General features: G+C 45.6%; 1 protein-coding gene across 2 annotated transcripts; it reads right to left on the bottom strand.

The window, feature by feature from the left end:
* Positions 1-22816: 22816 nt before the first annotated feature.
* slbp (stem-loop histone mRNA binding protein) lies at positions 22817-51437 on the bottom strand. Of its 2 annotated transcripts, none has more exons than XM_085975433.1 (8): positions 51334-51437; positions 50384-50542; positions 38361-38471; positions 27847-27909; positions 27077-27211; positions 25242-25391; positions 24827-24944; positions 22817-23965 (listed from the first exon to the last, which is right to left on the bottom strand). In XM_085975433.1, exons 1-8 carry the CDS (start codon positions 51381-51383, stop codon positions 23852-23854), a joined length of 900 nt encoding a protein of 299 aa, XP_085831559.1. In that variant the 5' UTR covers positions 51384-51437; the 3' UTR covers positions 22817-23851. The 2 variants fall into 2 exon arrangements, with proteins under 2 accessions (XP_085831559.1, XP_085831560.1); XM_085975434.1 differs by having other exon boundaries at positions 27077-27205.
* Between the last annotated feature and the right edge of the window lie 12418 nt (positions 51438-63855).

Here is a 63855-nt window from a genome sequence, read left to right as displayed (position 1 = left end):
ATGATGTGTGCTCCCCGGCTCCGACACCCCGAGAGGTCGGTGCCTGTCATCGTACGCTCCCATCTGATGACGTAAGGCGGGACCACTGCGTAACGAATGTGTGCGCCCCCCTGAATGACTCCAATGTTCTCCACCCTGTATACCGGGGCGGGCTTTGCTGCGGGACCCAACACCGGCATTCTTACCACTATTCCCATGATAGTATGATTCGAACGTCCGCAGTCCACTGGGACTGGGTACGCTTCTGCAGCTAGTCTGAGCTGGCACGGGCTTAATGCATTCTCAAAAGGGTGGAGCGCTTGCAAGTGCTTGTTGCTGATCCAGGACGGGACCAAACCCTGTTTTAAATCCTCAAGATTACTGCGGCCCTCGCCCAGTAACCACGCCCCGTATAGCACACAGGCCTCGTTTTGCGCAGCTTGATCGGACGCATTCCGATCCTCCTTAATGAGCGCATTTACCGTTCTCGCGTGTTTCTCCAGCTCAGCTATTATTTCCTTAAAAGTGTAGTGTCATGGCCTGGTCTTCATGTAACTCAGAACCCACTACCTTATTTTCGTCTGTCAGTATGTTCCTTAACTGGGCTTTTAAACCGTTGATCTGTGTCTGCAGCTCCACGTTATCTGGAGCGTTGACGACAGATGTCCCGGTATTAAAAGCAGTGAATATGTCATTTACTGTACCCCTTCTTTGCCTCCCGACTCGATCCAAAACTTCTGGTGGCGTGGTGTATAATTTGTCTTTGTCGATGTCGGCAAAGTCAAACTCGTAAAACTGTCTAAACATTCGGGTTAACAGGACCTGGTATAATTGTTCCGTTTCTTTGGGACACCACTCCGGCAATCGTACCTCAGTGAGGTTTAAAATCACTGAGGCCACCGCGTAGTGTACCCCTTGGTACAGCACCTGACCAGTGGGTACCAATACTAAACCGTTCCCAGGTCCCTTGGTGGTGGTTGGGCACCCTTCTTTCTGGGCTAGTGCTACCGGAAGCGTGGGCAGGGGCTTGCGTGGGCGGGTGATGAGTTCAGTGGCGTTTACCGGAATAGGGGAGTATGGGGCTCCGCACGCTCGAGTGCTGACATCCCATCTCATCCCCTTTCCTTCATCCTGCCACTGCCTCTGGAAGAAGATGGATACGCCCTTGGGGCAAACGCGTTTTGAACCCCACATACAGACATATATTCCTTCATCTGGTTCCCACCATTTGTCCCAACACACACGTAATTGTCCGTGAGTCCCCGTAATAGTCCGATGGGTATTATTACCCAGTCGCTCCCACTTGACCGTAGAGTTCTTCATGTCCTTTCCCAGCTTTCGCAGCCACCACCATCGCCTTAGTGGTACGTTCCCATTACACACCAGACAGATCCTCTTTCCCACGGTAACGCTGACTCTGGGTGCAAGGATCCTCACCCGAGGGCACGTTAACGAAGTCTCTTGGTAGGCAAAACCGAAATTGCTGGAGTATTCCGTAGAATTCGTCCCCAGCCAACCTGGCCATCTCCCCTGGTGGAAGTAGGTGGCGGTTTCCTCAACCTCTCGCTCCCCTGTCCCATCCGTTGCGATGGGGGCCGTGTCCCCGGAACACCCGAAGATGATGACGTCCTTGGTGCGGCCTCGGTAGGCCCACCCGCACCCGATCGCCACAAACACGATGAGAATCTTTTTCATCATATCCCAGGTTTCTGTAACCAATAAAATGATGTAGCCAGGCTCCCAATAGGTGCTGGCCTAATTAAATGGACGCGCGGGTTCCTGGACCCCGCTCCCAAACAAGCACACATACCGGGCAGACTTCAAAATTGTACTCTTAACATTTCTTAACACCGTAAACTTTATATTCCTTAAACTATCATCATAATTACCTAACTTAACTTATGTACAGCGCCGCCCGTCCCCGGGCGGCTTGCCTAATCCCTGATCGGACTGCAGCTCACCGCTCCCTGTGGCGGGGCTGCAGTGACCTGTGGCTCTGGACTGCAGCTCACCGCTCCCTGTGGCAGGGCTGCAGTGACCTGTGGCTTTGGACTGCAGCTCGCCGCTCCCTGTGGCAGGGCTGCAGTGACCTGTATCTCTGGTTCCCCGCAGCCTTTTGCTGTTAAACGGGGACTGTGCTTTCTTAATGATTTCTGAAGTCGGTGTCTACTGGGAGTGGGTGACTCAGGCCAAGACTTTACAGGCTGAGGTGTTCGGGCCGACCTGCGAGAAGGTACTTTGGGCGTGGCTCCCTTAGCGAGTGGGCCTTCGGGTGGGACCTCAGCTCTCGCAGCCCGTGGCTCTTCCATGACAGTAGGCTTCGGCTCCCTTCCCTCAGGCTCCGCCCCTTTGGGATTTGGGCAGGCTCCCTTGGCGAGTGGACCTTTGGGTGGGACTTTGGCTCTCACAGCCCGTGGCTCTTCCACGACTGTGGGCTTCGGCTCCCTCCCCTCAGGCTCCGCCCCTTCGGGAATTGGGTCTGTGGCAGACGGCTCCTCCCCACCTGTCCTTACAGGTGGAGGATCTCTGCCCCCAATTTCTACCTCCCCCACGCTCGAGTCGAGGGCGGAACCTCCGTCCTCCGACTCCTCCTCCTCCAGAATCATGTCGAGGGCGGGACCTTGCTGTTCGGGTCCCTCCTCGTCCGAGTCCCAGGCCATCAGGGAAGCCTCGCAGGTGGGCGGGATGGCTCCTCCCCTCAAGCAGGCTGCAACGCCAGCTTGTGTGGTCTGTGACTCTTTACTTGCCTCAGGCTTATTGCTTTTACTCTCAGACCTGACTTTCCCTGCTGGTTCTTTTGCACCTGGCTTAAACAGTTTACACTGGTCATGAACCATTTTAAAAACCCTTAGCTGACCCTCTAAACTGCCAGCCCTCGCTGTTAACCTGGCATTCTCCTCCCTTAAAACCTGCTCAACTAACTTAGCCTCCGCAACCTGGCGCCGCAGGTATTCCTCCATTTTACAGGAGGTCTCTTCCTGTGCATGTCTTTCTAGGGGACACAGGTCGACAGGCTGCGCTGGCTCTAGTCAATTGGGCACATCGGTTGGGGTTGGGGAAGCAACAGGGCCGTTGGCGACTGCCACCTTCCCCTGCGAGGTCATTAGAGACCGCATTGCCTCTAAAACTGACTCGATCGCAGCGGGATGGATCGACACATCGGCTCCTTTCTCCCGGATGGGCGTTTGGGCTGGGGCTGAGGGAGCTTTTCCCTTTAAATCCTTCCAGGGATTTTTACAGTCCCGGCACCAGTGACCTTCCTTCCCACACCCGTAACAACTGCTCTTGGCTTGGGGAGGGCGATTCCCCTCCTGATGCCATTCCTTTTTAGCAGGAGCTGCAGGCCTCGCCTCATGCACCTTTCCCTTTGAGGAAGGCACATCCCTACTCTTGTTGTTCCTGTAACCTATCGTGAGCTGATCAAGTACTAGTTCCTCCGTGGAGCGGGCGTTAGTGGGGTCAAACCATGCTTTGGCCTGCTCCCTCACTATTGGCAAGCAACCTGCTACCAGGCACCGGAGCCAATGAGCCCTTTGTTCATCATTTAGCGCGTTCCGTTCCGGTCCTCCCGGGCAGCTGCGCCGATACACGGGCCACAACCTTCCGGCGAAAACCCGTGGGGGTTCTCCCTCTAGCTGCACTGTCTTTTCTAAACGGAGGAACGGAGTTCCGTCACCCTCTCCTATAATCTCCAGGATCTCGTCCCATAACAACTCATATTCCCTGTGCCCTCTCTTGCTCTCGTCAGGGAGACACTGGAGGAGCGAGCTGTCCAGGGAGAACAGCAGCATCTTAGACTGTTCAGCCCCGTCGCAGTCATTAACTGCTGCAGTCTGCTCCACGTCCCTAAAATGGACGGAGGGATCTCCTGACTCGGAGAGTTTTGGGATGTGACTTATCATTGCCCTCAGCTGTTGTGCGCTGTGGGGCATTATGATCTGATTCACAAGGGGTCCGTCCTCGCCATTGTCTTCATTCGGACCGAGCCTCCGGTGTCGAGTTGGACACATCGGCGCCAGCCCCGACTCTACTATCTGGTGTTGCTCTACCTCAAGAATCTCTTCATCTACCGTCTCCGTTTCCTTCCCCGGAGTCCAAGACTCATCATAAGCAGGAGGCGCAGAGGGTTCGGGGGTTGGTTCCTGAACTATCTCTTGTGGAATCGGTCTTTTGGATTCCTTGGCTAGCAATAGCTGGCTCGCTGGTGGGTTTATGAGACACACCAACCCGTTTGCCTTGGCTAGGGCCGTTCTCAGGTCCTCTTGCTCCCGGCGGCAAGCGCTGTGGTCGGTGCTCTCAGATCTATCCTCCATGGCCATCTTATATGCTGCCCTGGCTCCCAGAAGTTTTTCCTCTTGGGTCTCTATTTGCTTAGCTAGACGGAAACACCTCTCTCTCATTCTACCTTCACAGGCCTTGGCTTCAATGACCTGACATTTTAAATACTCTACCCGGGTTTCGTGGCAGCGAGTTGTGGAGTGGCGTTCCTGATTCAGCGTGTTAAGCGATTCAATCAGTTTTTGACCTCCCGCAACCTTTTCCTCTATGTCTGTAAGCAACCCTTTGATCTGGGCTGTTTGTGCTGCAACGACTTGGTCCAAAAGCTGGACTTGCTTCTTGTAGCACATCAGCCAGACCGCCTTTTCTACAGATTTCTTATGCTCTTTAACCTCTGTCCACTTGATGGCTGCGTCTAGCGGGCGCCTATCCCTTAATAGGTCAGATATCCATTGTTTTGTGAGGTTGACTTTTCCAAAAACATAATCCGCTATTCTTTCATCCATCACATTTCGTTTATTCAGACTTTCATCTAACACACTACTTTCCTGCTGCCAAGGTCCTGCTGCGGTTGCCATTTCTGTAGGGGGTTTCTCTTGCTCGTTCTGGTCTCCTGCCAGGCTTTGTGCAATAATTACCCTTGAGTCGTTCGACCCACTCTCCCCTACGGTTCTAGACCTTGGACTTAGATGCAGAGAACTGTAGTGCAGAGAAAGGACTCAATAGACCAGGTTGAATAGCACGAAATGGATGCTTTTATTTTTAAACAGTTTGAAGCATTACAAAATACATGTCATAGGCACAGATTAAAGTAACTACAATCATGCACAAATTTATGAACTTGACTCTATGGAAATGGGGAACACACGGCACGTCGTAAAAGGGGAAACACATTACGATTTAACTTTACTCCCTCCCCTAAATACCTAAACTAAGTTTCGATTTGAGGAACTCGGGATCATGCTCACCACTATCAGAATCGCAAAAAGGGGTTCGCAATCTTTTAGCACAGCTTTCCGTCGTCACGTGGATCTGGAAACTTCTGGCGCAGTCGATATTCTCTCTCTCTCAAGGCGGCGGGGTAGACACAGCCTCGATGAGCGCTCGTCAAGGTTGAGACCCACTATTGTGGATTTGGGTTCATGGAGCAGTCCCTGCCACCAATGTGATATTGAAGAAATGGATGCACGTGTCGAGGCCTTGCCTGGCTAGGCTCGGAATGTCCTTTTTATCCGACCTGGATCGTCGGTTTTTCCTGAGGGTGTCTTCTCCTTCGGCCTGGGTCGTCGATGATCTCCCAACAACAGCACCCGGGCCACCCTCGTCGTCTTCCCGTCGTGGCCGAGCCTTGTCTGGCTGAACACCGATCGTGTCCCGAAATCGAAGTGCTGCCTTGCACTGAAAAGTCCGTCCGAAGCGTCCTCGAAAAGAAGAAACGTCTTGGTCGAATTCCAAAGAAGTGAAACGTGAACTTGATCCTGGATCTGTGTAACCGTCACTTTGATGGACTTTCAATCCATAGTTATACCCTTTTGGGACAGTCTTATCTCCCGCCAAATCATAGTCCTGTCTTTGTATTAATTTTGGCGGGCAGAAATCTCTGCAGGGGCGCTTTGTCTTGTAACGAGAGCCGGTGATAACTTAACTGGCCTTCCTGGCCGATAATGTCTTTTAATGTCTTTTACATTGTCACCGTGACTCGGTTCGCATATTGATCGGTCTGGAGATTTCCCTTGATGGCTGTTAAACGGTTTCTCCTTTGTACATTAAATGGGTATAAGTGTTCATGCATTGTCCGCCCATATCTTGATGGGCCCCATCCTGTTTGCCTGAAACCGTCCTGTACTTAGAATCCATTGAATATGTATGCTGTTTCCCTGAGTTTTGGTTTCCCGATACTGGCTTTCGCGGGCTTACTGTTTTCAATCCACAAGCCTGTCTGGCTTGCAGTAACAGAAATCAAATGGTCCAGAAACTGATCACGAGGCCCGGCGGCCATTTTGTATGCCCTTTTATCAAAGGTTTTTCTGTGCAAGCTTACTTTGGTCAATAAACTGTCTTATTTTATCCTGTTTTCTTGCGTGATTATTGCTGAAAATTTCAAATCTTACAACACTGTGTGCATTGCTGTACAGACAGTTTAACTCATTTTTAATAGGATTCCTCTCACTTTAAGTGTAACCATCTTTTTAGATTTCTGTTCTATAACTCTATTTATTCCCTTGCCATGAATGTCCTCCCTTACTTTATTCTTTCCTGTGCTCTCTTTTCCTGTTTTGTTTATATTTAGGTTGGTTATGTTTCTTATAGATCCTTCCTCCCCCCCATCTTACTAGTTCAAAACCTTTGCCACTTCCCTATTTACCCTTTCCACTAGGACACGGGTCCCATCCCGGTTCAGGTGGAGTCCGTCCCATCGGTACAGCTCCTTCCTGTCTCAGAACTGGTGCCAGTGTCCCATGAAAAGGAACCCCTCTTTCCCACACCAGCTCTTTAGCCACGTGTTAATTCTCCTGATCTGTCTGCTTCTATGCCAATTTGCATGTGGCTCAGGCAATAATCCAGAGATTATTACCCTCGAGGTCCTGCTTTTTAATTTAGATCCCAATTCCTGATACTCTTTCAGCAGGACCTCCTCCCTGTTCCTACCTATGTTGTTTGTTCCAACACGGACCACGACAACTGGATTTCCACCCTCCCTTTCCAAGTTTCTCTCCAGCCGCCGTGAGATATCCCTTACCCTGGCACCAGGTAGGCAACACACCCTTCAGGATTCTTGTTCTTGGCTGTAAAGTGTTGTGTATGTAATATGTATGCTACTTTAACCCTATGGCCAGGGCAGCACTACTTTGTAGGGCGTAGTGATACCGTAGTACCACTCCTGGCCATAGGGGTATAAATAGTACTGCGGGTACTGATCTCCCCTCAGTTCCCGCCTGTGGGTATGAAGTAAAGACCTAAGTTAAACCCTTCCAAGCTGTCTCTTCCTTTTTGTATCAAGTATATGCGCATACTTTACACTGGCGACTAGGAACGTTCGAACTCACCAGTACAAGGTGCAACAAAGGATCGGTAGCAGTACGGGGAGAGAAGCTTCTTACCAGCCTGCAGAGTCCAGCGTCGACCGAAGGAGGCCACCCAGTTCAGGAGGAGCGGCAGCAACGGAGCGAGAGAGAGAGGTTCCAGCGAAGGCTGCGGCAGCTGAGAGAAGAGGCTGAACGGGCGTTCCAGCCACGGGGCAAAAGTCCACCCAGGGTCAGGTAAACTGCAATCCTTCCTGGGGAACGCGAGCTGCAAGGGCCAGAACGGGCAGGCGATCTGGGGAACAAACGGAGCCACGAGGACTAGCGGGCCACGAGAGGGGAAGGTCGTTGTAATAGCGGCGGTGGCAATAACGGGAGCTGCAAGAAAAAAAAAATAACGAACCTGGAGAGACGTCGTTGACAGCAGAGGGAGAAAAGGCGGGAAAAGCGCCATCTAGTGGACAAAGGGGAAAGTTTTTCTCTTCAGCAGTTTAAAATGAACAGCGCCATCTAGTGGACAAAAGGGGGAAAGTTTTTCTCTTAAAAAAAATAACAGCGCCATCTAGTGGAAAAAGGCGGGAAAACCTCTTCAGTAGTTTTAAAAATGGCTAAAGAAGCTCGGTTGTCAGAATTTGTTGCCGACATAGAAGATTGGGACGCATATGTAGAAAGGCATGAGCTTTATTGCATAGTAAACAAGGTGAAAGATGACGAAAAGGCAGCAACCTTATTAAATTCTATGGGGGCAAAAACATACGGTCTGCTGAGGAATCTTCTTACTCCAGAAAAGCCAGCAGACAAAACGTATGCCCAAATTGTTGATACGTTAAAGGAACATTTAAACCCTAAGCCACCATTTATAGCGGAAAGGTACCGCTTTTACAGACGCGACCAAAGGAATGATGAGTCGCAGGCAGCCTATTTAGCTGAGCTCAGACGGTTGTCCAAACATTGCCAGTTTGGAGCCTTTTTGGCGGAAGCGATCAGAGACAGATTTGTCTGTGGCATGTTAAATGAGAGTACACGAAAACGGTTGCTGGCCAAGAAACAGCTCAGCCTAGATCAGGCGATAGAAATAGCATTGGCACATGAAGCAGCAGCACAGGGTGCTGCCCAAATACGACAAAATACAACCGGCTATGACACCCATGAGGTGACATTTCACAAAGGTAAATGCTACCGTTGTGGCAAAACCACCCACGACCAAAGTAATTGTTGGTTTCGTGATAAAATATGCCGGCAGTGTGGGAAAAAGGGGCATATAGCGAAAGTTTGTCGGTCGGGTACGAAACCCAATAGTGGGGGCAATCCGAGCAGTACCAAGGCAAGGACAAAAATACATAAGATATCTGACAGTAGCTCAGACGAGTCACAGGAAGGCACAAAAGCAGAGCCTAAAGGTCTGGGATGTCTCAAGTTATATGGTGTAGACAAAACGGAGGACCACAGCACAATGTGGGTTAAAATGAAGGTAGCAGGCGTCGAAGTTAATATGGAGCTGGACACGGGTTCAGCCCTATCAGTAATTAATGAACAAGATTATAACAGGCTGTTCAAACGCATTCCCTTAAAGGATACTGAAATCAAATTAAAAACATATACGGGACAAAAAGTTTACCCGAAGGGAAAAATGCAAGTAACAGTTAAATACAATGGCAGAAAAGTGCCAGGACTTTATTTATACGTCCTACCAAACGGCGGACCACCACTTTTGGGTAGGGAATGGATAAGAAAAATCCATTTCGACTGGAAGTCGATACACGAGATAAAAGTAGAGACCACCAAGGATGATGCAACCATTACAAGCAGGCTGTCGAAAATATTGGCAAAAACGCCAGAGGTGTTCCAACAAGGGCTGGGGACCTTAAAGGACATTAGAGCAAAAATAACTATTGCTCAAGACGCAAACCCCAAGTTTTGTAAGGCCAGACCGGTGCCTTACGCCATCCGGCCAGCTGTGGAAGCAGAACTGGATGCCTTAGAGAGTGCAGGTGTCCTTACAAAGATTGAGTGGAGCGAGTGGGCCACGCCCATCGTCCCAGTTATAAAGAAATCTGCAAATAACACGCCGGGGGAACCAAAGAAGGTTCGCATTTGCGGGGATTTTAAAATAACTATTAACCCAGTCCTGCACACGGTACAGTATCCGCTGCCGCGGATAGAGGACATATTCGCATCGTTAGCTGGGGGTAGACACTTTACGAAGATTGACCTTTGTCAAGCTTATTTACAGATGGAGGTGGAGCAGGACTCGAAAAAGCTCCTAACGATTAACACCCACAAGGGATTGTACCAGTACAATCGCCTGGTATTTGGTGTGGCGTCCGCCCCAGCCATATGGCAGAGGACCATGGAACAGGTCCTACAGGGCATTCCAGGAACGCAGTGCTACCTGGATGACATCCTGGTGACAGGACAAACGGATAACGACCACCTCGCTAACCTGGAGCGAGTACTTCTGCGGTTGCAACAATACGGACTCAGGGCGAACAAGCAGAAATGTGAGTTTTTCCAGGAACGTATCTCATACTGTGGTCACATTATAGATAAGGAAGGCCTGCATAAGTCCCCAGAAAAGATCGAGGCAGTAGTGAAGGCCCCGCCCCCTGAGAATGTATCTCAGTTACGATCATTCTTAGGCCTTATAAACTATTACCATAAGTTCCTCCCGAACTTATCGTCCATTTTACATCCACTAAATTCATTGCTGCAAAAGGGAGTCTCCTGGAATTGGGACGAAGCGTGTGAGGCTGCTTTTAAAAAGGGTAAACAACTCATTACATCAAAGGAAGTGCTCGCACACTTTGACCCAAAAATGCCAATGAGGTTGGCATGTGACGCCTCCCCGTATGGTATAGGGGCAGTGTTGTCACACAAATTTCCCAATGGGACGGAGAGGCCAATAGCATTTGCCTCAAGGTCGTTAACTACAGCCGAAAGAAACTATGCGCAAATCGACAGGGAGGCCCTCAGTCTGGTGTGGGGTGTAAAAAAAATTCCACCACTATCTACATGGACAACGTTTCACACTACTGACGGATCATCAACCGTTGGTGTCCATATTTAATCCAACAAAAGGGGTGCCCCTGATGACGGCCCAAAGGCTACAGAGATGGTCACTGTTCTTAGGAGCACACCAGTACCTTATCGAATATAAGGGTACCAAACAGCATGGCAATGCGGATGGCCTGTCGCGGCTACCATTGCCTGCAGAGATCGAAGAGATAGTACAGGACCCCGTGGAAATATATCATACGGCGGTTATGGAACACTTGCCCATCACCAGCCAATGTATCGAGCGGGAAACACAGAATGACCCGACACTGGCAAGGGTTTACGAATTGACCGTGAAAGGCTGGCCGGCGCAGGGTGACGCATCATTGCCGGCGTTTTCGGCAAGGAAGGACCAGTTGTCCGTATGCCGGGGCACATTGATGTGCGGAGCCAGGGTGGTGGTCCCTCAAAAATTACAACATAAAGTGTTGCGGGACTTACACGAAGGTCATCTGGGGGGTGTCAAAATGAAAAGCCTCGCCAGAGCCTACGTCTGGTGGCCCGGCATTGACAGGGACATCGAGGAAGTAGCAAAAGCATGCCAAGGGTGCCAGATGGTACAGAACGTACCACCCCAAGCCCCACTACATCCGTGGGAGTGGCCCTCAACGCCGTGGCAAAGGATCCACGTGGACTTCGCTGGGCCCTTCATGGATGCGATGTTCCTTATTGTAGTGGACGCCCACTCAAAATGGCCGGAGGTCATAAAGATGTCATCAACGACAGCCGAAAAGACGGTCGCAGCCTTAAGGACCATTTTTGCCCGAAATGGGGTGCCCGAGCAAGTCTGTTCGGACAATGGACCACAATTTGTGGCAGAAGAATTTCAAGCATTCCTAAAAAGGAATGGAGTGCGACATTATACGTCCGCACCATATCATCCGTCTACAAATGGGCTGGCAGAGCGCTTTGTACAGACTTTTAAAAAGGCCATCAAGGCGATGGGGGAGGAAAGGTTGCCACTACAACACAAGGTGGACAATTTCCTATTCGCGTACCGTAATGCTGCACATACGGTGACCAACCAGGCCCCCGCCGTCATGTTCTTTAATAGAAGGTTAAGGTCTCGCCTCGAATTGCTCAGACCAAACATCCGGAGAGATGTGGAAAACCGAGTATTTCGTAGGGCTCCTGACAGACAGACACGGAGCTTCGAGGTGGGGCAGCAAGTGTTGGCCCGTGATTATAGAAATGAAAAGTGGCGGTCTGGTACGATAAAGGCCCGCCAGGGACCTTTGATGTACACAGTGGAGACAGGGGACGGCATAATCAGACGACATGCTGATCAACTTGTGGAGTCCAGAAACCCAACTGATTCACTACCTCAAACGTCTCAGCACATTGTTCCAGCGGAATCACGGCCCAGCTCGTCGCTACAGAAGTCTCAGGATGGCGAGGAGTTCAGCACTCCAGTGAGCTCCACGGCACAGGATGTGCCATCAGACACCGACGACTCCAGCGATGAAGTGGTGACGGAAGTACCGCCGCCTACACCGAGACCGACTAGAGAAAGACGTTATCCTAGTCGAGACAGGAGGCCTCCTCAGAGACTGAATCTATAACATGTTTCTTTTTATATATATATAGGTAGACAACTCTGATGTAAATATGTTATGTATGTTGTGTTACCAAATGTTATTAGCCCTAGTTATGGTGCATCTGTTGACTTAATTGCACGGGTACGTTTTAATTAAAAGGGGAGGAATGTTGTGTATGTAATATGTACTTTAACCCTATGGCCAGGGCAGCACTACTTTGTAGGGCGTAGTGATACCGTAGTACCACTCCTGGCCATAGGGGTATAAATAGTACTGCGGGTACTGATCTCCCCTCAGTTCCCGCCTGTGGGTATGAAGTAAAGACCTAAGTTAAACCCTTCCAAGCTGTCTCTTCCTTTTTGTATCAAGTATATGCGCATACTTTACATAAAGGATGCTATCTATCCCCCTAATTATAGAGTCCCCTATCACTACCACATTTCTATTCTGCTCTTCCCCCCTTTGGACAGCCTTCTGAGCCACGGTGCATTGGTCTGCATTGTGGCTGTCCTCCCCGCAGTCTTTCTCCTTGTCCTCACAGGTAGCGAGTACATCGTACCTGTTGGACAGGACCAGTGTCTGCAGGGCCACCTTCTCAACCTCTCCTAAATCCCTGCTATCCGTCTCCCTAACAGTCACACCCGCCCTTTCCTGAACCTGTGCTTTCCTCTGGGGTGTGACTGTATTCTGGATAAAACTGTCCAGAAATTCCTCCCCCTCCCTTATGTGTCGGAGTGTCTCCAACTCGCACTCCAGCTCAATGACTGAGCCGGAGAGATTCGAGATGGAGACATCTCCTGCAGATGTGTTTGCTCGGGACAGTCTCGCTGTCCACAAACTCCCACATGCTGCAGTCCAGACACACAACCTGCCCTGCCATATCTTAGTCTAGCCTTATTTTATTTATTTAATTAAAGTCTTTAATCAATGATTATTTATAGTTATATTAATTAGTTTAACTAGTTAAGCTTAAAATTTAATACAATATGTTATAAATTCCCAATCCTAGTTTAAAACACTGTCTTAGGTTAGAGAGAAAAAAACCCTTAATACTCACCAACCAATCACCTACCTGCTGTCCTGTGACATCACACACTGTTCCTCTGCTCTCTGCTTTATGTCCCTCCGCCATCGGTGTCTCCGATTACGTCCGCACTGTTCCTCCGCCATCGGTGTCTCCGATTACGTCCGCACTGTTCCTCCGCCATCGGTGTCTCCGATTACATCCGCACTGTTCCTCCGCCATCGGTGTCTCCGATTACGTCCGCACTGTTCCTCCGCTCTCTGCTTTTTGTCCCGCCGCTGTCTCCAATTAGGTCCACGCTCTTCCTTTGCTCTATGCTTTTTGTCCCGCCACTATCGCCGCCGTCTCCGATTAGGTCTGCACTGTTACTCCGCTCTCTGCTTTATGTCCTGCCGCCGCTGGTGCCTCCGATTGATCTATCTACCTGGACCCCCAAGTCTCTTTGGACCTCCACTGTTTTTAGCTTTTCACCATTTAGAAAGTATCCTGTTCGATCCTTTTTAGGTCCAAAGTGGATGACCTCACATTTGATTACATTGGAATCCATTTGCCACAGTTTTGCCCATTCACTTAATCTCTCAATATCCCTTTGTAATTTTATGCTTTAATCTACACTGCCTACAATGCAACCTATCTTTGCGTGTCATCGGCAAATTTGGATATATGAATTTCTATGCCATCATCTAAGTCGTTAATAAATACTGTGACTAGTTGAGACCCCAACACAGATCCCTGTGGGACACCACTAGTCACATCCTGCCAATTAGAGTACCTGCCCATTATCCCTACTCTCTGTCTCCTGCCGCTCAGTCAATTTCCTAACCAGGTCAATAATTTGCCCTCAATTCCGTGGGCTTCTACCTTAGTTAACAGTCTCTTATGTGAGACTTTATCAAATGCCTTCTAGAAGTCCATATAAATAACATCCATAGACATTCCCCTGTCCACTACTTTAGTCACATCTTCAAAAAATTCCATCAGGTTTGTCAGGCACGACCTACCTTTCACAAATCCATGGGATTTCCTCTTTTGTAAATACTGATGCAAAGTAATTATTCAACATGTCTGCCATTTCCTTATCATTGACAAGATCACTGGTATCAGTTTTCAAGGGGCCAATATTGCTCCTGACCACCCTCTTTTTCCTAATATAATTGTAAAAAAGTGTTGATTTTGATATCGCTTGCAAATTTCTTTTCATACTCCCATTCACCAGGAACTGTGCTATTTTTTGTATTTTTGTATGCCCTTTCTTTAGTTTTATACTGTCTGTTACCTCTTTAGTTGTCCATGGCTGGTTTTTGACAAGTAGAGCTGTTGCCCCTCAGGAGTATAAACTGGTTCTGTATCACCTTAAGTTCTTCATTGAACATCTCCCACTGATCTTCTGTCATTTTACCCATTAACAGATTTTCTCAGTTTACTGTGGACAGTCTCTGCCTCGTCCCGTTGAAATTGGCCTTACATAAATCTAGAATCTTAGTAGCTGTTTTGCGTTTCTCCCTTTCAAACATTACGTTGAACTCAATCATGTTATGATCGCTATTGGATAAATGTTCACGCACAGTTAGGCTGTTAACTAAATCTGGCTCATTACTAAATCTAATATGGCTTTCCCCCTTGTTGCCTCTAGGGCATACAGGTAGACTACCCTTTATCCGAACTTCCGAAAACCGAAACCCTCTAAAAACCGAAGGTTTTTTCGTTCAGCGTAAGTCGTGCACACGACATGACCAGAGTTGCGCACGACTTACGCTGAGCAGGGCAGAGGGTCACTGAGTTCCCTCCTGGGTAGGAGATTGCAGGCCGAGCCGGGCAGTGTGAAGGAGGTATACCGGGAGAGTGAACCCAACAATACAGTGGCCCGTCCGATAGCTGCAGCGGCCTGTCCGATATTCTTTTATCCCCCCCCGACCCCCGACCCCCCCCACCCTTTCGGATAAGGGATAGTGTATCCTTTATCCGCACTTCCGAAAACCGAAATCCTCTGAAAACCGAAAGTGTTTTCGTTCAGCGTAAGTCGTGCGCACGACCCCGACCCCCGCCGACCCCGACCCCCGCCGACCCCGACCCCCCGCCGACCCCGACCCCCCGCCGACCCCCACCCCCGACAAATTTCCCCGTCTTATAAAATACCTTCCGAAATCCGAAATTTTCCAAAAACCGAAACACGGCTGGTCCCGAGGTTTTCGGATAAAGGATAGTCTACCTGTATTGTTGTAGAAAACTATCCCAGACACACTCAAGAAAATCACTACCTTTCTGACAGGTGCTAGTCTGCTTATCCCAATCTATATGAAAGTTAAAATCTCCCATTAAAACCACGCTGCCTTTGCTACACGGTTGTCTAATCTCTGCATTAATACAATCTAGCACTTCACAGTTGCTACCAGGGGGCATATACACAACTCCCACTACAGTCTTAAATATTTTCCTATTTGTTAATTCTACCCATAAAGTCTCCACTGCCTGCTTACCTCTCTTTATATCCTCTCGTATCATTGACGTGATTTCATCCTTAATCACTAAGGTTACTCCCCCCTGTCTGCCATTTTCCCTATTTTTCCTGTAGACCTTATAACCTGGTATATTTAGTTCCCAGTCCTAACCGTCCATCAGCCATATCTCAGTAATGGCTACCAGGTCATACCCTCCAATTTGAATTTGCACCTGCAGTTCTTTCAATTTATTCCTTATACTCCATGTGTTTGTATAAAGCACGTTTATTTGGGCCACACACTTGAGCCTGTCCTTCAACTCTAATGTTTTACTCACATATTTCTCTCTGCTGGTTTAATCACTTTCCATTTTTTAGTTTTCCCTTTACCTGTAGTGCCTAAAGCACAATTTCTGACTGTTACTCTACTCTCTTCCCTTTTGTTTGTTTTTGAACTATTTGCACTACAATTTCCACCTAAGCCCTCCCCCCATTTACTAATTTAAAGTCCTTGTGACTGCCCTATTTATCCTTTACGCTAGGCAGCGGCAGCGGCGGGAAGCGCGAGCGGCGAGGCTTTAAAAGGCCCCCAGAGACCAGGTAGGCCTCGCAGCGGCAGCAGCGGGAAATGCGAGCGGCGAGGCTTTAAAAGGCCCCCAGAGACCAGGTAGGCTTACTAATCTCCAATCTCAGAGAGGGAGAGAAGTAAAAAGTAATCGAAGTGTGACATCACCAGAAAGCAGGTAAGTGATTGGTTGGTGAGTATTTCTCTCTTTTTTAAACTTTAACTCTGTGGTTTATAGTTTCTAGGGTCCCTGTGGTGTAGCGGGGACTGTTGGTAAACCAGGACCCTAAAATATATCATTTATCTGTAGTGTAATTGGTGGGATTGATTTGTTTAATTTAATTTCAATTAATTAAAGGGTAAGTCATGGCAGGACAGCCCGGTACCGTGGTATGCTCCTGCTGCGTTATGTGGGAGCTAAGGGACACTTCCTCTGTCCCTGACAACCATGTGTGCAGGAAGTGTGTCCGGCTGCAGCTACTGGCAGACCGCATTGCGGCGCTGGAGCAGCGATTGGATACATACTGGACCATTCGCGATGCTGAGGACGTCGTGAATAGCATGTTTAATCAGTTGGTCACTCCGCAGATAAAGGTGGCACAGGCAGAAAGGGAACGGGTGACCAATAGGCAGAGTAGTAGGCACAGGCAGGTAGTGCAGGGGATCCCTGTGGCCATCCCCCTCTCAAACAGATATACCGCTTTGGATACTGATGGGGGGGATGGCTTACCAGGGGAAGGCAGCAACAGCCAACTCCCTGGCACCAGGGATGGCTCTGCTGCACAGGACAGGAGGAAAAAGGGGGGGAGAGCTATAGAAATAGGGGATTCTATTGTAAGGGGAATAGATAGGCGTTTCTGCGGCCGCAAACGAGACTCCAGGATGGTGTGTTGCCTCCCTGGTGCAAGGGTCAAGGATGTCTCGGAGCGGCTGCAGGGCATTCTGGAGGGGGAGAGTGAACAGCCAGTTGTTGTGGTGCATAAAGGTACCAACGATATAGGTAAAAACCGGGATGAGGTCCTAAAAGCTGAATATAGGGAGTTAGGAGGTAAATTAAAAAATAGGACCTCAAAGGTAGTAATCTCAGGATTGCTACCAGTGCCACGTGCTAGTCAGAGTAGAAATAGAAGGATATTTCAGATGAATACGTGTCTAGAGGAATGGTGCAAAGGGGAGGGATTCAAATTCCTGGGACATTGGAACCGGTTCTGGGGGAGGTGGGACCAGTACAAAACGGACGGTTTCCAACTGGGCAGGACTGGGACCGATGTCCTAGGGGGAGTGTTTGCTAATGCTCTGGGGGAGGGTTTAAACTAAAATGGCAGGGGGTTGGGAACCTGAGCGGGGAAACAGAGGAAAGGGAAACAAGGATAAAAGCAAAAGACAGGAAGGAGAAAAACAAAAGTGACAGGCAGAGAAATCAAGGGTTTAAATCAAACATAGCCACAGTAAATAATAATTCTAAAGGATCTAAGAGCATTAAAAAAACAAGCCTGAAGGCTTTGTGTCTTAATGCGAGGAGCATTCATAATAAGGTGGATGAATTAGCTGCGCAAATAGAGGTAAATGAATATGATATGATTGGGATTACGGAAACATGGCTCCAGGGTGGCCAAGGCTGGGACCTCAACATCCAGGGGTATTCAATATTCAGGAAAGATAGGCAGAAAGGAAAAGGAGGTGGGGTAGCATTGCTGGTTAAAGAGGGGATTAAAACAATTGAAAGGAAGGATATTAGCTCTGATGATGTGGAATCTGTATGGGTAGAACTGAGAAATACCAAGGGGCAGAAAACGTTAGTGGGAGTGGTATATAGACCTCCAAACAGTAATGTGGAGGTCGGGGATGGCATTAAACGGGAAATTAGAGAAGCGTGCAATAAGGGCACAGCAGTTATCATGGGTGACTTTAATCTACATATAGACTGGGCTAACCAAATTAGTAACAATACTGTTGAGGAGGAATTCCTGGAGTGTATACGGGATGGTTTCCTGGACCAATATGTCAAGGAACCAACTAGAGATCAGGCCATCTTAGACTGGGTATTATGTAATGAGAAAGGATTAATTAGCAATCTTGTTGTGCAAGGTCCCTTGGGTCGGAGCGATCATAATATGATAGAATTCTTCATTAAGATGGAGAGTGAAATAGTTGACTCAGAGACTAGGGTCCTGAATTTAAATAAAGGAGACTACGATGGTATGAGGTGCGAGTTGGGTAGGATTGACTGGGGAATGTCACTCAAAGGGTTGACGGTGGATGGGCAATGGCAAACATTCAAAGATCGCATGGATGAACTACAGAATATGTTCATCCCAGTTTGGCATAAAAATAAAACAAAAAAGGTGACTCAACCGTGGCTAACAAGGGAAATTAGGGATAGCATAAGATCCAAGGAGAGGACATAGAAATTGGCCAGAAAGAGCAGTAAACCTGAGGATTGGGGGCAGTTTAGGATCCAACAAAGGAGGACAAAGGGATTAATTAAGAGGGGGGAAATAGAGTATGAGAGTAAGCTTGCAGGGAACATAAAAACTGACTGTAAAAGCTTTTATAGATATGTGGAGAGAAAAAGATTGGTGAAGTCAAGCGTAGGTCCCTTGCAGTCAGAATCAGGGGAATTTATAATGGGGAACAAAGAAATGGCAGACCAATTAAATACATATTTTGGTTCTGTCTTCACAAAGGAGTACACAAATAACCTCCCAAAGATGTCGGGGAACATAGGGTCTAATGAAAGGGAGGAACTGATAGAAATCAGTATTTGTAGGGAAATGGTGTTAGGGAAATTGATGGGATTGAGGGCTGATAAATCCCCAGGGCCTGATAATCTACATCCTAGGGTACTTAAGGAAGTGGCATTAGAAATAGTAGATGCATTGCTGGTCATCTTCCAAAATTTGATAGACTCTGGAACAGTACCCATGGATTGGCGGGTAGCTAATGTTACCCCACTGTTCAAAAAGGGTGGTAGAGAGAAAACGGGGAATTACAGACCGGTAAGCCTGACATCGGCAGTGGGGAAAATGCTAGAGTCCATTATAAAGGATGGAATTGCAGAGCACTTGGAAAAAAGTGACAGGATCGGACAAAGTCAACATGGCTTTACAAAAGGTAAATCGTGCTTGACTAATCTACTGGAATTTTTTGAGGATGTAACTGGTAAAATAGATAAGGGAGAACCAGTGGATGTGGTGTATTTGGATTTTCAAAAGGCTTTCGATAAGGTCCCGCATAAGAGATTAGCGTGTAAAATTAAGGCACGAGATTGGGGGCAAGGTATTGACTTGGATAGAGAACTGGTTGGTAGACAGAAAGCAAAGAGTTGGAATAAACGGGTCTTTTTCCGAGTGGCAGGCAGTGACTAGTGGGGTACCGCAGGAATCGGTCCTTGGACCCCAGCTATTCACAATATATATTAATGATCTGGACAAGGGAACTAGATGTAATATCTCCAAGTTTGCAGATGACACAAAGCTGGGTGGGCGTGTGTGCTGTGAGGAGGATGCCGAGAAACTCCAGTATGATTTGGACAGGAGCATGGCAGATGCAATATAATGTGGATAAATGCTTTGGTATCAAAAATAGGAAGGCAGATTATTATCTGAATGGCAATAGATTGGGAGAAGGGGAAGTGAAACGAGACCTGGGTGTCCTTGTGCACCAGTCGCTGAAAGTAAGCATGCAGGTGCAGCAGGCGGTTAAGTCGGCAAATGGTATGTTGGCCTTCATAGCGAGAGGGTTTAAGTACAGGAACAAGGATGTCTTGCTGCAGTTGTACAGGGCCTTGGTGAGGCCACATCTGGAGTATTGTGTGCAGTTTTGGTCACCTTATCTGAGGAAGGATGTTCTTGCCATGGAAGGAGTGCAGCGAAGATTCACCAGGCTGATAACTGGGCTGGCAGGAATGACGTATGAGGAGAGATTGGGTCGATTGGGCTTGTACTCGCTGGAGTTTATAAGAATGAGAGGGGATCTCATCGAAACGTATAAAATTCTAACAGGACTAGACGCTGGAAGGATGTTCCCGATGGTCGGTGAGTCCATAACCAGGGGTCACAGTCTAAGGATAAGGGGTAAACCATTTAGGACAGAGATGAGGAGGAATTTTTTCACCCAGAGAGTGGTGAACCTGTGGAATTCTCTGCCAAAGGTGGCAGTAGAGGCCAATTCATTAAATATATTCAAGGAGTTGGATATATTTCTTAAGGCTAAAGGGATCAAGGGATATGGAGAGAAGGCAGGAACAGGGTACTGAATTTGGATGATAGGCTATGATCTCATTGAATGGTGGAGCAGGCTCGAGGGGCCGAATGGCCTACTCCTGCCCATATCTTCTATGACCCTGGTCCTAGATCGGTTCAGGTGGAGTCCATCCCAACGGTACAGTTCCTTACTGGCCCAATACTGATGCAGTGCCCCATGAAATGGAACCCCTTTCCCATACCACTCCTTTAGCCAAATGTTCACTTCCACTAATCAGCTTATCCCTACGCCAATTTGCACGTGGCTCAGGTAATAATCCAGAAATTATAACCCTTGATGGCCTGTTCTCAAATAACCTGTTGAAGCAAAATCTGAAAAGGGGCTAGTCGTCCAACAGGTGTTAATAACTTATGTTCTATCTGTAGATGCTGACTCACCAAGTGTGCTTCCAGCATTTTCTGTTTGATTTAGATTTCCAGTTTTTGCTGTTTATTTGTAAAAATGAGACCTTACTGATAATGAAACATACAGGCCGAACAGATATATTTGTAATACTGTTTACCTACCTGATTGAGTTAAAGGAGGGTTGATGTGTGTATGGACTTAAGAGGCATTTGACAAAGTACCACAATAGATTTGTTAGCAAGATTAATTAATAATGGGAATAAAGGGACAGTGGCAGTGTGGATACAAAATTGGCTTAGGGACAGAAAGCGAAGAGTAGTGGTGAACAATTGTTTTTTCCAGGCTGAAGGGATGTATAGTGGTGTTCCGCAAGGGTCAATACAAGGATCACCACTCTGATATATATTAATGACCTGGACTTGGGTATATAGAGCATAATTTCAAAGTTTGCAGGTGACACAAACTCTGAAATATAGTAAACAATAAGGATTGTTACAGACTTCAGGAGGCCATAGGCAGACTGGTGAAATGGGCACACATGGCAGATGAATTTTAATGCAGAGAAGTGTGAAGTGATACATAGAGATAATAAACAAAATAGGGGTGCAGGAATAGAGAGCTGGGAATGTGTGTACACAAATCTTTGAAGGTGGCAGGACAAGTTGAGAAGGCTGTTAAAGCATATGGGATTCTTGGCTTTAATAGAGGCACAAAGTACAAAACCAAGAAATTTATGCTAAACCTTTCAAACACGTTAGGCCTCAACTGGAGTATTATGTTCAATTCTGGGCACCACTTTCGGAAGGGGATATCAAGGCCTTAGAGAGGGTGCAGCAGAGATTTACTAGAATGGTAGCAGGGATGAGGGACTTCCGTTATGTGGAGACTGGAGAACCTGGGGTTGTTCTCCTTATAGCAGAGGAGCAGATTTGACAGGGGTGTTCCAAATCATGAAGAGTTTTGGTAGAGTAAATAAGGAGAAACTGTTTCCATTGGCAGAAAGTTCAGTAACCTGACACAGATTTAAGGTGATTGGCAAAAGAGGCAATTTTTCCCCCCACAGCGACTTGTGATCTGGAATGCACTGCCTGAAAGGGTGGTGGAAGCAGATTCAGTAACTTTCAAAAGGGAATTGGATAAATACTTGAAGGGAAGAAATTTTACAGGGCTATGGAAAAAGAGCAGTGGAGTGGGACAAATTGGATAGCTCGTTCAGACATATGGATTGAATGGCCTCCTGTGCTGTACCATTCTATACCACTATACAAAATTTGTACAAGAACATAGGAACAGTAGACCATTCAGCCCCTCCAGCCGGTTTCACAGATGCAAGTAATTTTATTTCTTCCTCTGCAAAACCTCTTTACATTCTAAATGATACTTTTATTGCTCAGTTAACATTAGCTTAAGGCACAAAGTACTTTATCTTTTTCTTCTCTTGGCAAAAACTTTCCCTTTCTCGTCTATTGCTTCCTTTCCACAATGGATTCCTCCACTTCCTGATTTGCTATGCTGCTTGTCCGACATCTAACATTGAACATGCTATTGTCTTCAGTTCCTGCCACACTGTTTCCTAGCCAACGCCCGCCCTCTCACTGGTCACTGTCTGAAACGGAATTAGACTGTTCACAACCAGGATGTCCTATTTGAACCTGAACCTGAGCTTCCAACCCCGTATCTTCTCCCTTCACCAAGACTGTCTACTTCCACCTCTAACATCACCTGGCTCCCTCATCCATGCCAACTCTACTATTGCAATGCTCTCCTGGCCAGCCTCCCATCTTGCACCAACCGTAAACTTGAGCTCAACCAAAACTAATGCCCGTGTCCTAACTCACACCAAGTCCCATTGACCCTGCTCCTGGTCTGGAAACGTCAATTTTTAAATGCTCATCGTTTTCAAATCACTATGGCCTCACCCTTCCCCATCCTCCTCCAGCCCTCGGATCTCTGTGCTCCAATTCTGGCCTCTTGTGCATCCAATTTTCACTGCTCCACCATTGGTAGCCATGCCTTCAGCTACCAAGGCCCTAAGCTCTGGAATTCCCTCCCTACACCCCTCGACCTCTCTAAGGCACTCCTTAAAACCTACCTCTTTGACCAAGCTTTTGGTCACCTGTCCCTACATCTCATGTGGCTCCGTGTCAAATATTGTTTGGTAAAGCTCATTAATAGATGCTTCTCCATTTCAAACGGATCAGATTTTATGTACAAGATTGCCCAATTAAGTCACGTGATAAATGTATGCAGGGAGGCCATGTGCTCAGTATTTCACCAACATGTAAACAGAATAGCCACAGGCAAATAATAGGTAAGCTAACTTTTATTGTACAGCTGCAGATTTACAAAAAAAAGACGTTAAAAATAATGCCGAGTTCAACAATTTATTATTTTAATAGTAAAGAATTTCAAATGTCTATCATCTAACTGGAATCTGGCCACATACAAGACAAGTTGCTTTAAATACAAAATAAAAATATTACAAAATTGTGTTTTCTATTAGTCTTCCAGTAAGAATCCTTTATCCCAATGGACTTTATGCATTACATTTATGCAGATTTATTAAAGCAAAAACACACTTGACAGTATATCTAAAATTCACTGGTCAAACATTACCAAGATACAAAAAAGGTATTAACTTTATACAATCTCAAATGGGAAGAGTAGCAATTTGCTGACATTGCATCCGATTTTGAGCAAGATAGTTGATACTGCTCCAAGATTAAACACCGAAAACATTACAACCGAGTAATTTAACAACTACAGGATACAAAGTAACTAACTTTTAAAATAGTCCACTCTAGTTCGGACATTCCCACCCATAGATTGACACTACATAGAAATGGAGAAAAGGCATAAAAATCTGTAATTCCGTGCAGCAGAGCCTTTACAACACCCTCCCCCCTCCACGCAAGCTGTTCAGAAAGCAACCAAGTTTTGTTGCAAAGCATTGTAAAAGGCCCAAGAAACATCAATGTTTGGAGAGGGACTCGAGCGAGACTCTGGTGCCACAATTCCCCCACCACCAAGAGATGTGCCAACCTTATGTTTGGGTGGGGTGGGGGAGTCAAATTAACCCAAGTAACCAGATTATGGGGATGAGGTTTAACATTAGACAGTTGGTGTCCAACATCTGCTAGTCCACTGCACTTAGTTGGGAAGTGTGTATTTTGTTGGTAGCCTAAAAGCAATTACATTAATGGATTTGCATTATAGACAAATCTACACAATGTGGCATATATTATGGAACAAAACACTAAACTCCTTTAGGTTCATGAGATCACACCAACTGTAGAACTGTTCAACACTCAATGCAAGATTCTCAATAGCAAGCAGCCTCCTTTAGTTTAACCAAAAACTAGCTTCATTGGTTTCAGCCAAACAAGCTTGCAAATCAAATTCTTTGTCCACACGAGGAGAGGCAATTTCTCGGGTCATTGGAATCGAGCAAGATAGCTGGAGAAAATTGAAATATTAAGACATTAGCTGAAATTGTAAACTTTCAGTTACAGTAACTTCACATATCAAAACAGGCCTTCCTACCAACTTATACTGCAAACACATACTGGACCAAGTTACAGAACCAACATCCAGGTAGAAGGCAGATAATATTGCCCACACCATCTTCCATACTTAAAAAAAAGGGATTATCCAAGGTGCCCGTGTCAGATTGCTAAAGGCAAAACATCACAGCTGACTCAGTGGCCAAGAAATTCAACTTCTGTCCGAAACAGATGCAGTCAGTGGAGTAATTGCTCAGTCTACCAGAATGAGGTACAAACCAAATTGGGGGTTTAGGCCTTCAAGGCCACTGGCGCCCTGTTGCAGCTCGCCAGTTGTAAAAGGGCAGGATATCTGACAACTCGTGCCGAGCTGACTGGCAGGTAAAGTCAGCAATCCCAGGGGGTCTTGAATGGGCCAGCAGCAGGCTTAAAAAAAAAGTGTAGGCCCAGGAAGAGCACACCCGTTTCTCCTGGACCCACAAATAAAAACTCAATTAACTGGACAGGTTTTTTTGAGCAGCCTCCAACAGTCCCTTTAGGACCATGGCAGAAAAAACTAATTATGGAACCACTCTGTTCTATGCAGGTTTGATCAGCATAGATTGCAAAACTATAAGCAGAGTTAAAGGGTACAGGATACAAATTCCTCATGGTCAACAAGAATGCAGTGAAGTCAATCATTCTACTTGCAGCTCAAACCAGGAGAGTTGTTAAGTCTATCCCAGACAGCCGAGAACATTTCAATTGTCTATACATAAAATGCTTACTGCTCAGCACTATATAATCCATTTTTTTAAAGATATAAGATGCTTACCTGAGGAGATGGTGCACGTGTGTTGCTGGGGGTGCATCCTCTCTCATCGTGGAAACTTATTCGACTTCCACTTGAGCTGTTCACAGATTCTGTTTCCATATCAAAATCAAACTCCGTGCTGCAAGACAAAGCAAGGCTCATGGTTTTCTTTTGTTGCTTAAGCAATATTTGGTTACAACTAGTGGATTTTACTACAATGTTCAATCACCATTCTAACAAGTACTGTAATCCAATTATATTCCTTATTTTGCTTAACAATAAATCCATACCACCCTCACTTGAATTTAAAGCAATTCACTTGAATGCCACTATTAGAATTGCACAATTAATTCCCAAATCTGAAACATTAACAGTACTTGCACCCCAAAAATGTCTCCTACTCGAGTTACACTGATACACAGTAATTTGAACATACACTGCCTGTAAATCATTGCCTTCTTCTGCAGGAGGATCCCAGGCATGCAGTGCAATTCGCCACAACCTAATTTGCTGGTCCCAGGATCTACGACTGAACTTCTTAAATTTGTTTGGAGTTCTTGGATGAACACCTGGCTTCCGAAGATGTCTGAAAGAAAGAAGTCAATGAGTAGGTGGACAGTGTCAAGTTGCTTTAAAGTACATCTAATATCACCAATGACAAGTTCCACACCCATCCAACTAAAGTCAAACATCAAGCCAAACCTTCTCATTGTTCACAGTACACTAGATAACTTCAAATTGTTTATATGCAAAATGATTTTATATCCCTTTTGCTCAGTTTGACACAATTGGTAGCAATCTTATCATAGGAAGGTTGTGGGTTCAAGCCCTTGGCCCTCTCTTACTCACCTATATGCTGCCCCTTGGCAACATCATCCATAGACGTGGGATCAGCTCCCACATGTTTGCAGAGGACACCCAGCTCTAACACCCCTCTCAACCCTGCCACTACCTCTACTGTCAAGACTGCTTGTCCAACATCCAATCTTGGATGATGGAAGCACAATTTCCTCTGGCAACACATTTGGAAGACTGAAGCACATCATCTTTGGTCCCCCACTACAAACTCCATACCCTTGCCACAGATTTTATTTCCATCCCCGGCCACTATCTGGTTGAAAGTCAGCAGAGTTTCCAAACTCATATCCTCTCCACCACAATGGCCGCCAAATGATGCCTCCAACATCGCCCATCTGCTGCTAAAACCCTCATCAATACCTTTTATAACTTCTAAACCGACTAGTCCAATGCTCTTCTGGTGACCTCCCATACTCCACTCTCCACTTCAGCACATCCCAAACTCTGCAAGGTAGGGCTGTACCCTACCTCACATGAACTTCTGTTTACCCAGCACCCATCTTCATTGACCTGGTCCCCAACAACTCAAATTTAAAATATTCATCCTTTTATTTAAGCCCCTCCCTGGCTGTGCCCCTCCATATGTGCAGTCTTCAGGTCTATAACCCCTCTCCAAACTCTCTTCTTTGGATCATAGCCTCTTTAATCACCCCCACCCCTCCCTAGCTCAACCACTGTGCCTTCAACTGCCTTGACCCCACACTAATTCCTTAAACTGCTACTTCCTTCTCCTCCTTGAAGGCCCTCTTTAAAATCCACCTTTTCCACAAAGCTTTTGGTCCTCTGCCCATCACCTCATTTAGTTTAGCGTCCATTTCCCCCCCCCGAAGCTTCTCTATGTTAAAGGCATTATATACAGGTTGTTGGAACAGGAACAGTTTCATCAAGTAATTTATGGGCATGAAACACCCCCAAGAACATGTGCAATATAAATGAACGTTCCAATATTTCTCTGAAAATGCCAAGTCCCTGCTAGGCCCCACCCCAATTAACACCTTTCTTTCCTTCCCTCCCTCCTCAAAAAAGGTCCATTAAAAGCAACTCTAGATGGCTAGAGGGGTCATCTGGACATAACCAAGCTAAGGGCTAGGAGAATATTACCCAAAAGGTAGCATGTTTTGCACTAAACCAGTCTACAAATTAGAACTGATGAAGGACATCATTCTTCACAAGGTACAAGGAAAGATTTGTATTCATGATGTCAGCCACTCAATTGTAGACCAGTCACCTCCCTATTAAAAAAAGTGAAACTTTCATGCTTATAATTCCCAAGAATATTTTCAACTTTACCGTAAGCACAAGTAGGATGAATGTTAAGTTACCAAATAAAGTCTTAATTGTTCCACCCCAAATTTGACAAAAAAGCCCGCTTCAAGACTATCAGAGCAAGAATAAACACATTTGTGATCTTACTTAGGAACTTCCTGAATGAATCGATCATATGCAATCGTGTTCTTTCCATAGTTGATCTGCTTCTGTCTTCTCATCAATACCACTTCATCAGTTTCAAGTTCTGAAGGTGCTAATGATTCTCTGGAGCCACTGGAACTGACATAAAACCCTTCAGCAATTAGATGATTAAAAGTGATTGCCCACCCCTCAATCAGGAACTTCCTGGTTAAAGGATGAGGAAAGAATTACAGGCATAAACTACATCAATATGCTACCACCCTAAATTACCCGAGACCCCGTTGCAGTCTCTACCATTTAAAAGTACCACATGGTACCAACATGTGAATCTGACCCCTTACTGTACTAAAATCCCAAGCCCAGCTGTATTGCAGGAGAGGAGATGGAAACTACAGGAAAGAATCAAGCCACTCTGTACCCCAGCCCCCACGCCCCAGACAGCTGGCAACACTGGTGGACATCTACTACACTATATTGCTGGGGCAGTGGTGGTGGGCGGGTAATGTGAGGGGAAGGGAGGGATCCATGCCACAAATCAAAAGCTAGAATATTTGGTGACCACCCAAACCAGTCTCAAACTCTTCCTCCTCCTTTCTCCACCCACCCATCCAACACACATTCTCATGTGAAGAGACATTTGGTACAAGGTTTAGCAATCTGAAGCTATAGTTTGACAATATATGGAGAAAAAGCTTTGCAAAATGCAGACGTTCATTATGTTGTGCTTTGTTAGCAAACATTTATTTCAATTTCTGGAAACACATTAGATATACCTTTCAGAAGAGTAATCCTTTTCATGGTCATTAAAATCATTTAGCAAGAGTCGTCTTTTGTATCTGAAAAGGAAAAAATAAATCGGTTGATTAAACCGCTTATTTAAAACACCATTAAAAAAAGTGAAAACTTGAAGATTTTAACAGAAGTACTGCTGTCTGCAGGATTAAAAAAACACAAATACAAATACCACAGCTGGCCAATAACAAAACATGGAAGTCATTCAACTTTGAATCACACACTTTGTTCAGAGTTGCATATTTTGAACTGTGGGAGTAGGACTGTTCAAACCAGTAAACGGCAATTGGAAGACTGATAACAGGTGGCTCATTTTAAAACAGAGTAATCAACACTTCACAGATTTCCAGGAAGAGCAATAAAGGTGTAAACCCTGGAACCATTTAAGAACCAATCAAATGCAATGATTGAAGTGGGAAAGGAAGGTTGTTTGGGATGGATTAAACACAGAAACATAGAAGATAGGAGCAGGAGTAGGCCATTCAGCCCTTCGAGCCTGCTCCGCCATTCAATGAGCTCATGGCTGATCATCCAAATTCAGTACCCGGTCCCTGCTTTCTCCCCATATCCCTTGATCCCTTTAGCCTTAAGAAATATATCCAACTGTTTCTTGAATATAAGAACATAAGAAATAGGAGCAGGAGTAGGCCAATTGGCCCCTCGAGCCTGCTCCGCCATTCAATAAGATCATGGCTGATCTGATCCTAACCGCCAATCCACTATGACAGGACTATCTCCTGAATCTAACAGCATTAGACACACGAAAACAGGAGCAGGATCAGGCTACACGGCCCCTGGGCCCGCTCCGCTACCCACAGGGCCAAGACCTATCCGAACCTAGACTCATGTCCAAATTCCTGCCCGCTCCCCGTAACCCTTAATTCCCTTTTCTACTAGGAAACTGTCTATTTCTGTTTTAAATTTATGTAATGATGTAGCTTCGACAGCTTTTTGGGGCAGCATATTCCATGGACCTACCACCCTCTGAGTGAAGTAGTTCCTCCTCATCTCAGTTTTGAAAGAGCAGCCCCTTATTCTAAGACTATGCCCCCTAGTTCTAGTTTCACCCATCATCTGGAACATCCTCCCTGCATCCACCCGATCCAACCCCTTCATAATCTTATATGTTTCAATGAGATCGCCTCTCATTCTTCTGAACTCCAATGAGTAGAGTCCCAATCTACTCAACCTCTCCTCATATGTCCATCCCCTCATCCCCGGGATTAATCGAGTGAACCTTCTTTGTACTGACTCAAGAGCAAGTATGTCCTTTCTTAAGTATGGACACCAAAACTGTATGCAGTATTCCAGGTGCGGTCTCACCAATACCTTGTACAACTGAAGCATACCTCCCTATTTTTATATTCTATCCCCCTAGCAATGAAAGCCAACATTCCATTAGCCTTCTTAATCACTTGCTGCACCTGCATACTAACCTTTTGAGTTTCGTGCACCAGGACCCCCAGATCCCTTTGTACTTCAGTACTTTCAAGTTTCTTGCCATTAAGATAACTTGCTCTACGATTTTTCCTGCCAAAGTGCATAACCTCACACTTTCCAGTATTGTATTCCATCTGCCAAATCTCTGCCCACTTACTTAGCCTGTCTATGTCCCCTTGCAGGTTTTTTATGTCCTCCTCACTCACTACTTTCCCTCCCATCTTGGTATCATCTGCAAACTTTGACGTGTTCACTCGGTCCCCTCCTCCAAATCGTTAATATAGATTGTAAAGAGTTGGGGACCCAGCACTGACCCCTGCGGAACACCACTGGTTACTGATTGCCAGTCTGAATATGAACCATTTATCCCAACTCTCTGCCTTCTGTTAGATAGCCAATCCTCTATCCATGCCAGAATATTACCCCCAATCCCGTGATTTTTTTATCTTAAGCAATAATCTTGTGTGGCACCTTGTCAAATGCCTTTTGGAAGTCTAAATACACTACGTCCACTGGTTCCCCTTTATCCACCCTATACGTTACTTCCTCAAAGAACTCCAGCAAATTTGTCAAACATGACTTCCCCTTCATAAAACCATGCTGACTTTGTCTTATTAAATTATGATTATCCAAATGTCCTGTTACTGTCTCCTTAATAATGGACTCCAAAATTTTACCTACCACAGATGTTAGGCTAACCGGTCTATAGTTTCCAGCCTTCTGTCTACTGCCCTTTTTAAATAAGGGTGTTACATTAGCAGTTTTCCAGTCTGCCGGGACCTTTGCTGAGTCCAGGGAGTTTTGGAAGATTATTACCAATGCATCCACAATCCCTACCGCCACTTCCCTCAAAACCCTGGGATGTAAGCCATCAGGTCCAGGTGATTTATCCGCCTTGAGTCCCATTATTTTACCAAGTACTACTTCCTTAGTGATTTTAATCGTATTTAGCTCCTCCCCCCCTATAGCCCCCTACTTGTCAAGTGTTGGGATATTCTTGGTGTCCTCTACTGTAAAGACTAATGTAAAATATTCATTGTGTTTCTGCCATCTCCATATTTCCCACCATTAATTTCCCGGTCTCATCCTCTAAGGGACCAACATTTACTTTAGCCACCCTTTTTCTTTTTATATAACTATAAAAACTCTTACTATCTGTCTTTATATTTTTTGCTAATTTACTTTCATAATGTATCTTCCCTTTCTTAATTAATCTTTTTGTTATTTTTTGCTGTCTTTTAAAGTTTTCCCAATCCTCTATCCTCCCACTAGATTTGGCTACCTTATATGCCCTTGTTTTTAGTCGAATACTATCCTTAATTTCTTTACTTAGCCACGGATGGCTGTCTATTCTTTTACACCCTTTTCTTCTCAGTGGAATATACTTTTTTTGGAATTTGTAAAATAACTCCTTAAATGTACACCACTGATCATGTATCGTCTTATCCTTTAACCTATTTTCCCAATCCACTTTACTCAATTCCGCTCTCATACCTTCATAGTCTCCTTTATTCAAGCTTAGCACGCTTGTTTGAGATACAGCCTCCTCACCCTCTAACTGAATATGGAATTCAACCATGTTATGGTCACTCATTCCAAGGGGATCCTTTACTAGGACATTTTTAATTAATCCTGTCTCGTTACACAGGACCAGATCTAAGGTTGCTTGCCCCCTGGTTGGTTCAGTTACATACTGCTCAAGAAACCCATCCCTAATACACTCAATGAACTCATCCTCAAGGCAGCCCTGCCCAATTTGATTCGTCCAATTTATATGATAGTTAAAATCCCCCATAATTATAGATGTTCCCTTATTACAAGCCTCAACTATTTCCTGATTGATACTCCGTCCAACCGAGTTGCGACTGTTCGGAGGCCTATATACAACACCCACTAGTGTTTTTTTCCCCTTATTATTCCTTATCTCCACCCAAACTGTTTCATTATCCTGATCCTTTGACCCAATATCATTTCTCTGTATTACAGTGATTCCTTCCTTTATTAACATAGCCACCCCACCTCCCCTTCCTTCCTGCCTGTCCTTCCTGATCGTTAAATAACCTGGTATGTTTAATTCCCAGGCATTGTCACCCTGCAGCCATGTTTCTGTAATGGCCACAAGATCATACCCATATGTAGCTATTTGTGCCTTTAACTCGTCTATTTTGTTACGAATGCTACGTGCATTCAGATAGAGAACTTTCAAATATGTTTTGTGACACTTAGTTCCTGCTATTGCCCTTTTTATTACTTTACCTTTTACTCCACACCTTCTACCCCTTCCTGACACGCTCTGGTTTTTAATTTCCCCACTGCTACCTAAGTCTATGCCCTTCTCTGTTGTCGTTTGTATTATTTGCTCTCTGGGAACCTCCCCCCCACTAGTTAGTTTAAAGCCCTCTCTACAGCCCTAGTTATATGATCCGCCAGGACTCTAGTCCCAGCACTGGCCAAGTGAAGCCCGTCCCAACGGAACAGCTCCCTCCTGTCCCAGTACTGGTGCCAGTGTCCCAGGAAGCAAAACCCATTTCTCCCACACCAGTCTTTGAGCCACGCATTTAACTCTCTTATTTTATTTGTCCTAGCCAAATTTGCTCGTGGCTCAGGTAATAATCCACCCTTGTGGTTCTGCTTTTTAATTTGGCCCCTAGCTGCTCAAACTCCCTCAGCAGAACCTCCTTCCTTGTCCTATCTATGTTGTTGGTACCAACATGGACCACGACAACTGGATCCTCCCCCTCCCACTCCAAGTTTCTGTCCAGCCCAGAGGAGATGTCCTTAACCCTGGCACCGGGTAGGCAACACAGCCTACGGGACTCTCGCTCTTGGCTGCAGAGAACTCTATCTATCCCCCTAATAATACTATCCCCTACCACTACAACATTTCTATTTACTCCCCCCTCTTGAATGGCCCCCCTCTCCACGGTGCTGTGGCCAGGTTGCTCATCCTCCCTGCAGCCCCTGCTTCCGTCTCCACAGGGAGTAAGAAGCTCGAACCTGTTGGACAAGAGCAAGGGCTGCGGCTCCTCCAACACTACCTTCTGGATCCCCGTACCTGCCTCACTCGTGGTCACACCGTCCAGTCCCTGACCATGGGCTACATCTGAATTAATTAACTTCATAGGTGTGACCACCTCCTGAAACACAGAGTCCAGGTACTTCTCCCCCTCCCTGATGTGTCGCAGTATCTGAAGCTCAGACTCCAGCTCATCAACACGGAGCTGGAGATCCTGTAGCAGCAGACACTTGTCACAGATGTAATCACCGTTAGCCTCAATGGGGTCTACCGGCTCCCACATCTCGCAACAGTAACACATCATCTGCTCCATTCTATGTAATTAATTATAAAAATTTTTTATTTAGATTAAATCAATCCCTCTAAATTACACCAGTTTAATGGTTAACCAACCGTCTCCCTTACAGCACAGACCCTAGGAAAAAACCGCCGAATTTAAGCTTGTAATAAAAAGAAGAAATACTCACCAACCTATCCAACCAATCACCTACCTGCTTCCTGGTGACGTCACTCTTGGATTATTTTTTACCTCTCTCCTCTGCTGTTGATTTGGTACGCCTCTGGTTTTTATGCCGGTTATAGCTCCTCCTCCTGACCTCGCTGCTCACTCCTAGGTCCGATGCTGGTCTCGGGCCTCTGCCGCTGGTTTTTATGCCGGGTTATAGCTCCTCCTCCTGACCTCGCTGCTCACTCCTAGGTCCGATGCTGGTCTCGGGCCTCTGGTCGCTGCCGCTGGTTTTTATGCTGGGTTATAGCTCCTCCTCCTGACCTCGCTGCTCACTCCTAGGTCCGATGCTGGTCTCGGGCCTCTGCCGCTGGTTTTTATGCCGGGTTATAGCTCCTCCTCCTGACCTCGCTGCTCACTCCTAGGTCCGATGCTGGTCTCGGGCCTCTGGTCGCTGCCGCTGGTTTTTATGCCGGGTTATAGCTCCTCCTCCTGACCTCGCTGCTCACTCCTAGGTCCGATGCTGGTCTATATTTAATGAACTGGCCTCCACCACCCTCTGTGGCAGAGAATTCCACAGGTTCACCACTCTCTGGGTGAAGAAATTCCTCCTCATCTCAGTCCTAAATGGCTTACCCCTTATCCTTAGACTATGACCCCTGGTTCTGGACTCCCCGACCATCAGAAACATCCTTCCTGCATCTAGTCTGTCCAGGCCTGACAGAATTTTATAGGTTTCGATGAGATCCCCCCTCAATCTTCTAAACTCCAGTGAGTATAAGCCCAATCGACACAATCTCTCCTCATACGTCATTCCTGCCATCCCAGGTATCAGCCTGGTGAATCTTCGCTGCACTCCTTCCATGGCAAGAACAACCTTCCTCAGGTAAGGCGAACAAAACTGCACACAATACTCAAGGTGCGGTCTCACCAAGGCCCTGTACAACTGCAGCAAGACAACCTTGTTCCTGTACTCAAACCCTCTTGCTACGAAGGCCAACATACCATTTGCCTTCTTAACCGCCTGCTGCACCTGCATGCTTACCTTCAGCGACTGGTGCACAATAACACCCAGGTCTCTCTGCACTTCCCCTTCTCCCAATCTATTGCCATTCAAATAATAGTCTGCCTTCCTGTTTTTGCCACCAAAGTGGATAACCTCACATTTATCCACATTACAGTGTATTTGCCATGTTTCTGCCCAATCACCTAACCTGTCCAAATCGTACTGGAGTTTCATGACATCCTCCTCACAGCTTACCCTCCCACCCAGCTTTGTGTCATCTGCAAATTTGGAGATATTACATCCAATTCCCTCGTCCAGATCATTAATATATATTATGAATAGCTGGGGTCCTAGGACCAATCCTTGCGGTACCCTACTAATCACTGCCTGCCACTCGGAAAACGACCCGTTTATTCCAACTCTTTGCTTTCTGTCCGCCAACCAGTTCTCTATCCAAGTCAATACCTTGCCCCCAATCCCATGTGCCTTAATTTTGCACGCTAATCTCTTATGCGGGACCTTATCGAAAGCCTTCTGAAAGTCCAAATACACCACATCCACTGGTTCTCCCTTATCTATTTTACCAGTTACATCCTCAAAAAATTCCAGTAGATTAGTCAAGCATGATTTACCTTTTGTAAATCCATGTTGACTTTGTCCGATCCTGTCACTGCTTTCCAAGTGCTCTGCTATTACATCTTTTATAATAGACTCTAGCATTTTCCCCACTACCGATGTCAGGCTTACCGGTCTATAATTCCTCGTTTTCTCTCTCCCACCTTTTTTGAATAGTGGGGTAACATTAGCTACCCGCCAATCCATGGGAACTGTTCCAGAGTCTATCGAGTTCTGGAAGATGACCAGCAATACATTTATTTCAAGGGCCACTTCCTTAAGTACCCTGGGATGTAGATTATCAGGCCCTGGGGATTTATCAGCCTTCAGTCCCATCAATTTTCCTAACACCATTTCCCTACAAATACTGATTTCTATCAGTTCCTCCCTTTCATCAGACCCTATGTTCCCCGGCATCTCTGGGAGGTTATTTGTGTCCTCCTTTGTGAAGACAGAACCAAAGTATGTATTTAGTTGGTCTGCCATTTCTTTGTTTCCCATTATAAATTCCCCTGATTCTGACTGCAAGGACCGACGCTTGACTTCAATCTTTTTCTCTTCACATATCTATAAAAGCTTTTACAGTCAGTTTTTATGTTCTCTGCTAGCTTACTCTCATTCTATTTTCCCTTTCTTAATTAATCCCTTTGTCCTCCTTTGTTGAATCCTAAACTGCTCCCAATCCTCAGGATTATTGCTTTTTCTAGCCAATTTATATGTCCTCTCCTTGGATCTTGCTATCCCTAATTTCCCCTTGTTAGCCACAGTTGAGTCACCTTTTTTGTTTTATTTTTATGCCAAACTGGGATGAACAAATTCTGTAGCTCATCCATTCGGTCTTTGAATGTTTGCCATTGCCTATCCACCGTCAACCCTTTGAGTGCCATTCCCCAATCAATCCTACCCAACTCGCTCCTCAGACCATCGCAGTTTCCTTTATTTAAATTGAGGACCCTAGTCGGAGTCAACTACTTCATTCTCCATCTTAATGAAGAATTCGATCATATTATGATCGCTCCGACCCAAGGGGCCTCGTACAACAAGATTGCTAATTAATCCTTTCTCGTTACATAATACCCAGTCTAAGATGGCCTGATCTCTGGTTGGTTCCTCGACATATTGGTCCAGGAAACCATCCCGTAAACACTCCAGGAATTCCTCCTCCACGGTATTGTTACTAATTTGGTTAGCCCAATCTATATGTAGATTAAAGTCAGCCATGATAACTGCTGTGCCCTTATTGCACGCTTCTTTAATTTCCCTTTTAATGCCATCCCCAACCTCTGCCTTACTGTTGAGGTCTATATACCACTCCCACTAATGTTTTTTCCCCCCCCTTAGTATTTCTCAATTCTACCCATACAGATTCCACATCATCAGAGCTAATATCCTTCATTACAATTGTATTAATCCCTTCTTTAACCAGTAATGCTACCCCACCTCCCTTTCCTTTTTGCCTATCTTTCCTGAATATCGAATACCCCTGGATGTTGAGTTCCCAGTCTTGGCCATCCTCGAGCCACGTTTCCGTAATCCCAACCAAATCATATTCGTCCACCTTATTACAAATGCTCCTCGCATTAAGACACAGCCTTCAGGCTTGTTTTTTTTAAACACTCTTAGACCTATTAGAATTATTATTTATTGTGGCCATGTTTGAATTAAACCGTTGATTTCTGACTGCCACTTTTGTTTTTCTCCTTCCTTTCTTTTGCTTTTATCCCCGTTTCCCTTTCCTCTGTCTCCCTGCTCAGGTTCCCAACCCCCTGCCATTTTAGTTTAAACCCCCCCCGAACAGTGCTAGCAAACCTCCCCGCAAGGATATTTGTCCTGCTCTGGTTCAGGTCCCACCTTCCCCAGAAGCAGGCCCAGTGATCCAGGAAACTAAAGCCCTCCCTCCTGCACCAACTCTTTAGCCACACATTCAGCTGCTCTATCCTCCTATTCCCATACTCACTAGCACATGGCACCGGGAGTAATCCAGAGATTACAACCTTTGAGGTCCTGCTCTTTAATCTGCTACCTAGCTCCCTAAATTCTTGCTGCAGGACCTCATCCCTCTTCCTACCCATGTCATTGGTCCCAATGTGAACCACGACCTCTGACTGTTCACCCTCCACCTTCAGAATGCCCTGCAGCCATTCAGTGACACCCAAGATTGTCCAATAGGCTGGCTTTCCTCATCCATGAACTAGTAATTGTCTCCTGCCATTGCTTATGAGCATAAATACAGTCTTACCATGATTGAATTAGTCAAATTCAGTTAGCTATGAGATTTTTGCTAGTATTTTGGATTGCATTCCAAAATTTGGTCCATTTTTCCTGTGACAACCAATGAAGTGGTTTGTGGGTAGCGAGGCATGGAGTGTGGTTTACCACGACGGATTGGAATCTATTTAATTCAAATGATTGAGTCAACACTGACCATTCACTAGCTTCTAAATGCTATCATTGGAGGGTTGCATCATGTACATTTTTGACAGTTATTTATCGGAGATTAAAACAGATTGGAAATGCATTTACCTCACTGACAATCCAGAATTCTTGACCACTATTGCAGGACAAGTTTATAATGGGCTTTGGGGCTGGTGAAATTTTGAATTGAAGTGAATTGAACCATTCAATAAAAGTTTTAAATGTCAAGACATGGGATGTGGGAAGAGACGAGCCTGTGGGCGAGGACATGCCTTGGGACCTCCACTACTGTAAAAAGCAAAATCCAACCGAACAGTCAGTTACCAGAGCCCATCAAGAGATTCCTTAGTTATATGTTCCTCACAAACCAGTGCGCAAGTAAGGAACAGCTTCATTCAAATTAGCTTCCTTCAGGACACCTCGTTCTCTTCCTCTCTCCACCACTCACCCCCACCAAAATTAATTAGCTCACTAAAAAAGATACACCTTTTAATATAAGAGAAGTTTGATGCTAGGGACCAAGACCGAATTTTATCAAGATAAATCCAACATCTAGCAAGACTCCACTGAATATTTCAAACCCCATTTACTCTGCAGCTTTCATCTAGAAGCACACCCGTAAACAAAGCAATGATGTCAGTGCTATTGGAGACAAGGGCCCTGAAATTGCGGTTGGCAGCGTAACTAAGGAGTATGCCGCCGACCTCCAAACGAAATCCACACTTACCTGGTGTGAGGCCCCAAACGAAAACGTGCTTTGAAGTGCTGCAGAGTTGAGCACAGCGTAGTGGCCCACAGATCCCAGGGGCTCATTGTGTGCGCAAGAGTACCTGGGATCACGTGGGGCACTGCTCCTTCCAATCAGGAAACAAATCTCCAATGCTCGACGTCAAATTTTAAATTAAATGGTGTGAATATTTGATAAGTACAGTACTTGGCAGTTGGTGGACAATTAGCCCAACTCTGCACCAGCAATAAGGACTTTACAGTCGGAACCGGACAGATAGCAAGTTCAGGTTTTAGCGCATGTACAAGTGCAAATCCCAAAATTGGTCAATTTCAACTGCGGTATGACGGCATACTGAGGTCATATCGATCGCAAATTCTGGCCCATATATCAAAGTTTCTTAAAGTGCCTTCTGGTGCAGACTGCCAGCAACAGCAAGAAAATTGGCCACCAGCTGCACCAAGGTCAGGTGAGTTTTTTAAAGTCTAAAGATACCTATTGTTGCTGACAGTATAAAAACAGTACAGATTTATCAACAAGGGAACCAAGTATTATAGAATCCCTTCAAACAGTCCTGAAATGCAAGTGGGATACAACATTACGATTTCAAGCCACTCCTGCACTCCAAGAAAAATGCATAATTTTCAAAATTTTTGGCCTTCCACAGAACTGAGTTACAGGCATTAACACACAATAACCTAACAAGGTTTCAATAGCCAAGATTAGCAAGGCATACAGCTTCACTTTAAAAATACACAGGAAATAGAGATGAGTGCAGCATTTTTGATACTTCTTCCAAAAAGGCAATTTCTAAAACCACAATATACAAACCTTTTCAAATCCCGATAAACAATCTGTCTCGTTTCCTCATCTTCGACTGCAGTGCCCCAATCGGCAGAGGCACATCTGGGGACTGCTCCATCACTTTCTGGTGTAGTGAAACTGGAAGAGATTAATTTTGACATGGTCCATTTTAAAATTAAAAATTCTGTTTTGTAACATGGACCTGCCTACAAATTAATTATCCAGCATAGTATCTGGTGCCGTATTTGGGCAAACTGAAAATTCCCCAGTGGAAAAGCACTGCAGATTATCAGCTCAATTTCAAAATTGACCACAGAAATACATCTTATTTCAAGCAGCATGGACGTTACACTCAAGACAGAAATATGGGACATTTTCCAAATTGAGGGAATTGATCATCTTAATTTCACATTGATACAAGCAGCCAATCCAGTTCCTATTGGACATGCTGATTTTAGAGGGCAATAGCTCAGTAAAGGAATTGATATTGAGGATGACGTATTTAGGCAGAAAAAACACTTACCTCTGCATCTAACTGCACTATACCTGATCTAGTAAAGATTTCCAAAATGGAAAATGCTCCATTTCCCAATCATATTAAAAATAAATTCACCAAAAAAGGCCAACAATTAATTCACACATTCTCTGCATAAACACAATTTAAGGGTAGCAAAAAGACTGCCAAAATATTTCCAAGTCTTGCAATGGGCAACTATACAATTTGGGCTGTAAATAAAATCAATGACTAATTTAGAGCATTCAACATTATGTATGAATGAATACAATAGGCACACTTAACCTAATCACTACAGTGCAGCTACTTATTCTTTACATTCATGGGTCCCTTCAACCCTAGATTATTTTGGCCCTCATCTTAGATCATGCATCTGCAAGTCCCAACTCACCACAGCTCCAAGTGTTTATCCAGCCTGGAGATAAGAGTTAAGCTTTTAGTGTGTCTGAGATAGCAAATGGCAAGTGTTCAATAGCAAACCGTGCATGAGAAACCATTTTTAAGATACTGGTATTTACCCCATGCCTCTATAAGATCCCACTCCAGTCTGCAAAAGTAGTACAGCATCACATTTTGTTTTAAATTTTTTAAACTACAAGTTTAACCATGAAGCAAATATTGTAATCATATTCACAGAGAAAGCCTATTACTGCAAATTTGTGCAATATATAGGTTAGACCAGAGTACCATGTGTAATTCTGAAAGGAGTTTAAAGCAACAAGAGCATTACACTGCAGATTCACCAGAATGACACCAGGGATGGGACCCTTTAGTTATGAGGAGACTAAAGATAATGGGATTGTTCCCATGGGAGCAGAGAAGGCTGAAAGGAGATTTGAGATTTTTTTTTCATATAAATGAGTTGATGGTGAATAGGGAAAAGCATTTTCCTCCCAGCCTTGGGAGTCAATAAGCAGGTACCAATAGAATGCTTTGCTACTGGGAGTGGTTGATACAGACCATTACATCTTTTACAGGAAAATTGGCTAAATATTTAAAGCAGAGAAAGATACAGGGTTATGGGGAGGAGGCAGCAGTGGGATTAATTTTGAATCAATCTGGCAAAGCCAGCACAGACACAAATAGCATCCCTCTGTACTGTAAACATGTATGCCGAGTCATTTCATATGCAATTCTTTTCAGACAGTGGCAGCTTGCTAGTCTTTTTCTGTAACAATTACAACCATATCAACTATCTTTGAATGCAGCTTAAACAGATCCAGCCACTTGTATATCCTTTTAACAACATTTGTATCAAAGTCAACTGGGATTGAGGCTTGTGCTCAAGAAAAAAGGGACCACAGCTGGCTTAAAACTCATGCAGTTGAGATTAAAAGGGACAGCCATCAAGCCAAACCTAGACAGAACAGAAAAATTCCTTTTGTCACACTCGCTGACAGCCCTACTGAGCGACAAACAACAATGTTCACATAGCAAAACATCCAAAAAAACAAACTGGGCAGCAGGATTTAGCATTATGGAATGTTACAGCACAGAAACAACCCCACTGTTTTTCTTCACAAGCCACCAAGTCAAATCCCATTCTCCTGCTTGCTCCTCATATCCTGCATCACCTATTTCAAGCAATTATTTCCAAGCACAAGCTTTGTTTCAGCAGATCTGCAGCAAAGAATGCATCATTATAAACACCTCTCTGAAGGGACTTCTTTTCGAACCTCCCTTTAACTATGCAATTATCTTACATTTCTGCCCACAGTATTGTTTTTTAAATTTTTTATTTACACCTAACGCTTTGGATATTTTTCTACATTCAAAGGCATGATAGGAATACAGGTTGTTTCAGTTAAATAATCACCTTCATACCCTATCTTGAGCTACTCCTTATACTTCCCAGCTCCAATAAACAAAGCTCCAACTTCTCAAATCTCTTCATAATTATAACCCCATGTCCTCCAACACCCAAACAAATCCAAATGACAATTTCTGTTGCTTTTATATCCTTCCAAATACACAGCGCTTATAACTGCACAATCTTCTAACTGCAGCCCAAGGTCTTAAGAGTTCAACATTACTCCTTGTTTTTGTACGCCTTGGTATAAAAAGTAGGTATACAAAACCAGGTTTTCAGTTTGCCTTTATGGCCGTATCTACTTTGATTACACAAGGAGTCCCCAAAAATGTGGAGGTGTACTTTTTCCAACCTTCTCATACTTCTACAGTACAATGTTATTGCAGTGAAACCTGTAAATTAGACACCCATGGGATTTACATCAGGTGTCCTTATTTTCCAAATGTCATTGTATGTACAGTAAACCAGATGAGCCAAATATTCCAAGATTGGCTGTATCGCCTGCAGTGTTCCTTTTTTCCCCACCCTCAGCTGGGATCGTGCCCAATTCTGCAGCCCTGCCAGCAGGACGTGATTTTAGTTCATTTTCTGTTCGTTGGGTTTCCTGTTCATTGCCATCCCATGGTCCATTTCCATCAAGGGAGAGATGTCTTGATCATGGGATCTGCTATGTTGGCAGCCCGCACAGGGCAAGGTGGCTTCTGTAGGGCCGGAGTGCCTGACAGATCCCAGCCAAATTGAGGGGGGGGGGGGGGGGGGGGGGGGGGTTAAAATGTCCTGCAGACTCTGTCTGGGACCCCTTCCTCAGTGTGCTGCAGCTGCTAATGGTTGAAGTGCGGGGGGGGGGGGGGTGGTTAATAGGCGTTCCCTGTAAGCTTTGCAACTGCACAGCGCTCCGGGATGCCACGCAGCCAGCTTGTCAATACAAAAATTATACATGTGCGCTATTTAGAATGGCCTGCGCAACCAAGGGAACATTGGTAGGAGACTACATAAGAACTAGGAGCAGGAGTAGGCCATTTGGCCCCTCGAGCCTGCTCTGCCATTCAATAAGATCATGGATAATCTTCTACCTCAACTCCACTTTCCTGCACTATCCCTGGATTCCCTTAATATCCAAAAATCTATCGATCTCTGTCTTGAATATACTCAACAACTGAGCCTCCACAGCCCTCTGGGGTAGAGAATTCCAAAGATCCAGCACTGAAGAAATTTCTCATCTCAGTCCTAAATGGCCGACCCCTGGTTCTAGACTTCCCAGCCAGGGAAATATCCTCCCTGCATCTACCCTGTCAAGCCCTGTAAGAATTTTGTATGTTTCAATGAGATCACCTCTCATTCTTCTAATCTCTAGAGAATATAGGCCTAGTCTACTCAATCTCTCCTCATAGGACAATCCCCCCATTCCAGGAACCAGTCTGGTGAACCTTCCTTGCACTCCCTCTATGGCAAGTATACCCTTCCTTAGGTAAGGAGACCAAACTGTACACAGTACTCCAGGTGTGGTCTCACCAGGGCCCTATATAATTGCAGTAAGACATCTTTACACTTATACTCAAATCCTCTTGTAATAAAGGCCAACATACCATTTGCTTTCCTAATTGCTTGCTGTATCTGCATGTTAACTTTCAGTGATTTGTGTACAAGGACACCCAGGTCCCTCTGAACACCAACATTTCCCAATCTCACCATATAAAGAATACACTGCTTTTCTATTTTTCCTAACAAAGTGGATAACTTCACATTTCTCCACATTACATTCCATTTGCCATGTTCTTGCCCACTCACTTAGCTTCTCTATATCCCCTTGATGAAGCCCCTTTGCATCCTCCTCACAACTTACATTCCCACCTAGCTTTGTATCATCAGCAAACTTGGACAGATTACATTTGGCTCCCTCGTCCAAATCATTGACGCAGATTATGAACAGCTGAGGCCCAAGCACTGATCCTTGCGGCACCCCACTAGTTACAGCCTGCCAACCCAAAAATGATCCATTAGCAGCTCATCAGTAACCGATGTACTGGTTAGAGTAGAGCTGCCAACTCTGGATGGAGGCATCAAGTTTGATCACATGTCGTCAGACCACATGACTTCTACAACTGGTTATTGGATTTACCTTCCAAAAGGTTGGGTCCCCTGTAGTTGAGAATCTTTGTGGTTTCGCACCAGCCACTGTTGTAAGAAGTTCCAAGAACCAGGGGGCCACCCGAGAGTAGGCAAAACCGAGGAATGGGAAAGGGGAATCATTCTCCCCATCTCTCTCCCTAAGTCCCCAGACTCAATCTCTTTCTCTCCACCCCCAAACAGGCACGATATCCAGCCACCCTCCCATGATTTCAGGGTCCTCGACTCCTCTTCCACCGCCCCCACCACCAGCAATTCCCAGCTTTTGTGTAACAGAGATATTTTTACCCAACACCCATATCAGCAGAGAAACCCCTCCATCCCTGCGACAGAACTGTGCCAGCATTTAATCCCAGTGAGGGGTTTCTCTGCCGCTATGCATGCTTGGGAAAGATCTCTAGTATACAAAAGCCATTCTTCTCATCCGCTGCCAACTCGCCTGTCCGGTGGCAAGTTGTAAAGGGACTCTGTGCATTGAAGGCTGTCCGTAGCTTGTAATTTGAGTGTCCATTGTTTCAAGGGCCAATTTGTATCTATTATAATGAAAGTTATTTGGGACCGTCAATAAGTGTCCGTTTTTACAGGTTTCACTATACTTCATGTTTCTCTGCATCGGTGAACGATTTGCCTACCATGCTAGCCCGTCAGTCTGAACTATCCTCATTACAGTTTCCCCGTGAAAATTTAAGTATCAGCTTGGTCCACTGGTAGCACCATCACTCAAGTCAGAAGGTTGAGTTAATGCCCCATTCCAGGATCTTGAGCCAAGAATTTAGGCTGACACTTCAGTACAGTACTAAGTGCACTACATTACCAAAGTACCATCTTTCAGATGAGATATTAAACCAAGACCCCCATCTTCCCTTTCATGTGGGTGCTAGGGAAGACGTGTGTATCCTAGCCAACATTTATTTATCCCTCAAATCTCAAAAAAATTAATTGACCACTCACTGTCTGCGGGGCCTAGCGGTGTGCAACTGACTGCCACGTTTACACCGAGTCTACAGCACAGAACCAGGCCATTCGGCCCAAGTGGACTATGCAAGTTGTTATGCTCCACACAAGCCGCCTCCCACCCCTCTTCATGTAAGCCTATCTGCATCAATGTCCCTCTAAGCCAGCGTTTCCAATGTGAAATTTTGCGCATGTGCGAAACTTTGAATGGGCGGTACAGTCAGTTAAAGGGATCGCGTACCCAAATTTAAAATTAGGGGGAACATTGATCTGCATACCTTTCTATTCCTTTCTCCCTCATGTGCATATCCAGCTTCCCCTTAAATGCAGGATACTATTTGTGAACTCCCCACAAGTGACAACATCTTCTCTAGGTCTACCCTGTCAAATTCTGTCATTATCCTGAAGATATCCATCAGGTCACTTCTCAACCATCTCTTTTCTACAGAAAGAGCCCCAGCCTGTCTTTCCGGATAGTTACAACATCTTCAATTCTGGTATTACCCTAGTGAATAAACTTTGCACCTTCTCCAATGTCCCTATATCCTTTTGATAGTACTCCAAATGTGATCTAACCAAGGTTCGATACAAGTTTAACATGATTTCCCTCCTTTTCAATTCTATCCCACTCGAAGTAAACATCAGTGCTTGGTTTGCTTTTACTTTAACATATGCTTATTAACCTGCATCACTACGTTCAGTGATTTGCATATCTGTACCTCAACTATGGCTCAGTGGGTAGCACCCGCGCCTTGGAATCAGAAAGTTGTGGGTTCAAGTCCCACTCCAGAGACTTGAGCACAAAAATCTATGCCGACACTCCAGTGCAGTACTGAGGGAGTGCTGGCTTTCGGACAAGACATTAAGCCGAGGCCCCATCTGCTCTGGTGGACGTAAAAGATCCCATGGCACTATTTTGAAGAGCAGGGGAGTTATTTCCAGTGTCCTGGCTAATATTCATCCCTCAATCAACATCACAAACAGTTTCTGGTCATTATCACATTGCTGTTTGTGGGAATTAGTGCACAAATTAGCTGCTGCATTTCCTACATTACAACAGTGACTACATTGCTAAAGTACTTCATTGGCTGTAAAGTGCCTTGGGACGGCTGGTGGTCGTGAAAGGTGCTATATAAATGCAAGTCTTTTTTTACCTACAAAAAACAAACAGTGACTTCACTTCAAAAACAATTCATTGGCTGTGAAACACTTTGGGGTATTCAAGGACTTACAAATGCAAGTTTTTTCCCCCCTTGATCCTCAATTCCCAAGCCCAGAGCATTGTATATAGTGACAGTCTCAGACCACTCTGCACATCTGACCAATCGGAGAAATTTCCTTTTATCTCTGAACTTTGCTTTCTGAACAGTCATCTCTATCCATCTGGCCATATTCCCTTTTCTTGCACATACCACAAGTCTCATCAAAAGCTCTAAAAAAAATAAAAAAATAAAAATCTTGATCACATCCACTGAATTATTTTATCGATCCTGTTATTTCTTCAAAAAGTTGGTTGTGCACAACACCCGATTAACTCTTTCTCCCCCCCCCACCCCGTGCTTAGTAATTACATCCCTTATTATAGACCAATAATTAAAGACTAACTCGCCATCAACTTCCTGTCTTATATCAAGTATTTTCCTAACAAAAAAGGTGGAATCACATGTTCAAGCTCTAGTCCTCTGGTAAGTACTTCCTATAGAATTTTGGAAAATTGCCAGACTATTTCTTCCCTAGCCTCCCTCCCTCAACTTCAGATGTAACTATCAGGTCCTTAAGTTTGAGTAGCTATATTATTTCTATGAATAATAAGATGTTGATGGAGGTCTCAAAACCTACCCAGCACCTACAAGGCTCAAGTCAGGAAAGTGAAGGAATACTCACCTAGATGGGTGTACCCGCAACACAAGAGCAGAGTAGTTTGCTCAATCACTCCTGCCACTGCACTCAATACCTACCCTTTCCGCACCGTGGCTGAGGTTACAAATGATCAAGATACACTGCAGCAACTTACCATGGTTACTTCAACAGCATCTCTACCCAGAGAACAAGTTGTCCCATTTCCAACCTGCCTCCCCCGTTCCTCTCAAAGATCTTGAACATGTCACCACCCAAATCTGCCCCCATCTCTCCTGTTTAAATCGCTCCAATGAGGTTTCTACTTGTCCAACCTCCAGTCATGGATGAACCACAAATCCCACCAGCCAGACCAACGCCAACGTCGTCAGTCCTGGCCACAAACTCCATCCACCTCACTGACATTGTCTCAAGCCGAACCAGACTGTTCACAACCTTGGCAATCAATTTGGCCCCAAGTTGAGCTTCTGACCCCATATCCCTGCCATCAGAGGCTGCCTACTTCCATCACTAACTCAGCACATCTGCCACTAATCCCTCAGCCATGCCCTTGTTACCACCCTTACTTAAGTCTCCCAAACATAAAATTCTCATTCTTCTGTTTAACTCCCTGCATGGCTTCACCCCTCCCTCTTACTCATCCAGCACTACAACCTACACCTCAAACTTTCCACTTTTGATTCCATATGCATTGCACCCCATTCACCCAATCAGCAGCAGTACGTTCAGCCATCCTCCCACACTACCCCCACTTCAAAGTTTTCTTCTACTTCTCCATTTCTCTCTCCTGACATTCGTTAAAAAAAAAAAAAAAAATCACCTCTGATCAAGCTTGTCATCCCTTTACATAAATTTTTACAACACAGAAACTGCCCATTCAGCCCAATAGGTCTACGCTTCACACAAGCCTCCTCCCATCTTAGTTCATCTCACCTTGATGACCGATGGCGAAATGCTTGAAGAACTGCGACATATGGAATGGATTCCACAGAGAACCCCACAGTATAACCTGAAGGATCAAGCCTTCCTTGCAAACAGTGGACAACCATCAACTGCCTCAGAACTGGTCATGGTAGATGCTGCCACCTTCTTCATAGATAGAAGATTAAAGCATCCCCATCATGCAACCGTGGCGCTCCTAATCAGACGCCGGTGCACATCATTGAGCACTGCTCCGAGGAAATTTGCAGGCAGCCTACAAGATATCCACGCTGTCACACCAGAGGCTTTGGCCTGGATATCCAACTTAGATATTGACATTTGATTTGCTACTACCATACAAAAGTTCATATGCTTCTATTCCTTTCCCCCTCATAAGAGGTTACCCATTTAAAACAGAGGTGAGGAGGAATTTCTTCCGAGAGTCATGAATCCTTGGAATTCTCTACCCCAGAGAGCTGTGGAGGTGGAGTCATTGAATATATTCAAGGCGGAGATAAGACATATATTTGAGCTACAGGGGAGTCAAAGGTTATGGAGAGCAGGCAGGAAAGTGGCATTGAGGCCAAGATCAGATCAGCCATGATCTTAATGAATGGCGGGGCAGGTTACATAGATACATACATAGAAGATAGGAGCAGGAGTAGGCCATTCGGCCCTTCGTGCCTGCTCCGCCATTTAATGAGATCATGGCTGATCCTTTAATTCAGTATCCCGTCCCCGCCTTCTCTCCGTAACCCTTAACCCCTTTTGCCCGTAGAAATATATCTAATTCCCTCTTAAATATATTTAATGAGCTGGCGTACACTGCCCTCTGTGGCAATGAGTTCCACAGGTTCACCACTCTGAGTGAAGAAATTCCCCCTCATCTCTGTCCTAAATGGTTTAGCCCTTATCCTTAAATTATGTCCTCTAGTTCTGTTCTCACCCGCCAAGGGAAACATTCCTTCTGCATCCAGTCTGTCTAGACCTGTCAGAATTTTATACACTTCTATGAGGTCCCCTCTCAATCTTCTAAACTCCAGTGTGTACATCCCTAAACTACATAGTCTCTCCTCATAGGTCATTCCCGCCATTCCTGGTATCAGCCTGGTGAATCGCCGCTGCACCCCCTCCATGGCAAGAACATCCTTCCTCAGATGAGGCGACCAAAACTGTACACAGTACTCGAGGTGTGGTCTCACCAGTGCCCTGTACAGCTGCAGCAAGGTATCCCTGTTCCTGTATTCTAACCCTTTTGCTATGAAGGCCAGCATACCGTTTGCCTTCTTGACCGCCTGTTGCACCTGCATGCTCGCCTTCAGTGACTGGTGTACAAGAACACCCAGGTCTCTCTGTACTTCCCCCTCTCCCAATCTATTGCCATTTAAATAATAATTTGCCCTCCCGTTCCTGCACCCAAGGTGGATAACTTCGCACTTGTCCACATTATAGTGCATCTGCCATTTATCCGCCCAATCGCCCAGTCTGTCCAAATCGCTCTGGAGCTTCCTGGTCTCTTCCTCTGAGCCCACCCCACCTCCTAGTTTAGTGTCGTCTGCAAATTTGGAAATGCTGCATCCGACTCCCTGATCCAGGTCATTAATGTAAATTGTGAACAGCTGGGGGCCCAGGACAGATCCCTGTGGTACCCCACTTGTTACTGCCTGCCATTCAGAAAATGAGCCGTTTATTCCAACTCTGTTTTCTATCTGACAGCCAGTTCCCTATCCACGCCAAAACTTTCCCCTTTATCCCATGAGCCTCAATTTTCCATGCTAATATCTTTTATGTGGGACCTTATCGAAGGCCTTTTGGAAGTCCAGGTACACCACATCTACTGGCTCTCCCCCATCTATTCTACCAGTTACTCCCTCAAAAAATTCCAATAGATTAGTCAAGCACGATTTACCCTTTGTAAATCCATGTTGACTCTGTCCTATCCTGTCCCCATTTGCTAAGTGCTCCGCTATTTCATCCTTAATGATGGACTACTCCTGCTCCTATTTCTTATGTTCTCATTTACTTATCTAGCTTCCCTTTAAATGCACCTATGTGAATTGCCTCAATCACTATGTGGTAGCAAGTTCCACATTCTCACCACCCGAGTAAAGTTTCCACTCTTGAGCAACCACAGCTCTCGGGTAGAGAATACCAAAGATTCACACCCCTCCGAGTAGAGAAATTTACCATTTCAGTCGTAAATGGCCGACTCCTTATCCTGCAACTAATCACAACAATCAGTTAAGTAGGCTGTCCATTCCCCAAGAGCTGCAAAAAAAAAAAATGTCCCATCACATCTCAAACATCCCAAAGCAGGGCAAATGCAGGGGTCAGTGCTGGGTCCCCAACTCTTTACAATCTATATTAACGATTTGGAGGAGGGGACCGAGTGTAACATATCAAAGTTTGCAGATGATACTAAGATGGGAGGGAAAGTAGTGAGTGAGGAGGACATAAAAAACCTGCAAGGGGACATCGACAGGCTAAGTAAGTGGGCAGAGATTTGGCAGATGGAATACAATACTGGAAAGTGTGAGGTTATGCACTTTGGCAGGAAAAATCGTAGAGCAAGTTATTATCTTAATGGCAAGAAACTTGAAAGTACTGAAGTACAAAGGGATCTGGGGGTCCTGGTGCACAAAACTCAAAAGGTTAGTATGCAGGTGCAGCAAGTGAATAAGGCGGCCAATGGAATGTTGGCTTTCATTGCTAGGGGGATAGAATATAAAAATAGGGAGGTATTGCTGCAGTTGTACAAGGTATTGGTGAGACCGCACCTGGAATACTGCATACAGTTTTGGTGTCCATACTTAAGAAAGGACATACTTGCTCTCGAGTCAGTACAAAGAAGGTTCACTCGGTTAATCCCAGGGATGAGGGGATGGACATATGAGGAGAGGTTGAGTAGATTGGGACCCTACTCATTGGAGTGCAGAAGAATGAGAGGCGATCTTATTGAAACATATAAGATTATGAAGGGGTTGGATCGGGTGGATGCGGGGAGGATGTTCCCGATGATGGGTGAAACTAGAACTAGGGGGCATAGTCTTAGAATAAGGGGCTGCTCTTTCAAAACTGAGATGAGGAGGAACTACTTCACTCAGAGGGTGGTAGGTCCATGGAATATGCTGCCCCAAAAAGCTGTAGAAGCTACATCATTACATAAATTTAAAACCGAAATAGACCGTTTCCTAGAAGCAAAGGGAGTTAAGGGTTACGGGGAGCAGGCAGGAATTTGGACAGGAGTCTAGGTTCGGATCGGTCATGGCCCTGTGGGTAGCGGAGCGGGCCCAGGGGCCGTGTAGCCTGATCCTGCTCCTATTTCATGTGTCTAATTCTGTTAGATTCAGGAGATGGTTCTGTGACAGTAAATTGGCGGTTAGGATCAGATCAACCATGATCTTATTAAATGGCAGAGCAGGCTCGAGGGGCCGATTGGCCTACTCCTGCTCCTATTTCTTATCAGCCATTTTGCATACAGCAAGATCTCAAGGGTCTAAAATGACATGCATGGCTAATCCGGTTTCGCAATAAAAACAGAAAAATGCTGGAAGCAGAAATCACACCCAGCAGTATCCAAAAGGGAAGGAAGGGATAGGCTAAGCTTGGGGAGGGTGTACCCAAGCACTTCAGACCACCGATGCTTATTTCCAGCATTGGCACTTTTAAAATCGCAGGTTTTTAAAAATCTGTTCTGTACTGTAAAGTCAAGGGGCTAACTCCCTGCCGCCTTCTTGGACATGCACTTCGGGAAACCCATCCACCGAGTTGCGAATTACTCAAGTTGATTTAAACGGTCCCAATCGTCTCCACCCACCCACCCACCCACCCAAAGATCCCGAGAGGATTCAATCTCGGCCCGCTCACCTGGAGACCCTGTCATCCGACCAAGAGGCCGGAGCGTCCGGAGCCCAGTCCTTGAGCTCGTCCTCGAACACGGTGGAGTCCGAGTCGCACATCCTGCGCAGTTTGCCATCGGCGCCGCGCTTCCTGCCGATGGACCAGCGACATGGTGGCGGCTTCCTCCTGCAACCGGGGAAAGGGGAAATAATACAGCCTAATCAATCAATCAGTCAGGGGAGCAGACAGACAGACAGACAGACAGACAGGAGAACGAACACTCGCTACTACACAACAAAAAAACACGTCCCCGTTTAGGCAAAAAGTTAAAACAAATTTCCCACATCACAACAGCGACCACACTTCAACAACAAAAAATACTTCACTGGCTGCAAAGCGCTTGAGGGCGCCCGGTGGTGCTGATGGTGAAAGGCGCTATAGAAATGCAAGTGAATGAGCGGGGCCATGGTCCGGGGGGCCATCTTTCTAACTTTTTATTGCGCGACGTGGGGGGGGGAAGAGAAAAAGAGTCGCTTGCGTGTATCACCACTGAATCTTCTAATAGCAATAATGATCGATGGTAGAGATAATTACAAATTTGATGCATTTTTGTGCATAATAACCGTACATCTGTAATGTAACCATCTCAAATCCACCGCTTTTGAATGAAAAAAAGGGGGGGGGGGGGGGGAACCTCGATTAAAATGTAATCCGGAAAAGTGCGAGTCAGTGGGGCCGAGTGAGGGGAGGCAGAGGCGGAGGCTCGGCGCCAATGCTCCTCCGAGCGACTCCTTTTTCCCGCCACAGCGCCGTCCGCGCGACTCATTTCAAATCGACCCCCCACCAACCGCCACCCGCCGCGTCACCAGCACAGCTCAACCACTCCCTCCCTCCAATATACATGAATGCTTTATTTACTTACGCGGGTAATATTTTTTTTAAGGCTTCATATATATATATACAATTTGGAAATGTACCTGAAGCGCTCGTTTCCCTGACAAGTCGAGAGCGGACTAGGGTGCGACATTTTTTTTTCCCGGCAGCTTCCCTTTAAAGCTCCCAAACACAATGAGTCCACTTCCGCTCCCCGATCATCACTTAAACCCAACGCGCCGCTGCGTCACAAGCCCGCGCGCGCCGGGCCGCACCAATCGCCCCAAGGAAAAAAAAGGGGGGTGGCGGGGGAGGAAGGGAATTAAAGAGAAATAAAACGCGCGCTCGTTGCTGTGTGTCAGTACAGGGTCCAAATATTTCGCTGTCATTCGTTATAATTTGAACGAATTAGTGACTGCTTATTCGACATGAAGTCATTTCCATCCCTCGCTTGATATTGCGCTCCTCCCCCATGTTGAGAAATAACTTCTTCCTTGCTGGTCACTCTTCTGCAAGCCACCTTAAATTTGATTATTTTTTTCTTTTAAACAGTCCTGTTGGCATTTTCTGTTTTATTTCCGATTTCAAGCTTTTTATTTTTTATTTTTCGTTTTTATTTCCTTTCTTCGTCTTGATTGGTCCATTGGTCGGGTTCTTCCGATTGGCTCATTGGACTGTACGACCGGCTGGAAATTGGAGTTTGTTTCCCCCCATTATTTCTCTGCAGAATGTTGGCATAAACTTTTCAATACAGTCTTTCAATGTCTTGCAACCAAACTCTTTTTTTGTTTGAATGCAGCAAATGCAAAGCATTAAGGCAATTCTAACCCAAATTTTGGGTGTCACTGTGCCTCAGTTGGTAGCGCTCACACTTCTGAGTCAGAAGGTTGCAGGTTGAAATTTCCCTCCGTGGAATTTGAGCACAAAATCTAACTTGACACTCCAGTTCAGTACTGAGGGAGTGCTGCACTGTTGGAGATGCTGCTTTTCAGATGAGATGTTAAACTGAGTCCCTATCTATCCACTCAGGTGGGTGCAAAAGATCCTATGGCGCTATTTAGAAGAGGAGTAGGGGAGTTCTCAATGGTGTTGTGGGGGACTATGGTCTCCCGCGTAAAGAAATAGGCAACACAGCGAGCTACAAGAAATAGGTCTTTACTCCAACTCTCACAATACAGTACTGAATTCGTGAAGCCCGCGAACCTGAGATGACTCACGGATTGGTCACCTGCTGGAACCTGATTGGTTTTCCTTCTATCAGCAGCAGGCAAGTCTGAACGTGCCTTATTCCTCTCAGCTTGCAACTGTCTTGCGGGGGGAGGGGAATACAGTAGTTAAAAGGGGATTATACAGGTTTATCTACATACACACAGTGTTTCCCCAATGTGTCCTGTCGACGAAAACAGATTATCTGGCCATTATCACATTTTTGTTTGAGTCATAGAGTCATAGAGTTATACAGCACGGATAGAGGCCCTTCGGCCCATCGTGTCCGTGCCGGCCATCAAGCCCTGTCTAATCTAATCCCATATTCCAGCATTTGGTCCGTAGCCTTGTATGTTATGGCATTTCAAGTGCTCATCCAAATGCTTCTTAAATGTTGTGAGGGTTCCTGCCTCCACAACCCTTTCGGGCAGTGAGTTCCAGACTCCAACCACCCTCTGGGTGAAAAAGTTCTTTCTCAAATCCCCTCTAAACCTCCCGCCCTTTACCTTGAATCTATGCCCCCTAGTTATTGACCCTTCTACTAAGGGAAAAAGCTCCTCAGTATCCATCCTATCTATGCCCCTCATAATTTTGTACACCTCAATCATGTCCCCCCTCAGCCTCCTCTGCTCCAAGGAAAACAAACCCAATCTGCCCAGTCTTTCTTCATAGCTGAAGCGCTCCAGCCCTGGTAACATCCTGGTGAATCTCCTCTGCACCCTCTCCAAAGCGATCACATCCTTCCTGTAGTGTGGCGACCAGAACTGCACACAGTATTCCAGCTGTGGCCTAACCAGTGTTTTATACAGCTCCATCATAACCTCCTTGCTCTTATATTCTATGCCTCGGCTAATGAAGGCAAGTATCCCATATGCCTTTTTTACCACCTTATCCACCTGTTCCGCCGCCTTCAGGGATCTGTGTACTTGCACACCCAGATCCCTCTGCCCCTCCGTCTTGCCTAGGGTCTTACCATTCATTGTGTATTCCCTTGCCTTGTTAGTCCCCCCAAAGTGCATCACCTCGCACTTTTCCGGGTTAAATTCCATTTGCCACTGTTCCGCCCATCTGACCAACCCATCTATATCGTCCTGCAGACTGAGGCTACCCTCCTCGCTATTTACCACCCTACCAATTTTTGTATCATCCGCGAACTTACTGATCATACCTTTTACATTCATATCCAAGTCATTAATGTAGACCACAAACAGCAAGGGACCCAGCACCGATCCCTGTGGTACCCCACTGGCCACAGGCTTCCAGTCACAAAAACAACCTTCGACCATCACCCTCTGCCTTCTGCCACTAAGCCAGTTTTGTATCCAATGTGCCAAGGCACCCTGGATTCCATGGGCTCTTACCTTCTTGACCAGTCTCCTGTGCGGGACTTTAATCGAAGGCCTTACTGAAATCCATGTATACCACATCCACTGCGTTACCCTCATCCACACACCTAGTCACCCCCTCAAAAAATTCAATCAAATTAGTCAGACATGATCTTCCCTTGACAAAGCCATGTTGACTATCCCTGATTAATCCTTGCCTCTCCAAGTGGAGACTAATTTTGTCCCTCAAAATTTTTTCCAAGAATTTTCCTACCACTGATGTTAGGCTCACTGGCCTGTAGTTCCCCGGTTTTTCCCTACTTCCCTTCTTGAATAATGGTACTACATTAGCGGTTCTCCAGTCCTCTGGCACATCCCCTGTGGCCAGAGAGGTCTTGAATATATGTGTTAGAGCCCCCGCAATCTCTTCCTTTGCCTCACACAGCAGCCTGGGATACATTTCATCCGGGCCTGGGGATTTATCCATTTTTAGGCCTGCTAAAACCGCCAATACCTCCTCCCTCTCGATGTTAATATGTTCGAGCATATCACAGTCCCCCCGCCCTATTTCTATGTCTACATCGTCCTCCTCCATAGTGAAAACAGATGCAAAAAATTCATTTAGAACCCCTCCTACATCTTCCGGCTCCACACACAGATTGCCACTTTTGTACCTAATGGGCCCTATTTTTTCCCTAGTTATCCTTTTACCCTTAATATACTTATAAAACATCTTAGGATTTTCCTTTATTTTGCTCGCCAGTGTTATTTCATGGCCCCTCCTTGATCTCCTAATTTCTTTTTTAAGTATCCCCCTGCACTTTTTGTACTCCCCTAGGGCTTCCTCCGTCTTTAGCCTTTTGTATCTGCCAAAAGCCCTCCTTTTTTTCCTAATCCATTCTCGTATATCCCCTGACATCCAAGGTTCCCTGTGGTTTTTGGAACCACCCTTGACCTTTACGGGAACATGTTGCCATTGTATGATCTCAATCTCCCTTCTGAAAGCCTCCCATTGCTCTGATGCGGATTTTCCTACAAGTAGCTGATCCCAGTCCATTTTGGCCAGATCCTGCCTTATCCTATTAAAATCGGCCTTCCCCCAATTTAGAACCTTTATTTCCGGCCCATCCCTGTCCTTTTCCATGACCACCTTAAATCTCACCATATTATGGTCACTGTCACCAAAGTGCTCACCTACTAGCACTTTTTCCACTTGGCCGGCCACATTCCCTAGAATTAGGTCCAGTACCGCCCCCTCTCTTGTAGGACTTCCTACATGCTGGCTCAAAAAGCTCTCCTGGATGCACTTTAAGAATTCTGCACCCTCTGAGCCTTTCACACTTTGACTATCCCAGTTAATATTGGGGAAGTTGAAATCCCCCATTATTATTACCCTATTATTTGCACATTTCTCTGAGATTTGCCTACATACCTGTTCCTCTATCTCCCCCTGACTGTTTGGAGGCCTATAGTACACTCCCAGCAAAGTGCTTGCCCCCTTTTTGTTTTTAAGCTCCACCCATATGGCCTCATTAGAGGAACCTGCTAATATATCATCCCTCCTTACTGCAGTAATTGACTCCTTAATTAAAATTGCGACACCCCCTCCTCTTTTACCTCCCCCTCTGTCTCGCCTGAAGATTCTGTACCCCGGAATATTGAGCTGCCAGTCTTGCCCCTCCCTCAACCATGTCTCCGTGATAGCAACAATATCATACTCCCATGTGCTTATCAACACCTTCAGTTCATCCACCTTATTTGCAAGACTCCTTGCATTAAAATCGATGCCATCCAGCCTTGCCCTTATATATTTGCCCTGTCTACCAAGCTGACTTGTTTTTTTCTCTATAATTGGCAGCACATCACCCCCTATTTCAGCTCCCCTCTGTATCCCACCCCCCTGCCAAGTTAGTTTAAACCCCCCCCAACAATGCTAGCAAACCTCCCCGCAAGGATATTTGTCCCGCTCTGGTTCAGGTGCAACCCATCCGACTTGTACAAGTCCCACCTTTCCCAGAAGCAGGCCCAGTGATCCAGGAAACTAAAACCCTCCCTCCTACACCAACTCTTTAGCCACTCATTCATCTGCACTATCCTCCTATTCCTATACTCACTAGCACGTGGCACTGGGAGTAATCCAGAGATTACAACCTTTGAGGTCCTGCCCTTTAATCTGTTACCTAGCTCCCTAAATTCTTGATGCAGGACCTCATCCCCCTTCCTACCTATGTCGTTGGTCCCAATGTGGACCACGACCTCTGCCTGCTCACCCTCCCCCTTAAGAATGCCCTGTAGCCGCTCAGTGACATCCATGACCCTGGCCCCAGGGAGGCAACAAACCATCCTGGAGTCACGTTTGTGATATCTTGCTGCTACATTACAACAGTTACTACTGCCCAAAGTACTGTTATAACAAAATTGGCACTTTAGTACATCATGAAAGGCACTATATAAATTCATACATTTTCCTCAACTGAGGATTCCCCTTGACCGTGCCTGTTCCATTTCCCGCACTTCTGCTCTAACAGCTTCCCCTCCCTCCCAGAACTAAAGCCTTCCAAAAACACTCCTTCCAGGTGAAACAGTGGTTGACTTGTCCCCTTGTCCTCACCTTCCACCCCACCAGCCTCATCTTTCGCCATTTCCGGCACCTCCAGTGTGATCCCACCACCAAATACGTCCCCTCCCCTTTCAGCATTCCGAAGGGACCATTCACTCTGCGACAGCCTGGTCCACTCCTCAATCACACCCAACACCCTCTCCTCTTCCCACGGCACCTTCCTGTGCAAGCGCAGGAGATGCAACACCTGCCCTTTTACTTTCTCCCTTCCCACCGTCCAGGGCCCCAAACACTCCTTCCAGGTGAAACAACGATTTACTTGCGCTTCTTTCAATTTAGTATACTGTAATCGCTGCTCATGATGCAGTCTCCTCTACATTGGGGAGACCAAACGCAGATTAGGTGACCGCTTTGTGGAACACCTCCGTTCAGTCCGCAAGCTCCACTCCAACTCTGACCTCTCTGTCTTTGGACTCCTACACTGTTATAATGAAGCTCAATGTAAGCTTGAGGAACAGTATCTCATCTTTTGATTAGGCACCTTACAGCCTTTCGAACTCAACATTGAGTTCAACAATTTCAGATCATAACCTCTGCCCCATTTTTTTGGACGGCAGCTCTTATTGATGATTCTGCTAGTCGCATTTACACCTCCTCTAGACCCATCTTTTGTTTCTTTCTTGTCCCGTTACCATCTCCTTTTGCCTTGCACCATCATCCCTTTTGTCGTATAATCTCTCCTGCCTTCCACCCTATCACAGACATTCCCTTTTGTTCCCCCCCCTCCCCTTTCCCTGCCTCTGTACTTAGTTAAAACCTGTTACATTTCTGCATTTTTTTAGTTCTGATGAAAGGTCATCGACCTGAAACGTTAAACCTGTTTCTCTCTCCACAGATGCTGCCGGACCTGCTGAATATTTCCAGCATTTTCTGATTTTATTTCAGATTCCAGCATCCAGTGTTTTGCTTTTATATAAATTCAAGTTTTTTTTCTTTTTATATGTGTACTCAATGTAGTACAAAAGGTAAGCAGCATGGGGAGAGTGGTTTCTGAAGGCCCCACACCTGAAAAATTTGCTGTTCTATGATGCCTTTTTTCAAGCAATCCATAAGGATGACACTAATTGGCTCCAGTTTCATCAACAGAAAAAATAATTTACACTTGCCCCCTTTTTAAGGGGCACACCTAATAAAGGAACTCAAATATAAAAGGTACTTTCAACAAAAGGAAACTTATAAAACAAAATCATAATATTGTTGTTCGTGTCGATAGGACCCTCCATTCCTTGCGATGCCCACCAATGCATGCCCACAGAAGAGTTGACTCAAAGGGAGAAAGAGTGTCCACCTTGTGCAATATTGCATAATGTCCTATGAGGAGTGATTGAGTAGATTGGGCCTATACTCTCTAGAGTTTAGAACATAAGAACTAGGAGCAGGTGTAGGCTATTCATCCCTTCGAGCCTGCTCTGCCATTCAATAAGATCATGGCTGATCTTATACCTCAACTCCACTTTCCTGCACTATCCCCATATCCCTTGATTCCCTTAATATCCAAAAATCTATCGATCTCTGTCTTGAATATACTCAACGACTGAGCCTCCACAGCCCTCTGGGGTAGAGAATTCCAAAGATTCACCACCCTCTGAGTGAAGAAATTTCTCCTCTTCTCAGTCCTAAATGGTTGACCCCTTATTCTGAGACAGTGACCCCTGGTTCTAGACTCCCCAGCCAGGGGAAACATCCTCCCTGCATCTACCCTGTCAAGCCCTGTAAGAATTTTGTATGTTTCAATGAGATCACCTCTCATTCTTCTAAACTCTATAGAGAATATAGGCCTAGTCTACTCAATCTCTCCTCATAGGACAATCCCAGGAACCAGTCTGGTGAACCTTCGTTGCACTCCCTCTATAGCAAGTATATCCTTCCTTAGAAAATCATAATACAATCAAGCAGAGTCAACATGGTTTTATGAAAGGGAAATTGTGTTTGACAAATTTATTAGAGTTCTTTGAGGATGTAACGAGCAGGGTGGATCAAGGGGAACCAGTAGATGTAGTGTATTTGGATTTCCAAAAGGCATTCGATAAGGTGCTACATAAAAGGTTACTACACAAGAGAAGAGCTCACGGGATTGGGGGTAATATATTAGCATGGATAGAGGATTGGCTAACCAACAGAAAACAGAGAGTCGGGATAAATGGGTAATTTTCAGGTTGGCAAACTAACTAGCGGGGTGCCACAGGGATCAGTGCTGGGGCCTCAACTATTTAAAATCTATATTAATGACTTGGATGAAGCGAACGAGTGTATTGTAGCCAAATTTGCTGACGATACAAAGATAGGTAGGAAAGCAAGTTGTGAGGAGGACACAAAGGGCCCGATTTTCTGGATTGTGCGGGAAATTTTCTGTAGTGTCCGTGTGTAGATAAAGACACTGAAGATAGGAGTTGGTTCATAGGTATTTACTAAGCAAGTCTGGGGGGGGTTTCTAAAGGATATACACAATACACAGGCTTATATAGCCCAAGTGGCAATTACCGGCATTACGCACACCTGGGGCTCTTAAAGACACATACACCACAATTCCTCCCCTTCTAGCTAACTAGTACATCATATTTTAAGTAATTATTAATTACATGTTATATGCAAAATAATATACATTGCTGTATTAATTAATTATAAGTTAGTCTCTCAGGAGGCTTCCTGACTCGGTCCGGATAACGCCTCGGGGGTGTAGTAGTTTCTGGTGGTGTAGTAGGTTCTTCTGGCAAGGCTGATTCGGCTTGAAGGCCAGTGTCGGGTTCATCGGGCTCCAGTATCACCGGATCGGAGGTAGATATGGGTATCTCTACTTCATCGTTAGATGTATAGAGTGGTGGTGTAGGTTGTCCCTTTTCGGATGACTTGATGATTTGGTCAGCATGGCGCCTTATTATGCTGTCTCCGATGTCCACAGTATACATCAGTGGTCCTAATCGTGTGCAGATAGTTCCAGGCTGCCATTTCTCGGTACGGTAGTCCCGGGCCAAAACCGGTTGGCCTATCTGGAAGGCCCTAGTTGGCCTTTCATTCATACCCTGAAACTGCCGGTTCTCCACGTCTCTTCGGATGTTGGGCTTGACCAAATCCAGCCGTCATCTTAGGTTTCTATTGTAGAACATCATGGCGGGAGTTTGGTTAGTAGCCATATGCGTTGCATTCCTATATGCAAATAAGAAGTTATCCACCTTGTGCTGAAGTTTTATGTCTTCATTACCCATGGCCTTGATGGCCTTCTTGAAGGTCTGGACAAACCTTTCAGCCAATCCATTGGTGGCGGGATGGTATGGGGCGGACGTGTAGTGCTTTACCCCATTGTTCTTTAAGAACTTTCTGAATTCTTCGGACACAAATTGCGGTCCATTATCGGAACATATCTGTTCCGGCAGCCCATTCCTGGCAAATATGGTCCTTAATACTGTGATGGTTTTTTCCGTGGTGGTGGAGGACATCTTTATTACCTCCGGCCACTTGGAGTGTGCATCAACTGCGATTAAGAACATTGAGTCCATAAATGGACCAGCAAAGTTGATGTGCACCCTTTGCCAGGGAGAGGAGGGCCACTCCCATGGATGTAGAGGGGCCTGTGGCGGAGCATTTTGGACCTTCTGGCATCCTAGGCAGCTCTTGGTCATGTCTTCGATGTCTCCATCGATACCTGGCCACCATACAAACGCCCTAGCTAGGTTCTTCATTTTCACTCCACCCAGATGCCCCTCGTGAAGCTCCTTTAGCACTTTATCCTGGAGTTTGGGTGGAATCACCACTCTGGATCCACACATCAAGGTTCCTCGGCACACTGACAGCTGTTCTCTTCTTTGCGAGAATGCTGGCAACAGTGGTTCGCCATGTGCTGGCCATCCCTTCACTGTTAAATCGTAGACCCGTGAGAGAGCAGGGTCATTTCTTGTCTCCCTTTCAATGGCAGAATTTGTCACCGGTAGACATTCCACTATGGTAGAGTGGAATATCTCTACTGGGTCTACTGTAGGTGCCTCTTCTATCGTTGGCAACGGTAGGCGTGATAAACCGTCAGCATTCCCATGCTGTTTTGACCCTTTGTATTCAATGTTGTATTGGTGTGCCCCTAGAAAAAGGGACCACCTCTGTAGTCTTTGTGCCGTCATAATGGGGACACCTTTTTTAGGGTTGAATATGGAGATGAGGGGTTGATGGTCAGTCAGCAAGGTAAATTTTTGTCCGTGTAGGTAATGGTTGAATTTCTTCACTCCCCATACCAGGCTGAGTGCTTCCCTGTCTATCTGGGCATAGTTACGCTCAGCTGAGTTCAATGAGCGTGACGCAAAAGCTATCGGCCGTTCCGAGCCATCAGGGAATCTATGGGACAATACCGCTCCTATGCCGTAAGGGGATGTATCGCACGCCAGTCTGATTGGTAGTGATGGGTTGTAATGAGCCAAAATTTTCTCGGATGTGATTAAGTCTTTACATTTATGGAAGGCACGTTTACAGTCTTCGTTCCATTTCCAAATCACTCCTGTCTGTAGAAGATCATTAAGAGGGTGTAGAATAGTTGATAAGTTCGGTAAAAATTTATGATAGTAATTTATTAATCCCAGGAATGACCTTAATTGTGAAACATTTTCAGGTGCTGGGGCTTTTATAACTGCTTCAATTTTCTCAGGTGACTTATGCAACCCTTCCTTATTAATTATGTGGCCACAATATGATATCTGATTTTGGAAAAATTCGCACTTGGGGCGATTTGCTCGTAGGCCCCGTTCTTTCAGCCTAGTGAGCACCTGCTCCAAATTGGCAAGGTGCTCGTTGTCGTTTTCTCCTGTTATAAGGATGTCGTCTAGGTAGCATTGAGTCCCCGGAATCCCTTGCAGGACTTGCTCCATAGCTCTTTGCCAGATAGCTGGAGCTGATGCTATTCCAAAAACCAGTCGATTGTACTGGTACAGGCCTTTGTGTGTGTTTATTGTGAGATACTTTTTAGAGGTCTCCTCAACCTCCATCTGTAGATATGCTTGTGCCAAGTCAATTTTTGTGAAACGTTTCCCTCCGGATAGTGAGGCGAAAATATCTTCTATCCTCGGAAGAGGATACTGTACCGTGTGAAGGACCAGGTTTGCAGTCACCTTAAAGTCCCCACAGATGCGAATTTTTTTCTGTTCCTCAGAGTTATTTTTCAATGTTTTTTTCATGACTGGAACGATGGGTGTGCCCATTCGCTCCAATCTATTTTGGATAATACGCCTGCCTTTTCCAAATTCTTCAGCTCTGCCTCGACTGCCGGACGTATTGCGTATGGCACCGGTCTTGCCTTAAAAATTTTTGGAATTGCTGTATCTTCCACTTTTATTGAGGCGGTGATGCCTTTCAAGGTTCCTAGTTTCTCTTGAAACACTTCTTTGGCGTTGGCCAAGATGTCTTTTAATCGTTCAGGTATGATGTCATCATTGTTTTTTTCCTTACTGGTCACCGTCAGTGCCTGAATGGAGTGCCAGTCTAAACGTATCTTCCTTATCCATTCACGTCCCAACAACGGTGGACCACCATCTTGTAGAATGTATAAATACAACTTTTGTATTTCTTTGCTGTTGTATACCACAGGCACCCTTATTTTTCCTTTGGGGTAGACTTTCTGCCCCGTATATGTTTTTAAGATAATGGATGTGTCTTTTAGAGGTATATGCGAAAATAGCCTCTCGTAATCTCGTCGATTTATTATGGTTAGAGCTGATCCTGTATCTAGCTCCATTTTAACTGGGGACTCTGCTATTGTGAGGGTAACCCAAATGGTTTGGTAATCCTCTTTGGCAAGTACATTATGTAATTTGAGACAGCTTAGTCTCTTGTTTCCGGAGTCGCTATCGCTATTCTGGTCTTCGGAGCTATTGTCCGTCATCATTTGTACCTTCCTGTACTTTTCTTTATTGATTTTTTGTTTTCTGTCAGTGGATTTATTTTGTCCAGATTGGCATACCCGTGCAATGTGTCCAATCTTACCACATTGCCTGCATGCTTTGCCCTTGAACCAGCAGTCCCTCTGGTTATGGGTGGATCTGCCGCAGCGATAACATCTTCCGAACTCCTGTGTCATTTTATGGGTGCCGAAGTCCTGTGTCTCTTGTTGTATCTCTGCAGCTCCTTTTGCTGCTGCTTCGTATGATACAGCCATACATAAAGCTTTGTCCAATGTTAAATCTTTTTCAGAAAGCAGTTTTTTTTGTGTTCCTTCACTTAAGAGACCGCAAACAAATTTGTCTCGAAGATAATCCGATAGTCCTGCTCCGAATTGGCAGTACTTTGATAGCTTTCTTAATTCGTTTAGGTAATCAGCGTTACTTTCATTCTTGTGTTGATTTCTCTTGAAGAACTTGAATCGTTCCGCTATCAGCAGCGGTGTTGGGTTTAAATGCTCCTGCAGGGTATCAACAATTTCTTTAAAAGTCTTGTCCTTTGGTTTGGCTGGAGTGATTAAATTTCATAACAGCCCGTATGTCTTCGCGCCCATTAAGTTCAGAAGTACTGAAGCTTTTTTTTCATCTGTTATTCCATTTGCAGTGCAATAAACCTCTACTCTTTCCACGTATGTGGTCCAATCTTCTATTTCGCCATCAAAAGCCTCAATATTACCAGATTTAGACATTTCAGAAAAGATATGGCGCTTCCCGCGCTTTTTTTTTCTCTCTGTAGCAATGATATGGCGCTTCCCGCGCTTTCCCGCCGCTGCTACCGATAACAACGCTGTTTTACTGTGGTTTCCGTTTATTCACTGTTGGAGACTCGTTCCCGACGGAGGTCTAAACGCTGACCTGCTTGCTGCGCCGGCCGTCTCTCGAGTGCACCCTCCCAGTCCGTTATTGCTTGCCTCCGATTTCGCTGCCTGTCTCAGCTGTAGAGCCCGCCGCTGGAGCTCCAGCCTGACGCCCAGGAAGGATTAGCGCAGTACCTGTCACCAGCTTGGCCAGCTGGTGAAACCACAGTTTCTCTTACTTCCTTGAGTCTTCTGGACGCTGGAGGAATCGATGTCCTTGAGGTGCTGCCGAATTGCAGGTAAGTCCGCTTCCACTTCGTCGCCACTGTAGTGTCCGTGTGTAGATAAAGACACTGAAGACAGGAGTTGGTTCATAGGTATTTACTAAGCAAGTCTGGGGGGGGGGTTTCTAAAGGATATACACAATACACAGGCTTATATAGCCCAAGTGGCAATTACCGGCATTACGCACACCTGGGGCTCTTAAAGGCACAGACACCATAATTGCTCTTAAAGGCACATACACCACATTTTCGGGTTCCCCGAATGTCGGGATCCGACCCGGAAAAAAATGGGTCAGCCAGCTGCACGCAATTTTCCCTCAAGTGGCCAATTAAGTTCCAGCATGTGGACAGCCTTGCTAATTGTCCATTTCCAGTCAGAAAGCCCCACAGTATGTTGTCATCATTCATGGTGCTTTCAAGGTCCACAGCAAGCATTGCTTCCTCTGTTGGCTTCCAAACGAACCATACAGGATGGCAGAGGA

Source organism: Somniosus microcephalus, chromosome 2, assembly GCF_052327205.1.
Source record: "Somniosus microcephalus isolate GS21.2 chromosome 2, FLI_Smic_1.0, whole genome shotgun sequence".
Taxonomy (NCBI): domain Eukaryota; kingdom Metazoa; phylum Chordata; class Chondrichthyes; order Squaliformes; family Somniosidae; genus Somniosus; species Somniosus microcephalus.
Note: the sequence above shows the minus strand (reverse complement) of the source record. Positions and strands in the feature narration are given on the sequence as shown.

What these genes read in the sequence shown, in the direction of transcription:
- slbp (XM_085975433.1), bottom strand. Translation starts at nt 51,383, where the DNA reads ATGTCGCACCCTAGTCCGCTCTCGACTTGTCAGGGAAACGAGCGCTTC. An exon ending in GTTTATCGGGATTTGAAAAG is followed by an intron (nt 27,910 to 38,360) that starts GTTTGTATATTG and finishes TTTCCTTTTCAG; the next exon opens with ATACAAAAGACGACTCTTGC. An exon ending in TTCATTCAGGAAGTTCCTAA is followed by an intron (nt 25,392 to 27,076) that starts GTAAGATCACAA and finishes TCTTTCTTTCAG; the next exon opens with ACATCTTCGGAAGCCAGGTG.